The sequence below is a fragment of the Rattus norvegicus genome, chromosome 7, assembly GCF_036323735.1.
Source record: "Rattus norvegicus strain BN/NHsdMcwi chromosome 7, GRCr8, whole genome shotgun sequence".
NCBI lineage: Eukaryota > Metazoa > Chordata > Mammalia > Rodentia > Muridae > Rattus > Rattus norvegicus.
Genome location: NC_086025.1, coordinates 49,074,249 through 49,146,337, shown reverse-complemented (window position 1 = coordinate 49,146,337; position 72,089 = coordinate 49,074,249). Strand labels below are relative to the sequence as shown.

The window sequence follows — 72,089 nt, the reverse complement described above, 5'->3', positions numbered from 1 at the left end:
ATGTATATGTATATGTATATGTATATCCACCAAACTTAGACAGTATTGACGAAGTCAAGAAGTACATGCTGACAGGAGCCTGATATAGCTGTCTCTCCTGAGAGACTCAGCCAGAGCATGGCAAATACAGAGGTGAATGCTAGCAGCAGACCATGGAACTAAGAACAGGGTCCCAATTGGAGGGGTTAGAGAAAGGTTTGAAGGAGCTGAAGGGGCTTGCAACCCCATAAGAACAACAATACCAACCAACCAGAGCGCCCAGGAACTAAACCACTACCCAAAGAGTACACATGGACAGACCCATGGCTCCAGCTGCATAGGTAGCAGAGGATGGTCTTGTTGGGCACCAATGGGAGGAGAAGCCCTTGGTCCTGCCAAGGCTGGACCTCCCAGTGTAGGGGAATGTCAGGGTGGGAAGGGGAGTGGTTAGGTAGGGGGAATACCCTCATAGAAGAAGGAGGAGGGGGCGTGGTATAGGAGGCTTATGGATGAAACTGGGAAAGGGAATAACATTTGAAATGTAAATAAAAATATCCAATTTAAAAAAAAAGAAATTGCATGAAGTCCAATTAGTGTCTACACGTGTAGCTTTGATGGCGCACACGTCGATTCATTAACATTTGCTTATGCCGACTCCTACATACAGCGGCAGAGTTGAGCATTTATAGCAAAGCCTGTCTGATAAATACTAAAACATTTTATATCTGGCCCTTTATAGGCCCTTGTCCTTGGGGGTGGAAAATTCATGATCAAATGGAAAAGATGAGCTAGAAAGATAGTTTGGTAGCTAGGTGGTCAAGGCTTGCTAGTAAGCCTGATGAACTGAGTTCAATCTCAGAAACTCACATAAGAGGAAAGAGCCAACTCCCTCCTCTGTCCTCTGTCCTCTGTCCTCTGACCTCAGGCCGCCACACATGTGCACACACACACACACACACAATAAATAAATAAATAAATAAATAAATAAATAAATAAATAAATAAATGTAAAACAGTGAAATAATAGAACTGCACATTATGAGGTAGGAAGGGGGAAAGTAAATGCCTGAACAAATTAAGTTTTCTCCTGAACGTCCCTTGCAGGTGCTAAGCCCTCTATTGACACAGTTGCCGCAGAGTGGAGACACGAATCTGTTCCACTCATTACTTCCCGGCTGAGGCTGAATATTGCTCCCCTTGGAAGTGCAGAGGTGGGCTTTAGACATGACAAGAGTAGGGGATTGTCCCATATGTTCAGAGATGAGGAGGGACACATGGAGGATTTGAGGTTCGCTTGCTCATGACATGGTCTTCACTTAGGTTTGTACCCCTAAAATAAAATCGGTGGCGGGGGAGAGGGCTATCTCTAGCACTGGAGAGCCAAATGACTCACTTCTGGGCCTCACTACTTCACCGTGGCTAATAATTCTTCTATTGAAAGGAATGCCTAACAATGAAAGAATTCTATCTTAAACATCACAGCCACTCTGCCTGAAGACCTTTCCTTTTCCACATTTCTTAATTTCATGGCTCCAGGAGACATTAAAGAAACCAGTTGAGACTTTATTCATGGTCTAAACACACAGAGAGCTACACTTCTGAGAACGGTAGTTATTATTTACTGAGAAATGTTCTGCGGCTTACTTTTTCTTTCATTCCCACTCTCCCAAACATTATGGCCCCTGTCTTTTTCTTCTTTATTGCCAGCATGAGAACAACAGTCAATAGTTTTAAAACTGTTTTCATAGTTTCAAAAAACTTCTACCTAAAGAACACTTCAGGCGTGAGGAAGCAGCTTAGTTAATAAGAATGCTTGTCAGGCAAGCATGAAGCTCTTGGGTTCAGTCCCTAGTGCCGTATACACTCGGCTGGTGGCAGAGTCTGTAACTCCACACTCGGTAGAGTCAGGAGATTCAGAAGTTTAGTTATCCTTGACTAAACACTGACTTGGAGGCCAGCCTGTGCTACTGAGGGCCCTGACTTTAAAAATAAAGAAGCAGGGCTAGCAAAAGTTTCCTCAGGTAAACGTGTTTCATGGCCACCTGAGTTCTATCTCTAGAACCTCTGTAAAGATGTTAGGAGAGAACTAATTCCACAAAGTTATCCTCTGACCTCCACATATACCGTGCTACACATTCTCACACATATACACTGCGCGCATGCACGCACACACACACACACACACACACACACACACACACACAAACATACACATACAAATTAATAATACTAATATATCTTGAATGATGACAAGAAACTTCTCAAAAGTGTGTGTTCAACTCAAAACATAAAGGATTATTCTAAAAGCACACACAACATACAACTTCTTCAAATGGCGAAAGGATCTGAAATTGAGAATTAACGTGGCCATACTTACTTGAGAAAGTTTCCTGAAATTTATCAGAAAATGAAGGAAGGCAAAAGAGGAAGAATGGCCATCTTCACCACCGTGTAGCCCACATGTCTTTTCAAGAGATGTCATAGGACTTAACACAACTTTTACTTAGAGACTTTGTGGGTGGCACTATGTCGCGTAAATTCTAGACATCTTGAAGAAGACATAACAAGCCCATTTTTTTTTTCTGGCAAAGCAGCTTCATTTTCTATTTTCAGCTGGAAATTTTGGAAATCAATTCAGTGAGACTGTGTTTACTGAAACATTTAGGTAGGAGGCAAGATCTCAGTCAAGAATTTTTAATCTCCCACAGCCTGTACACACACACAAAAAGATATTGCTGGAAACGCTTTCAGATTTGTTTATCCCCAAATAATGTGCTCTATGTTCATTCTTAGAAAAAAAAGGAAGAATTCCACAGAAAGAAATGCTTCCATGATTGGCTGAGTCATTCTGGGGAGACGTTTCCAGTAAACCACGTTCTGCTGGATGCTGTTCAAAGAGAAAATGTCAAGCCCACCGAGGTTCAGTGTGCTGTGTGGGTGGGTTTACTCAAGTACAGAAATCAAATATAGGCATTGGAACCAATATCCTGGGAAACAACAGAATGGCTCAAAATCACAGCTGGGGATTTTACAAGTTCTATTTCAGCCAAATAATAAAAAGTGAATAAAAAAAGTGGGGGTAATTTAAGAATACACTAGTGACATTCACTATATTTTTTTTTCCCGCAGATCCTGAAGTTGAAATTGGATGTTATAAAATTCTAGCTTTCTCCTTTGCAAAACGTTGGTGTCTCTGGTAGACTTCCACATTTCTATTTAAACCTGCCTAGGAGGACTCCATCTGCAGCATGCTCTCCTTTCCTTCATTAGATAAATAGTCACCCATGAAGTCTATGACTATGAGATTTCTTTTGTAATTCACTTGAATTCTGTACCTTTTCTGTCAATGGTTTACAGTTGTAAGGAAAACTACATGAAAGCCATAAACAATTCAAGTACTAAATTTTACTCTAACAATCAAGACTGTACACAGTCAGTCAGCTGAAAACTGGACACTAAAATTTCCAATGTTCCAAAACACATTGCTAAGGAAACCCATCTACCATTTCCAGAAAGGCAATCCTACTGAAGAGTCTGTCGTTCTCACTCTGTTGATAAAAGATAAACAGGGATTTGGAGAATTTCCGTAATACACTTGGCAGCTAGTCAGCAGGTTAATATTTGTACCTGCATCTGATGGATCTTACTGTTACTGTTGCCTTTGAGGATTGTGGGTATCTAATGGCTTTGGCTGCCTGCCTTTAACCTTGTCTCTCTGGTCTCAGAGAGACCTTCTCTTGTATATATTCTGATCTTTGACACCAACTTGGAAACCCAGTTCTTCCTTTGCAGAGGTCATGATCATGCTGGATTTCGTGCTTCTTCTCGATCTAGTTCTGGTTGTGCAATACATGGATTATCTTTAAGATCTTTAGGCATTTACATTTACCCATGGATGTTTTCTTCTAAGCTACTGATAAAATTTGAAAAATACTAAAAACAAAACAAAACACTTTTTTCAGAATGATTAATCTCTGGGACGGCCTGCATGTACAAAACAACCCACAATTCACCCTCTTGTCTATAGGCCTATAATATCAGTATTGTTTATTATCTTGCTGAAAAATGTCATATACCCTTCTCCCTGGTATATGACATCATCATAGAAATGTAATTGCTGAACAGTGGACTATACTGGTTTGTTAACCTGAAATGTTCAAATCTAGAACTAGGCGGTTAAGACACTCAAATGATAGCACCAAGAACTAGTCTGTCCTCTTCCTGGTTCAGTGTTTCTCAGTCTCAGACTCTACATGAAACGAGTTATCTGTCAGCAACTGCAGGACTCCATTCCATAAAAACCCACATGCAAATTATGGTCGATGTTTTAGGACGTATAGAAACCATTAATATCAGAGAGCCCTTGATCACACAAAGGCAGGATGGTCTAATGCAGCACTTCTCAACCTTCCTGATGTTACAGCCCTTTAATATAGTTCCTCGTGTTGTGGCAGCCCTCAACCATAAAGTTATTTGCATTAATACTTCATAACTGTAAATGTTCTGCTCTTATGAATCACAATATAAATATCTGTGTCTTCTGATCCTATGAAGGGACTGTTTGATCCCCCGACAAGGGTCATGGCCCACATGTTGAGAACCAGTGCTCTAGTGAAAAAGGATGTATTTTGGTACAAAGTGGACCTGGATTTGATGTACTGTTGGTCCTGAGACAAGTTATTCAGTATTGTTTTCCTTGATTGTGAAGTGGCTATTATATATTAGAGTTGACTTGATGTCCTAAAATTTAAATAAAATAATAAAAATGAAGTGCTTAACTCAGGGCAGGGTGTTTCACTGGCATACACCAGATCAGCAAATCATGGACCAAAGTAGCAGGAATATTAGCAGGGTCATGCATGTTGTAATGATAACGTAATGTATAATACTAGGGTATCGGAAGCTTCATAGTTGAGTGAAATAGCAGAGCAAAATGGAAGACTGTATGAAGACGGTGGGGTTGGAGCTGGGACTGAGAAGAAGGAAAGAAGTCGGTAAGTAGCATCTTCAATGTATGAATGGCATACAGTTCATGTAGGAGATGAATATAGGTGATCAGGTAGGCTGGATTTGGCTTGTGGTGGTTTAGATGAGGCTACAAAGCTTGAAGTCAATTCACTGAATGAAACTCCCAGAAGCTGGCAAGGAATAGAGAGGCACGACAAGGAGACATGTGCGTGAGTCTCCATCACTGACGTTGGTGTACAGATGAACAGCAGAGTTGAGAGACAGATGTCAGAGGCCAATTTGGAAACTTATTTGCAAAATCATAAGCAAGTGGAAATGAGGGATTCGTATCAAGCAATGCCATGGTAACGGAGTAAAGAGAGGCGTGAAATAAAATTCCAGGGATTAATGAGACTCATCAGCTGATTGGATGTTGGGACTGAAAGGGAAGAATCAACGTGTATTCATTTTTAACCCCAGATGGCTTGAAGAATAAAGATGCCATTGACATAAGAAAAGAACAAAATAAAAACAACTTAGGGTGCCTAGAGGAAGAAGAGAATGGATTTAGCTGTGAATTGGTGACTTTGAGGTGTTTTCAAAACATTTGATGGGAGAGTTTCAGACATGGTTTAATTTTTTATTCTTTTCATATCTCTCCCTCTCCTCCTCCCTCTCCTTCTCCCTCTTCCTCTCCCCCTCCCATGTCTGTCTGACTGTCTGTCTGCCTGTCTATGTGTGTATGTGTATGTGTGTGTACATGTACATGAGTGTGCAATTCTCTTTACTCTCCTCATATAATTGTCAGTTTTAGCCATAACCTAAAGCGCCTATACCATTTTTACCTCAGATTTATGATTTTAAAAATGTAGTTTTCCCAGGTCTTTGCCAATTCTTTAACCTGAGAAACTCTCTCTTTCCTTTGTCTCTACTCCTATCAAGAATATTATTCTAGAAACTCCTCTCCACAACAAATGGCTGTCACCTGATACTCCTGCCAGGCGTATGGTGAGGTCCTCATGTATCACAGTTTGGGTCACCATGAAAACCAGGGAACAAATCTTTTTCTTTTTCATTTCTCTGTGCAGAAGTATTCGTAAATGGGTCTGCACGGGCCGCAGTGTTTGGGGAATGCTCATTCCATTTCTATTAGAGTTCCTGTGTGGATCAAATACCACCGGAATGAAACACCGGAAAGTCTGAACAGAAGCTGAGCAGAATTTGCAACCTGAAGCCATGTCCAGATGCTCCTAGCTCTTTACACGGAAATTGTAATTCAATCACTTTGAATGAATGATTGCATATCAATATGGTAGTTTGGATTTAAATGGTCCCTATGAGCTCATATATTTGAATGTTCAGCCCCTGGTGGATACAAGTGTTTGGGAAGGACTAGGAGGTGTGCCCTTGTTGCAGGAGGTGTGTTACTAGGGTGAGCTTTGAAGTTTCAAAAGCAAACGCCATTCTTAGTTTTCTGACTCATGCTTGTGGATCGTCTGTGAGCTCTCAGTTACAGCTCCAGCACCATGTGTGTCTGCTGATGGCCATGCTTGTGACATCATGGTCATGGTGGATGGACTCTCACCTACTGAGTCCCTAAACTGCCTCTTCTGTAAGTTGCCTTCATCGTAGGGTCTCTTTACAACAAAAGAAAAGGAACTCACACTCTAACATAATCAGTTTTAAATAACAGTCCAAAAATCTTTGAATCATAACAATTTCATAAGAATTACTTTAAGTTTGGCACCTCAATTTGTTTCATTTTCAACATTTTACATCTCAAATCTCGAAATATCTAAAGTGCTTGAATAATTTCTTTTGCTTAGCCATAAAATCCTACAACAAAAGTCAAAAGGTCTACCAGTGATTTATAATGAATGTCTTAGTTTGGGTTTCTACTGCTGCAATGAAGCACCATGACCAAAGCAACTTGGAAAGTAGTTATTTGGTTTGCGATTCCAAATCAACTGTTCATCACTGAAGAAGTCAGGACAGGAACCCAAACAGGGCAGGAACCTGAGGCAGGAACTGGTGCAAAGGCCTTGGAGGATGCTGCTTACTGGATTGCTCCTCAAAGCTTGCTCGGCCTGCTTTCTTACAGAACCTAGGGCCCTAGTCCAGGGTTGGTACCACTCACAATGGGCTAGTTCTCCCCCATCAATTACTAATTAAGAAAATGCCTTACAGCTGGATCTTAGGGAGGCCTTTTCTAAATTGAGGTCCCCTCCTTTTATGCGACTCTATAGCTTGAGTTAAGCTGACATAAAACTATCCAGAAGAGTGAATGAATAAAAGCTGGATTGTGGAATAATGATGTAAGGAAGCTAAGACATGTAGAACAAATGCTTGCCCCCTTCTTCTACACATCATCGCTTCATCTCAGCTGGAGAAGTAATTTTACCCCTCAGATCTGTGAACTCTAAGCCAGGGCATGGGTGAAATGAAAACAGAATTTTTGTACAATCAGAAAGGAGGGTCCAATTGGAGGCAGCGAGAATGCAAAGGAACCAGATACCAAAAACTTTAAAAAGAAATGCATATGTTCTCAACTAGGCATGACTGTCAAGATAGAGCTTAAAGAGGGGAAAACAGATTGAATTTTTGAAACACCAGCCCCACCACCTCTTGGTCAAGTTGTCGGCTGATTTAACTTACCCAATTAATCAAGGATTATTCTAATATGTGCATAGAACTTTGCCTTGAAATAAAATGAAATTCCCCTTCTCTTCATTATCTCATTTCATCTAGCTAAAACCAGCACAGAAGACATGAGAGCAGGAAGGTTAGGCATGCGGTCAGTGCCTCCTAACAATAATTGTATGGAGCTGTAGCATCGTTACCCACTCGCATCCGTTTGCACTGAGATGACACTGGTGCTTTGAAGAGGCTGAACTTGGCAGATGTGTAATCAAGATCAACTCCATCGAGGGCTGTGTGAAAAAAGCCTGCTGAAGTAATTTGCAAGCATTCTTTGGGGTGGGTGGGTGGAGGAAGCACCAGCCCTGTCCGTCCCCCCCACACACACACATCCTAGAGTGCTGGAGCTGTCTGCCTTCTCACATCCATGAAGGTCTTCTTCATGGTGATGCTCTTGGCCTCATTTAGTTCTTGCAGATTTTGTCCTCTGGTTCAGAATCAGGAGAGAACACCTAAATTCTAAAAGGCCGCTGCTCAGTGGGTGAAAGCCAATGTCAAAACTATATGCCACCTGACACCTGAAGCAGGCTGACAGCTTCAAGAGTGATAAACAAACACAGCCTTCTCGTGTGAATGAAATACCAAAGCAAGTCAGAACTCTTTGATGGACTTGGGACTTTCACACATACACACACGCGCGCACACACACACACACACACACACACACACACACACACCATCCTACCTCTACCTAGCCCTACTCATTCCTTGCCCACAGAACCATTCAGTAGCAGACCGCTGCCACTGTCTTACCAGAACTGGATACTAAGGGAAAGTAAATAAAAAAGCACAGTGGTGTGTACACATGCCTTCTGTTCAACAGCTAATTGGTCGCTCTTCACTACACTCAGCTGTAATATGATTAGTGTCTCTATAAAGCCAGTTGGCTTACAGGTGATCCACAGTTCAGTAACTTAGAAATCCTGGGAATGGGGAACAGCACCTCAGTGCAGTGGTTCTCAACCTCTGGGTTGTGACCTGTTGGGGTCCGAAGGACCCTTTCATGGGGATCGCATATCAGATATCCTACGTATCAGATATTTACATTATGATTCATGGCAGTAGCAAGATTACACTGATGAAGTAGCAACAAAAATAATTTTATGGTTGGGGGATCACCGAAACATGAGAAACTATATTAAAGGATTGCAGCATTGGGAAGTTTGAGAACCGCTGCCTCGGTGGGAGGACACGTGCATGCGTGCATGTGTAGCAATTGGCACTGGATCAATCCTCAGCACTGAGAAGAAAGTAGGGAAAGGAAGGAGAAAAACAGATTTTTAAAAAGAAAAGGAATAGCAGGGAGAGAGAGGACAGACGAGGGAGGCTAAAGCAAAGATACCAACATTTCCATTTACAAAGAAGGAAAGAAAGACTCCTGTAAGGTAGACTGTCCAAGGTCAAGTGGCTTGAGAGATGTAGATGTCAGCTTTGAGTCGAGCATTTCTGATTTCAAAATTGACATGCTCGTAATTGACACCATTATGAAGCTTCATTATTTTTCTGGTATCCATGGATACAAACACCATTCACCCTGATGCTTTAGCAGCAAAGTCCTGCCCAGGACTCTGTAGCTGAAGTAAAATTGCAGTCCGGAAGAGCAGTAAACAGAAGAGCAAGCAGACAGAATTTCCATCACCCAACTCAATGATTCACATGCATAGGCCTGATTTTCATTTCTCCTCTGCAGAGAAGAGATGAATGGATGCTCCCATCCCCAGCTCCAGGCCGTTTTCTATTGAGTATTTATGTCCTTGGCTGTAATTCCTACTGAAAGGAAAACACAATTGTCGCTTGCTCTGAAACAACGATGTATTTATCTGCACACACTCCTAAAACATCGCTTGCAGTTAAACATGGAGACCTAACAAGCAAGCTGCCCATTATTTCAAGTCCAGTTCTGGAAGCCTTCCTTTTGGAACTGCGTCTGATAATATTATTACGATCTGGCTCTATATACATAACAAGAAGCCAACTGCTCGCCAGGTTATGATTTACTGACTTGGAAGGCACGCAAGCTAGAAATGAACAAATGAGCCACTGGGGGTGGGGGGGGGAAGACTCTTTCCTTCCTTTCTTTTTTCTTTTCATTTCTCTTTTCCCCTCTTATTTTTTCTTCCTTTTATTTTTTAAAATTTTCATTGTGAACATTAATTTTACATGATACTGTGCTATATAAGGACACTTTCATACACACACACACACACACACACACACACACACACACACACACTGCGTGGTGAACACATCCCCCTCCACACTGCCTACCCCTCCCACTAATCTCTTTGTTCTCCTAGACAGGTTTTCTTCTTTCCTCATGTGTATATGTCCACATGATTTCATGTACCTATCCAAAGTTTGGGCACCTCAGAAGAAAGAATGCATACGATATGTGTCTTTCTGAAATAGTTTGTTTAATTTGATTGTCTCCAGTTGCATCTTTTTTTTGTAAATGATATCATTTTGTTCTTTATGGCTGAGAAGGCTTTGGGTATTAACAGAGGAACAGAGAAATTTATTTTCTTAACTATCATGCTCACTTGAATCATAACTGGAAAATGCCACTGTTGGGCATACTGAGAACCCCCAAAAGTCCTTTGTCCACATTCTGGAAACAGTCCCTCTCCACCTTCAATGACAAGGTACCAATGCCCTGTAATTGCCAAGGACCAATGAAATATGTTTCCACTATTGCCACGGTTACAGTATTTTCCCTATTCGCTTGCTCCAAACCTTCTATAAACCCTGCCATCATGACTTGGTCCACAGATGCCTCTAGGTCAGAGGCAGCCATTTTGTGCATGTGTGCACGTGCTCTCTCTCTCTCTCTCTCTCTCTCTCTCTCTCTCTCACACACACACACACACACACACACACACCCCTCTCCCATAAATCTCTTGCATGAGGTCTGCTGCATGATATGACTTTTGTGGCATTCCTTGGCCCCCTAATCACTGTAGTACTTTTCCACAGCAAAACCGTTTCAGCCACCACTAAGGAAGCCAGAAATGAAACTAAGTCCATTAAGGAAAGTGAAAGGTGCTGTTTAAAGTTGAACACAAAAGATGCAGAAGAAACCTAATAATTCTTCCCTATTGTCAGAAAGAAAAATCTGAAGTTGAGCTGCGATTTACAGAAATGACAGACTTGCAGTGCTGGAGTGCACCGGTCATGTAAACAGAGCCGGGTGGAGGGCAAACATGGTCACTAAATAGCTTCACATCTGTAGCACGTGGCCTCTATTTCCTTGTCCAAAATGGCTGCTCAGGCCCCAGATATAACCAAAGACAAGGAGGGAGTAGAAAAGAAACCATGTCCCTTTCCTTTATGAATGTATTTTAAGAACTGCGCTAGGTACTCCAGCTAACTGCAGTCACGTGCTTACCCCTGGCTGAAAGGGAGGCTGGGAAATGTAGTCCTAGTTCCAGAGATCCGAATGCCAAGCTACAAACTTGGTTGTGTTACTAAAGAAGAGAAGGTAGACATTGCCAGGCAGGCAGTGAGGAGTGTGCCCTCAGGAAACCATGGAAATGCCCTAGGAATCAATGACGTCCCTGTATAGGACTTTCTCAAATGAAGGCTAAACATATTTAGAGGATGTAGTTTCTAGCTTTGAATCTAAGATAATATGAAAATCTATTTTACTTAGTATTTTGGAGGAGTCAGAAGGCGTGCATTTGAAGAGTTTGAAAGCCCCCAGCCAGACCTCAAGACCCTAAGGTGACAGTTTTTTTCTAGTATTCTCATCCTTTTGCTTTGAAAAGAAAGACAGATGTCCACACAGTGATGTCTGAGGTCATTCCTGCACGGCTTGGTCCCATGTCACTCACTTGCTCAAAACTTTTATTTCCAGAAGACCAAACGATTTCCCTGTTCCTAAAATTATTGTGATGCTTCTTGTTTCCATTCTCCCTTTGGTCCTCGGTGGGAGCCTTCAGGCTTTAGTTCTCACACCGAGTGGTGCGCGGCTGGGCAGGGTGTTGAGTGACCCTGCCTCTGCGAAGAATAACATTGGGAGAAAATACTGCGCGCTTGTCTAGTCAGTGTTGAGTACTACGCTATGGTATTTATTATCTCACTAGGGCATGCACTGAGCCTGTGGAATAGACGACCTGTTCTCATTTTAGAGACAAACAAACTCACAATTAAGGTTGAACAAAACAAGAAAGTTAAGTTGTGAGAAACCAGAAAGCAGCAAGTGGAAAGCCTGAAATGGTGATTCCAGAGCCCAGGATTAGAGCCACAGATGACCTAACACACTCAGTCTCAACTGTCCAGAATAATCATCCTCTCTAGGTTCATTCTGTGGCAGGTGCCCATTCAACCTACCAAACAAAACCAAAACCCAATTATCCCTTTGGGACCCTAACTGATTTAAGGGATTCTTTCTTCCCTCCCTCTCCACCACCCCCCCCTCTCTCTCACACACACACACACACACACACACACACACACACACACACACACGTACTTATGCATACCATACACTCACACACATGCACACTGTGCTTTCATGTATGCATCACACACTCTCTCACACCATGCCTGCCTCTGCCTCATCCCCTCTACACAAAGAAGAGCAGGGTAAGTAAATATGGGAAAGGATGAATTAATAATTAACTAACTATTTGGAAAGAAAATCAATCTAAATGTCAAATCAGAACATAAACCAAAATAAATACAGATGGATTAGAGCACTAAAGGTTTTCTTTTAAAATAAGAAAAAGGAAGAAAGAAAGAAAGAAAAAGGAAAGAACAAGAAGGAAAGAGTCCAAAGCATGACAGAGCTCAAGTGCAGGCAAACGTCCACCCCAGAGGAGGAGGGCCTTCTACATTCACAAGGAATGAATGAGATTATAAAGGCAGAGCTCGGTACGTGTTACTAAATTCAGACCATTGTCCTTTTATCAAATTATAACTAAAATTAGAGGGGATTTCAAAGAAAGCAGAATATATTTGTCTCAAATACTACAGGAAAGAACACTCTACTGCGTGTTAAATTCTTGAAACGAATGGGTGTACTATTCTGACCCACTAAAGGCTTCCGTCACCAGCATGGATGACGCCTACAAACAAAATGCTGGGCAGAGTAAATTGGGCATCAAAAGGAAGTGCAAGCAAACCTATGAATGCCTGAAAAAGCCATACAAATGAAAGAAATGGGAAGAAAATGATCCTCAGAACGAGGGGGAGGAGGCAGATGTTTCTCAGTATGAGCCACGGTTGCAGAGTTTTCTGTCTATATAGCGTTCACATTGAACGCATATTTTGTATGTGCTCTTCCTCATACACAGCGGTCCCTCCGTATCTTTGGCTTTGCCATGGATTCAGTTACCAGAGTTTCAACTAACTGCAAACATTACATTTTTTAAACAAAACAAGGAAGTGTAAGGTGTGTCCTGATTTAAATGGTGATGAGATCTCCTCTTCATCCTAACCTTTAGGGTATTATTCCTTTCTCTGTGTGTCCACCTTGACTGCACTACCCATGCATTAGGAACTCAGTACCTTTTACTGGACAACTGCAGTGCCCTAAGCACGTGGCCCTTATAAACGCATTTGTTATTTTATCTGATAACGATCCAGGAGCCCAAGTGTCGGGATGCTGGCTCTATGCTTAAGGAAAGCTGTAAGTGCCTCATTTCATTGAGAAGGTGAACATCTCAATAAGGGAAGGAAGACCGAATGCCGAGGTTGCTGAAACTGATGCTAAGAATGAATTGTCTGTCTGTAGAAATGGGGAAGAAGGCAGGTTGGAAACACGTGCTAGTATCACTGGGACACCGGAATATGAAAAGAAAAACACATTTTCACACAGTCCACGACAAAAACGTTTAAGATGAATAAGCATTAAACATATGGCTATATTAGGACGGGGGTGTTGGGCGTGGGGAACAGCACATACCACTTGGAGCAGCTGTGTACACAAATCTTTTCCCCAGAGTGGAAAAAGACTAAAGGGAACCATTACTGCATGATTAATCATGCATTTCTAAGGAAGGTGGAAGCTATGATAACATTTTATTCTTTTATTCAATCTCTCTCCCTGGGGTTACGGATGCTGGTTCAATACAATACCTTAGCTAGAATTCCAATTGTACCGTTCTCTTTCCAAATCGGCCTTTTATCATTCCGTCTACCGCCATCTGAAGTTTTACCTCCTCTCCAGCTCCACGCCATGGTTTTAATTCCCAGGCCACCACTTACCTTACGTCCACGCCAGCGCTGACATGGGCGCGGCACACTTTTCTTTCCTTTCTCACCACAACCTTGCCAATAGCCAATCTCACCGACAGCCCTTCTGTGTGTTCCAGGGCCGCATACCAATTCAAGGATTCAGTGACGTGAATATATCCCAAGTTTTGAGTCTATCATGAGTGTTATATGTCCATTAAAGGAATTGCTATCCAGGACTACGTACTTAAGCCATAGAGGTCTCAGCATAGTGGACCAGCGTAGGACACGGCACATGGATTCCATTCACTGAAGTTCAAGTTCCAATATTGATACTTAGTTGTTGCATGACTTTCAGTGAGTTTTTCTTTCCGCCCCCATCTGGAAACTACAGTTAATATTAACGCCTACCTTAAACCTTGTAAGGATGAAATTAAATGATCCGTGCAAAAGCTCCTTGCATTTAAAAAGGAGATGTTCCTGCTATCACCGACCTAATAGCTACCTCACTTACCATTGTTTCTCCCATCCAAGCATATATTTGAATTTTATAGAAGACACCCAGAACATTTTACAAGTAATTAATTTTTCTAAAGGTTTGTGGTCCGTGCCTGTCACCTGCCAAAACAGCAGCTTTGTGTAAGAGTAGTCCTGAAGAAATGCCACTCTCAATTCATCTGTGCAATAAACGCCTTTACAGTCTCGGACCATAAGCCTCTTTTAAATGAAGTTACGGTATACCCAGAGTGACGTCCTTGGAGAAAGGACAGAAGCGATAGGCAATGCTTTTGAGAGTCATTGGAACTGGTGAACAACTACAAGGAAAGCCCCCATTCAGCTTGTTCCTGTGACAAACCTAGGACTTGGTGAGGGAAGTGAAAGTCCTGAGGCGTGAGTAGAAGCAGTTCCGAGACTGATGAACTGACTTTGCCTAATGGGTTGACTCCATTGTTTTGAGAACAGAATAGCTAACTAATTATCATCGTTGTATGTTCGGCCACCCCAAGAATACATGTATCTTCTTGATCATACCAGACGCCTGAGTTATGTGGCAAAACGCGTGTGCACTCAGCCGCCATTCCTTTCACAAAGGAATGTGTCCCATCCAGGACCTCCACAGGAGGACTGAACAAGCTGGCTGGGGAAAAAAAAAAAAAAAAAAAAAAAAAAAAAAAACGTTTCCCTGAGGGATAAATGTTCTCTGCAAACTGAAAAGCGTTTCTATCCCAGGGACTTGTTATCCAGGTCAACCCCAAGCTCAGCTCCCTACAGGGGTATCTACAAAATATAAAGCAATGGCCGTCTTTCTTGAGTAGACTCTATGGTTTCTCATAAAGTAGGGTGTGTAACAAGCCCACAAAATGCAACTGCATTGTGGATCAGGTTGAGCAGTAACAGTACCCGGGTAGAACAAGGTTACCAGCATTTACCTCCTTAAATTCCTATGCAAGCACAGGGGTTTGCTGGTTTCTCATTATATCTTACCTGGTTATATACAAGAAAATGGATATGACTTTTACTCTGCATCTGGCTTTGGAGGGAGACCATGTACATGGGCTTAGAAAGAGGCAATGTTTCTCTCTTCTAACTTGAATGTATTATCCAGAAAAGCCACAGAGACCCTGGTTGACATAGTCCATGGTTAACTATGTGCTTAACATTTATAGGCTATTGAGTCCTCGTCTGCATTATAAATTTGCTATGTGCCATAAATGTAAAATGAACCTCAGTGCATTCTGATATATGACCTCAGTTTATTATATTTCCATAAAGCTGTCCAATATTTACTATGGTTTTATAACGTTGTTAAACGATTGTCTTCAGCTGCCAATGAGAAGCCATTACCACAGTAACAGTGTAATTTTCTGTATCCCATTTGTGGGTTCCTTCGGTATCACCGATGTGGTACATTTACCATTAAACCTTACGGTACATAAAATTCTAAAGGTGACAGCCGATCACTGTTGTCACTGCAGTGAGAACACAGTCCAGAACTTTACCCTTGGGCCAGTGAAAACAATTACTGGGGAGAGCTTCGAAGGATAGTGAACGGCTGGGAAAATTTAAATTTGCCTCCGTAAGCTAAGGACAAAGAAGAATGTCATGAAAGGTGAACCTGTCTCCTAGACATCTTTAAGGGTATCCCATCAAGATGTATGGTCAAGACAGGGCAGCTGCTGCTTCCTTGCCAGCAACCTGAGGTGTAGTAAATGGGTACTCAGATTCTGACCTCCCTGTGATGCTCAGAGAGACTTGTTCTATCATAAAAGTGGGTCATAGATCTTGCTGTTGGATTGTATTGTTTTTTTTTTTTATTAACTTGAGTATTTCTTATATACATTTCTAGTGTTATTCCCTTTCCCGGTTTCCGGGCAAACATCCCCCTAATCCCTCCCCCTCCCCTTCTTTATGGGTGTTCCCCTCCCCATCCTCCCCCCATTGCCGCCCTCCCCCCAACAATCTAGTTCACTGGGGGTTCAGTCTTAGCAGGACCCAGGGCTTCCCCTTCCACTGGTGCTCTTACTAGGATATTCATTGCTACCTATGAGGTCAGAGTTCAGGGTCAGTCCATGTATAGTCTTTAGGTAGTGGCTTAGTCCCTGGAAGCTCTGGTTGCTTGGCATTGTTGTACATATGGGGTCTCGAGCCCCTTCAAGCTCTTCCAGTTCTTTTTCTGGTTCCTTCAACGGGGGTCCTATTCTCAGTTCAGTGGTTTGCTGCTGGCATTCGCCTCTGTATTTGCTGTATTCTGGCTGTGTCTCTCAGGAGCGATCTACATCCGGCTCCTGTCGGCCTGCACTTCTTTGCTTCATCTATCTTGTCTAATTGGATGGCTGTATATGTGTGGGCCACATGTAGGGCAGGCTCTGAATGGGTGTTCCTTCAGTCTCTGTTTTAATCTTTGCCTCTCTATTCCCTGCCAAGGGTATTCTTGTTCCCCTTTTAAAGAAGGAGTGAAGCATTCACATTTTGATCATCAGTCTTGAGTTTCATTTGTTCTAGGCATCTAGGGTAATTCAAGCATTTGGGCTAATAGCCACTTATCAATGAGTGCATACCATGTGTGTTTTTCTGTGATTGGGTTACCTCACTTAGGATGATATTTTCCAGTTCCAACCATTTGCCTACGAATTTCATAAAGTCATTGTTTTTGATAGCTGAGTAATATTCCATTGTGTAGATGTACCACATTTTCAGTATCCATTCCTCTGTTGAAGGGCATCTGGGTTCTTTCCAGCTTCTGGCTATTATAAATAAGGCTTCGATGAACATAGTGGAGCACGTGTCTTTTTTATATGTTGGGGCATCTTTTGGGTATATGCCCAAGAGAGGTATAGCTGGATCCTCAGGCAGTTCAATGTCCAATTTTCTGAGGAACCTCCAGACTGATTTCCAGAATGGTTGTACCAGTCTGCAATCCCACCAACAATGGAGGAGTGTTCTTCTTTCTCCGCATCCTCGCCAGCATCTGCTGTCATCTGAGTTTTTGATCTTAGCCATTCTCACTGGTGTAAGGTGAAATCTCAGGGTTGTTTTGGTTTGCATTTTATTGTCTTTATAAACCGTGGCTACAGGGAAAAAAAAATAATTGCATGTTTCCCTTTTTTTCCTTTGACTTTCACATTCAAGCCAGAGGAATAAATTTCCTGGAACTAGGGGTCTTCTTTGCCCTATTGTCTTATTTTGGGGGATTTTTTTTTAGTTGGTTGGTTGGTTGATTTTTTTCTGACAGGGTTTCTCTAGGTAACCTTGGCTGTCCTAGAGTTCTATCTGTAGACCAAGCAAGCCTTGAACTCACAGAAATCCACCTGCCTCTGCCTCCCAAGTGCTGGTATCAAAGGCATGTGCCACCACTGCCTGTCGCGTCCTGAGTATTAAGCGCAATGTTGAGCACACAAGACACATTAGATGATTCAACGGGAATTTTTTAAAAATGACGTCATTTTCTCTCATCTGTAGGGCCTTGAATTCCGTAGACCTCCAATGACCAAAGCCATGGGGTAAAACAAAAACTATACTAGTATTTCAGGAAAAGCAAAAACAGAGGAAGCTTAACATGGTCACCTTTTCTGTTCTTTAGGTTAGGGTGGCGGGATTGATAGAGCATCTCCTTGACCCTGAACTCAAGATTCTCCTGCCTCTGCTGTCCATCCAAGTGCTAACAGGCATACACTAGCATGCCTGGCTGAGATAGCTCCCTTCAGATTTCAATACACAGACCTGTTTGAAGCAGCTGCAATTCCAAATATACCTTGAACTAGTGTGCTTGTCAGTATCTCCCTGGTGGCATGCTAGACTGACAAATGTTTATGACTATGTCTGAGTCTGCTGCTCTCGATTCAGCTTTCCCTTCAACCCACCTCGCACCCCGGCTGCTTGACACATCAGGTCATCTCTGTATTGAAAACTTCGTCTGCTGCCCAGGGGACTGTCCTCATCAGCCCTGCATGCTGTGTAGGTGAGGACAACAGGTATCCTGTATGTAAGATGTGATCGGTTGAACTCTTCAGAGAAAGCAAAAAACCTTGCTCTTACAACTTCGGAATTATTTTAATATATAGGTTAGCATTAAACTAAAATGTTATCATACTTTTAAATTTTGTTTGTGTGTGTGTGTGTGTATGTGGTATGTTTGCACATACAGGTCCATGTGTGTATCTATGTGCATTCAGGTGTGCATGTTTACTAGATTCTTGGCAGCGTGCTTCAAGGATCTGACTTTTTCTGGTTCTGCCAGCCCTGGAGTTAGGGACCGGTGCCTCAATGCCTTGCTTTTTTGATGGTGGATTCCAGCTCAGGTCTTCAACCTTACAGGGCAAGCAATGTATTGATTGAGCCATCACTTCGGCCCCTCATTATGGAATTTTCGTACTTATGTGTCATTATATTTTGTTCCAGTTGATCCCTTCTTCCTCTGTCCTCCTTTAACCCTTTCCCCTCCCCAAGGCAGCCCCATTACATGAACTCCATTGCCCTCTCTTCCCTACTCCCTGAAGATGTCTTCCTTCCCTCTCGCGGACACACATAGAATCAAATACACGTTCTTATGTAATAACTTTAAACCCAGATTCTGCAATGATATCAAATGGGGTTCTTGAAACTCCACATCTGGTTTATTTCACTTAACATAATGATTTCCAGATTCCACTCATTTTTCTGGCAAATGTCATGATTTCATTTTTCTTCATCTAATCATCTGTTGATGGACATAAAGACTGGGCTCCATTTCCTGGATACTGTGAAAAATGTAGCAATAATTATACACACACACACACACACACACACACACACACACACACACACACACACATATATGCATGTATGTATGTATCTTGGGTATTATCATTGCTGAGTCATTGTAGTGCTTCTATTTCAGATGTCCAGAGACCTCCATGTTGGTTTCTACAGTGGCTGTACATGTTTGTGCTCCACCAGAAATCTTTAAAAGTTTAGAGCAGTGGTTCTCAACCTTCCTAAGGCTGTGACCCTTTAGCCCAGTTCTTTATGTTGTGCTAACTCCAATCATAAAATTACTTTCATTGTTACTTCATAGCCTCAGTTTTGCTACTATTGTGAACATAATGTAAATATTTGTGAGGGTTTTTGGTGGTCTTAGGTGACCCTGTAAAAAGGTCATTCAACAATCCCTCCCCAAACAGGGTCATAGCCCACCATGGAGAACTGCTGGTCTCAAGGGTCCTCTTCTCCCTCATCCTCACCAATATGGTCATCATTTATTTTCTTGACAGTGGGCACTGATCTGACTAAGGTGGTCTGGGCTCTCCAAACAGATGTATTTCCCTCATAGTGAAGACGTTAAACATGTTTTGAGTGTGTATTGACCACTTGTACTACTTTTTGGGGACTATTCACTTATTGGTTGATTGATTGATGATTGACTGATTGAGGGAATAGAGTTTTTTCAGTTAGTTACATAATCTACCTATTAATTCCCTAGCTGAAGTACAGACGGCAAATATTTTTTTCCGTTCTGGAAGCTGTCTCTTCTGTCTTGTAATTGTTGTCTTTGCTGTGTAGAAGCCTTTTAACTTCATGCAACCTCATTTATTCTCTGTGAGACTGAAGCCTTTTCTAGAAAGCCCTTTGCGCTTGCCTTTGCCTTGGAGTGTTCTTGTGTTTTCCTGCAGCAGTTTAAGTTCCACGTACTTGGTTAAGATCGCCAATCCAATCTGAATTGCTTTCTGTGTGCCGTGAGAGATATGGATCTGGTTTCACTCTTTTGCAGGTGGAAACTCAATTTCCCAGCGCCACTCTAAAGAGTCCGTCTTTCCTCCTAAGTCTGTGTTTCACTCCTTTGTCCTTTGTACAGCACACACTGTAGCTGTAGCTCTATGGTGATTTCTCTTTCCTTCTTTTTTTCCTTCCTTCCTGCCTCCTTCCATTCTTTCTTCCTTCCTTTTTCTCTTTTCTGCTGTCCGGCATATCTGTTTTTGTGCCTATAGCATGACGGGGCTCTGTTGTTACTATGACTCTGAGATATACTTGTGTCAGATATTTGTGACACCTCTACTGTTGCTCAGGGTTGCTTTGATGATTTGGGTTCTTTTGCGTGTCCATAAGAACTTTAGGGATTTCCGTATTTTTTATTAGTTCTATGAAGAGTATTGAGATAGATAGGGATTATGTGAAATCTGTAAAGAGCTTTCAGAAATGCAGCCATTTTCATACTCTTAACTCCGCTGTCATGAGCTTGGGAGGTCATGGCTATTTCTTCTTCAGTGGTTCTCAACCCTCCTAAGGCTGAGACTCTTTAATACAGTTTTTCTTGAGGTAGTGGCACCCAACCATAAAATTATTTTTCTTGCTACTTCACTACTGTTAGGAAATTATAACGTAAATATCTGATATACAGGGTATCTGTCACGACCCATAGGTTGAGAGCTACTGTACTACAGCTCCCTCCAATTTCTCTATTTTGTTGTCTGAGAAGTTTTGATTGGATAGGTTTTCTGCCTACTTGTTTAAGCTGATTCCTAGGTGGAATCTTTCTTTCTCTCTCTCTCTTTCTTTTATTTTTCAGTCTACTGTGAATGGATTTTTCCCCCATTCTCAGCAAGTTCAGAATTTGGTATGTAGAGAAGCTACTAATTTTTTATTATGCTATTTGTACGTTAATTTTGTATTATGCTACTTGCATATTGATCTTTTATTATACGACTCTGCCGAAGCTGTTATTGTGTTGAGTTTTCTGATGGGGTCTTCAGAATCTTTTAAGTATAAAGTCATGTCCACACGGATGCCCTCTTCTGCTGTATCTGAAGACAAGAGAGAGTGTACTCACATACATTAAATAAATAAATAAAATTTTGCATCTGGGTTCCTTTGTGATATATATATATATATATATATATATATATATATATATATATATATATATATGTCTTTTTCTGTTGGTTGTAGCCTTATTCGCTTTGGGTGATAAAGTAATGGTCCCTTCATAAAGTAGATGTGGTATGGCCCTCTCCCTTTGTAGTTTACACAATGGTTTGAGGCACTTTGGAGTTTACACTTTCTAAAGGTTTCGTAGACTCTGATATCGAATCTGCCAGTCTTGGGCTTTTCCTTGTTGGAGAGAACTCTTTTCCTAATCAAAAGAAAGGTTGAAAACCACATTGAGTCAATATATTTTAAAAAAGTATTTAAAAGCAAAGAAGTTTCTTTCCTGCACCATGTGTCCTCCTGAGAAAGACCCACTGTTTGTAAAACACCCAGTCTGCTGCACCTGAGGCTTTCGCTAGAAGAGTACAGACATCTCATCTGAGTCTGAGCTTGGGCCATGTGCACAAGGCCCAGGCAGCTTGCTCTGCTTCCCAACCTTTGTTGTAGCACCATTCAGTAGCCATATTTCAATGGCCATGGAGCAAACCTGCTACAGGAAGGAAGGAAGGAAGGAAGGAAGGAAGGAAGGAAGGAAGGAAGGAAGGAAGGAAGATGGCTCATGGAAAGCTCCCAGTCCTCATGTTTCATTCACACAGAAGCAGAATGGTTGTGTTCGTTTATGAAGAGCAGCACTGACTGACAGATTAACAGTATCATCTGCAGGATGAAACATGAATAAACATTCCCAACTTCATTCTTGTAGCATCGCAGGAGGGTAAATCCAAGAATTGTAGAGGTCCTATTCCTTTTCTTTTTTTTTTTTTTGTTCTTTTTTTTTTTTTCGGAGCTGGGGACCGAACCCAGGGCCTTGCGCTTCCTAGGTAAGCGCTCTACCACTGAGCTAAATCCCCAGCCCCGAGGTCCTATTCCTGAGAAGAATCTCTTATCATGGTCTCTAAAATTCAAATTTATAAAAGAATATTATTATGAAGACATTATGATAAGTTATAATGAGCACATGCTATTAGCACTTATTGACGTTTAATAAAAAGACAAATAATAGTTACATAATTTCAAATACAGGAGAACTAGCAAAGTTGTTCCTGATTCCTTTGATGTCTTTTCCAAAGTAGAGAGTATTTCAATTTCTTTATAGCTATTATTTTTTGTTAGTTCAGAAATAAGACAGAAATGTTATGGTATTCAAGATTATTTTTTATTTCATAGATTAATTTTTAAAAGTTCCTTTGGTCAAACTGATCCACCAAAGCTTTGTGATATGCTTCCATTCAAGAAAAATGCAACGCACCACAAACAGTTAATCTCCTTGTATAATCCAGAAGTTATCTCTCAAAGATCAATATTAATTAAGTATTCTACAACAAATGCACTCACAATGAAGGGGTAATCAAACCTGCAACTGTTTATGGCCAACTCTGCAGGGCTTAATTACAGACATGTGTAACCACTTTATTGGCAATTCAGCATAAACACCCAGGCAGAAACCTCTAGGGTGTAATGGTATACTTCTTATAATGAGTTCTATTTTCCCTTTCCCATAAATGTATGTGGAACAAATCTTCATTCATTCATTTATTTATCCATGCATCCCACAAATAACCACCACCTCATCCCTTTGTGACAAGTTCCATCATCATTGGTATAAGATATATAAAGTGGATGATGAAGTTTCTAATCCAAGAATGATGACAGATAAATACTTTTAAAAAATGAGATAAATGCTACTAGACTTAACACAGTACAAAGTATATGCTAACTTAAGTCAGGAGAGGGTCTCTGGGAAGAACCCTGGGGAAGTAAATATCAGAGATCCTATGTTTTTGTTCCTCTCTGGAAAGACACAAAATGGTCTCCAAAGAGAGGACAGTGGGGCCATGGTGAGTTCCGTTTCTTTGAGTAATAATATATTCTTTTTACTTTTTATTGATTCTTTGTGAGTTTCACATCCTGCACCCTAGTCCCACTTATCTCTCATTCCTTCATAGCCACTTTTCACACTGCAACCAATCCCTAAATATAAAAACTACACAACAACAGTAACAACAAAAACAAGGGGAAAAAAAGCATAGAAATCATCTCATCACTGGAGCTGTAGTGTGTCACAACATGTCCCACAGTATATCTCTGTGTCCGCACATCTTCATTTGCAGTGTTCTTTGTAATGAGTCGTTGGTCTGGTTTGAGGTCTCTGGCTTCTGTGACACCATCAATATTGAATTCTCACTGGGCCTCCTGGTCATTGCCTTGTGTCATGGAGATTGTGCAGCTTTGGAACAGCAGGGGGACCGGCTCTTTCATGCATCCCTACCATTTGCAAGATTTTGTAGGTTTTGAGGTAGGCCAATTCAGAGCCCTTGATCTGGGCTTGGGTGGTAGCTGAGGTGGTCAGCCCGAGAATTCTTTCTTATCCACACCATCAGGGTGAGCTCTCTAGCCCTACTCTGGCTAGGCCACCCAGTGCCGCCATCAGCAGGAAGCAGGATCAGTTCTCCTGCTCTCAGGCCCTTGTGGCAGGTTCATCCCCACACCACGCCTCCAGATCCACCTCCATTGTGCTGCCCAGCCAAGGAGTGTGAGCCACTCCAAGTGCTGCAGCCTGTGAGGGGCTGGGACCCTCCTTCTGCTCTCAGGGCCTCAGGGCTGCCTCAGCTGTGCCTTTACCATCAGTTTCCTCCACTCTGTTTCCCAAGCTAGGTGCAGAGCTCACTCCCCCGAGTACTGCATCTGCGAGGAACAGTGCCAGCTCACCCAGTCTCATGATCCTGGGTCAAGCTCTCTGCCTCAGGTGACAATGAACAAAGTGGAGGAGGGCATCGCTCCCACACCCATGCCACCTCACAGCAGACGAGTGAGGGAGCCAACTTGGCTATGCTCTCACCCTTGGGGCTAGCTCTCCTATGCCCCCCGGTTAACAGGGCCAGCCCTACTGTGCTGTCTAAGCACAGTAAAGGAGAGGTTCAGGGCCTGCTCTCTCAAGTGCTGCATCTGATGAGGGGCAGGGCTAGCTCTCCCATGCTCATGACTCTGCGGGCAGCTTTTCTGACTCCCAGAGGTAGGGAGGGGTGGCGTGGGGATCCCCTCTGTACCTGTGCCACCCCATGACAAACAAGAAGCAGGGTCAGTTTTCCCACTCTCATGCCCTCAGGCTGGCTCACCCCTACCCCCTCCCCTACCACCAGAGCCATTCCACTGTGCTATCTGGGCAAGGTGCAGGGCCTTCTCTCCTGAGCACCATCAAAGGTGAGAATTGGGGGCCAGCTGTCCAAAATGCACCATCCAGTGAGGGGGAGCCAATTATACATTGTCCCTGGACAGTCTCCAGTGGCTGCCCTGACCAGGGACATTCTCTAGTGGTAATATGAGTCACTGGCATTAACACCAACCTATGCTGATGCATAGCCACAGTCCCAGACATGACCCTCAACAAACAGCTCAAACTGGGACCTAACCCAGCTCCAGGTGGCAGGGATGGCCACTAACAACAGGCTCCTCCTTCTCTCCACCCTTGAATCTCCAGATCTATCTCTTCACAGTGCTCAAGCTGCCCCACTTCTCTCCCATCTGACCACCACATATACACACATTGTGTTGGCTCCTGCCGCAGGCTGACCACATGGCTGGCGGGCCCCTGGTAACATCTTCTGTCCACACTGCATGACTTGATGGCAAGGGGGTATCTGTGACTCACCTGTGCCTTGCACCAGTTTTATGGTCCACAAGTCTCTGCCTATCTTCCTCCTCTTGCCCTGCATGGTGGTAGGTGGGGCTCTGTGTGTCTATGACCTGGCCTGGCCTGGCATGGGGACAGAGGACAGATCTGTGGGTATCTTTCAAGCTTGCTCCACATGGCATGGTGGACCACTGATCTCTGTCTGTCTTCTTCCCCCATGCTGCACTGCATACCAGATATTTATATTAAAATTTATAACAGTAGCAAATTTCATAACCATGAAGCAACAGCAAAAATGATTTTATGGTTGGGGGTCACCACAACATGAACTGTATTAAAGGGTTGCAGCGTTAGGGAGGTTGGGAACCACTGATGTAGTGAATAGTAGGCTCTTTGCATTTTCTCTGTAAAAGCCAGAAGAGTGAGCTCTTTGGATTTAGATCAACTCTGTTATGAAGAAAAAGAATGAGAAGCCAAACAGTGGGCAGCTTCATATTCAGCGTGACTTAGAGGAGCAGTGTCTAAAAACTCACCAAAAGCAAAATGTAACCCAGGGTCTGTATTTTGACCCCATCACGTTTTCTGTTAAAACTTCTCTTTGTCTGTGCCAGTCTACACGGCGAACCTTTGACCACAGATTTGCCAACTTGAGTTTCAAACAATCCTTCCCCGGTGTCATCTTGGTTAGCTTTTTCAGCAAAAATCTCTTTCCTATAGCCCAAACTGACACGAAATTCACTTTGTAACCCCCAGACTGGCCTTGCACTCACAGCAGTCCCTATACCGCAGCCTCAAAAGTGCCAGGCTTACCAGTGTGAACCACCAAGCCACCCCACTGCTGTAAGTGGTATACGACTTAAAAGGAGGTGCTCATCAAGTGAGGCGACCACAAACTCAATCCAGAATTGCAGTTTACGGCCTACTCTTACACATCATCTGACAGGCGATCTCACAGAGCTTACACTTGTCCTCTAAAAGGCCCCATGTTAGTTTCATAAAACAGTTCTCTTATGCCCTGGTAGTTCATCAGTTTTATACTGTATATATAATTAAAATTATGACCAAGTAAACAATTTGAAGAACAAATCTGTCATCAGCTATGCCTACAGTTTAAGAGGTAGTGGTAGGGAAAATGGACCTAAACCGGGGCTTATTTCACAACTTAACTGTGTGCATCTTAGAACCCTATTACATGAGGGTCTGATTTAGAGATGAGACAAAGCTTGATGCCTGTCTGTCTGTCCGTCTGTCTGTCTGCTTGCTTCCTCAAAAGATAAGAAAGGTCTTCCAGTATTACCCAAACTAGATGCAAAGTTCTAGGCTGCAGAGACTGGCCTCAGTCTTCCCAGCACTTAGAATCTTAATGTCCAAGGAGTGCACTTAGTGATGCTTTTACATCTGTCTCGCAGACCACACTCTTGAGTTTCAAGACACTGAAACAGTGTTTTCCATCTTGTCTATATGTGGGCCACGTCACCTGAGTCCCACCCGATGGGGGCAGAGCAATACCCTGGCATCTGTTATATTACAAGCTGGACAAATGACAACAATGTAGCTTACAGCTTGACTGTTCCAAGCTGATGCTCACGCTGTCATTTTGCAGAGGAATGCTTTGCAGAGGGATGAGCAGTGTTCACTACTCAGTGAGTGGGTGCTTTAATTGAGCTTAGTGAAGGGAGCGAACTGACTTCCCTTGAGGTCAACAAAGTGATGCATTGTTGTATTTTTTTTAAACTGACTTTGCTCTAAGACCTGTGATTTCCTCTATACAAAACCCCATTAATTTTTTGATGCAGTGTGCAGTATTAAACCACCCATGAGGTCATGGTTTATCCTTGCAAACATGTCCCTGAGCTGTTACACAATTTTTGTGTGATTAATTCCATTGCGACTTTGGTCCCTTAATATACAGTTGGGGCAGCCGCCATTTTTGTCAGTGTTCTTTTATTGGAACATGATCACACTCATTTATGACACATTACCTTTTGTCTATGGCTGTTTGGAGAATGTCACAACAATGTATATGGCCCACGGAGACTAAAATATTTACTATCTAGACCATAACTGAAAATGTACGCCACCCGCTGATGTGTGGGGCCATCCATCACAGCTCACAGTAAAACACAGGCCTGTCTGACAGCTCCACACAATAGGAACAAGGCTAGTTTTGAGAATCAATGGTAACTCTTTTAAGGATCTCTCTTAAGATCGCTTAAAACATCTGATGGTAGGTAGGAGCCTTAAATGTGAGCTAGAATATGGTTCTAAATTCAAATCGAAACGTAGCCTAAAATCAGGTAGAAAGTAGGCTGGGATGAAACCCAGCTCTGGGAGGTGATAGCGGTCCAGAAATGGATTCCCTGCCTTTACTCCCCTTCGTATTGTGGTGCTGCTGAACCACAGATCTCCCGCGCACAGGAGCAGTTACCACAGCCTGGGCTGCAAGCTTTCGGCAGGGGAGCTGTTAGGCACAGCCTCTCTCACATTATTCAAACAGGTTCCACTAATTGATTGCCTTTTATTTAGAGTCCAAAGTCGAACATTATCCTTTCCATCAATTTTCTCAGCAGTCTGCAAATGTACTATTTACTGTGTGTAAAGTTCTCCTTAAGTAACATTCAATCATCTTTCGGAGCAATTTCAGGGAGCAGTGCTCCTGGAGATACTTAACAGCCTGTTCTGCCTCGCCCCTGCGTGCAGCGTAGCCACGGCGTCCAGGACTGTGCGCGACAGACATTTAATGGTAGTGCTCCTTAAGCTTATAATTTCTCTAGATTTCCTTGACAGCGTTGAAAAATGAACACCACTGTTTGCATTTCCACGAGCTATTCTTAAAGTTTCCTTTGTTCGGCCTGCATGAAACGGGGAAGATAAATCAAATGCGACGCAAGGTTATTCAGGGAGGAGAGGTAATGCTCGCTCTGTAAGCCTGTATTTCAGCTTTATACTTTACATATCTAGGTTTTTGTTTTCGAACGCGCTTCACCAAAACCTCTGGCTTCATCTACGGCTAGTATTAATCATTTAGATTCGGGTTCTCCAAGTTATTAGGCTCTAAGAATTGAAACAGTTATTACTTAGAAACTGATTATTTACAAAGTGAGATCAGGGGCGAGAGACAGGTAAGTGGTTAGGAGAAGTGACCGCTCTTCTAGAGGACCCAGGTTGAATTCTCAGCACCCACACAGTAGCTCACAACCATCTATGACTCCAGTTCCGGGGGATCCAATGCCTTCCTTTGGCCTCCACGCGCATCAGGCACACAAATGGCACACAGACATATATGCAGGCACACAAAATAAAGTAACAAAAATATTTAATGAGATAATCTAGGCATTAAAAGAAACAGGTATTGCCTATTCCTCCTCACCTTTAAAATGTCAATTTTATGAATGTAGAAAATAGGACAGTGGTCACTACAAGCGAGGAACGGCAGAGAGGGCAGAAATGGGGAGTAGGGAATACAAGTGGAAACAGCCCACTCTCGTCCACAGCAAGGTAGCTACCATCTATTTTTACTGTGACCATTGTTATTGTTACTATAACTTTAATGAGCTGAAAGAGAGGAGTTAGAAGGCCACCAACACAGAGAGATTTTAAAAACACAGAAGACTATGGAAATGACCATGACTTGACTATTACACATTGTACAAATTGTATCAAATTATCGAACTCTCTTATTAATATGTATAAATGCTGTACATAAATGAAACAAAACTGACTGTTACCACCATGTTTAAGTGAAAATCCTTATGCAGATCATTCTATGAGACAGTTAAAGAGATTTGTTTTGTTTTTTTCTTTTTTTGTTTTTTGTTTTTTTTTTTTTTTGGTTTTTTGGTTTTGTTTTTTGTCCATTTTATAGTTCTAAGTGAAAGACAACAAAAGGACCTTTCCTTGAGCAACCACTATTAGAAAAAGTATCAGTTATCCAAAGATGAACACAAAGACTGCCTCAAGACAATTCAGACACCCGTAGGTATGAGGGAAACTATTGAACCTTTAGACTGAGATCAATGAAAGGTATTGGCGCCCATCACACAACTGTCTATTATCACAGAAGCAATCATTAGACCAAACGCAGCCTAGCAAGTATTGAGACCATGGATACAAGTCACTTTGCATGCACACTGCCACAGAGCCTCAAGCTCAGGAAGGTTCTCCTTCTCTGTCCTTTGTGCAGAAGGACATGAACATTTCCCTGTGGCAAATGGGACTGTGTTCCCAGAAGCAAGTTTCGGCTCGCTGTCTAATCTAGGTGCCTCGTAAGTGAGCACTTACGAAGCTAAAGGAAGGCTTGGCCTTGGGTCACATTCCCAATGGTTCTGGGATGCTGCCAAGAGACATTCTCATGTCCCACTCCTAGAAAAGTGGGATGTGTTGCCCCAGCTTCTAAACAATTTACTTATCTCAAATACCTCTCACTTCATCTGTGGAAAAAATATCACTACTATCCCTTGATCTCAAGTTAGATATTAATTTCTAAGTGATTTGACTGTAATAATTCCAGGAGATTGAGTTGAGGTCTTTGGCATGTCACCCAAGCGCTCCTTAAGATTGCTCCTGACGGGAACACTCGCCTAATGGTTCTTTGGCATAGAGTTTATGTCTACACAACACATGTTCCCACCACATCGTCTTTGAGGGAGGATTTTAAAGAAATTGCAGGCAATTGAGCCTCTCTCTCTCTCTCTCTCTCTCTCTCTCTCTCTCTCTCTCTCTCTCTCGGCAGTACAATGCTTACATAAGCAAAAGTTTAATTGGATATTGAGTGCAGAGGGGACCTAGGGTGCTAGGGAGACTTTGCAAAAGGAGGTGAGATTTGAATAGACTCTTGCAGTTCACCGGTCAAAAGAAAGAATTTGACACACGCACAAAAATTTACCCCAAGCCAAAAGAACAAGAGTGCGCACAGGCAAACAGGCAACCATGCTCAGGCAGTAAGATATGCACAACAACTGACTGTGGAGGAGGAGAAACCGGGTAAGAGAAAGAGGGGGTCCCACAATGGTCAGTAGCAGATGACCTTGGCTTCCTTCCTGTCCTCTCCATTTACCTCCATCCTCCCCAGGACGGGAGACAGAAGAGGGACATCCTGAATTTGCTACTTCATCTTCCAACTGTTAGAAGATGCTGTGACACTAGAATCCAGAAGATTCCTGAGCACCTGATTTGTAATCACACTAGAATGCGACAGGATAGACAGGACGTTGCCTTTGTACATGGATGTGACTTCTTTAGATGAGAGAGAGAGAGAGAGAGAGAGAGAGAGAGAGAGAGAGAGAGAGAGGGAGAGGGAGAGAGAGGGAGAGAGAGAGAGAGAGAGAGGGAGAGAGAGAGAGGGAGAGAGAGAGAGAGGTGAATTAAAGTATAAAACCATTAAAGTCCTGTCATGCTCTGTGTGTGTGTGTGTGTGTGTGTGTGTGTGTGTGTGTGTGTGTGTGTGAGTGAAAGACAGAGAGAGGGTTAGGGATTTAGCTCAGTGGTAGAGCACTTGCCTAGCAAGCGCAAGGCCCTGGGTTCGGTCCCCAGCTCCAAAAAACAAAAAAAAACAAAAAAAAAAAAAAAAAACAAACAAAAAAGAAAAAGAAAAAGAAAAAGAAAGACAGAGAGAGAGGAGAGAGAGTCTGAAACAGTTAAAATACAAAATCTTTGAAGTCCTTCTGCCAGGCTGTGGCATTTGCAAGAGGAAGAAGTGATTATGCAAAGGTAAGAGACTTTAAAGCAATATTGGTGTGATGTGAATCAAACCATTCATGCAGAGAACAAAAGCACTTTGACTCCAGGAACCGGCTGAGAGGGTAACTTACACAAACAGAGAGGAAAAGAGACGTGACAAAGGTCGCTGAGTCAGAGTCTTTGGAGCTCCGGCCGAGGCAGTGCCGAAGGCTGAACAGCTGAACTGGGCATGTGATTACAGGGGGTCACAGCATAAAGTCACCAGATCGGTGACATCAGCTCAGAGGGCAGTCTGGAAGGCCCTTTGAATATTTCCAACTCTCTAGTGGAGTACTTCTCCAAGTAAAGTTCAAAGAACAGAGAGACCTGGCCCACCTAGAGATGAGGACAGTTCACGCTATAAAAAACGTTCAGGCAGCATGCCCCAAGGGGTTACGTTTAGGATGTCAGGCCCAAGCACCTGTGTTTCCTTTAACAAAATAATGTTGCGAGAATATTCCTAAGTAGCAATCCAATTTCTCTGCTTTGGCTGAAATGGCCAAGTGTGACAGGTAATAAAAGACTAATAAAAGTGGAGAGACAAGTTATTGCGTAATGACCATTTACTCAGTAAAGTCAAACCCATCAAAACACAATTCCACAGAGACACTTTCTCTTAAAGTGATCATAGTAAAACTTTGAGATTAATTACCTTTAACTGGTGTTCTCTTCCACTCTCTGCTGAATAACTTTGTCTAGAAACTTCTGAATGAAATGAATCCTAGTAGAAGTAAGTTTCTCCTCTCGTTCTCCCTCACTCTTGTCTTCAACGTGAACTACTATTGTACTCATTTCTGAATGGAGATGTGGAGATGTCGGTGCTGGTCAGGTACCTTGTTCTTTGTAACATAGCCTGGGATTCTGAAACTTCTCGAGGGAACAAAACATCAATGGCACAATGGCACGATTCACACACAGGGACCCCAGAGCCTGTCTGGCTTAGGATTTGCCATGTGGCGCACATTTTCTTCTAATACCTGTTATCAGTAAAATGGCTAAGTTCTGAAGACTCAGGAGAACTAAAATTTAATCCAGTGCATTTTAACAAATAGAGGATAATATGAATCTAAGAACGTACAAGATTTTCATGCTAGACAAGGAGTCTACCAAACTCAATGGGAGCTAAAATGTAATGGAAAAGTTATAGGTATACATCGGGGCCGTGGAAGAACATTTAGTGAAATCAACTGGAGGTTGTAGACTTCCCTACATAGATGGTTAAAGATCCTGACCAAGAAACCATCACTCCTCTCTGTGGTTATAAATTTACTGTTGTCCTGGGTAGTTTTATGACAACTTGACCCAAGCTAGAATCATCTGAGAGGAAGGAATCCCAGTTTAGAAAATGCCTCCCTAAGATTGGACTGTAGATAAGCTTGTAAGGCATTTTCTTAGTCAGTGATTGATGGGGGGAAGGGCCATTCCATTGTGGGTGGGGCTATCCCTGGGCTGGTGGTCCTGGGGTCTATAAGGAAGCAGACTGAGCAAGTCTTAAGGAGCAAGCCAGTAAGCAGCACCGCTCCATGGCCTCTTCATCAGCTCCTGTCTTCAGGTGCCTGCCCTGTTTGAGTTCCTGTTCTGACCTTGTTCAGTGATTATGATATGGAAGAATAATCCAAATAAACCCTTTCCTTTGCAAGTTGCTTTTTGGTTATGATGTTTCATCATAGCTATAGAAACCCTGACTAAAACAACTGTCGTAGCAGTTGCAACCGGGTTCTAGCAGTATCACCAAGAGACATCTTCTCATGGTACCATATTAACTTACAGGCAAAAGTATGTGGAAAGATACATCTGACTAATTAAGAATGCCTGCCAAGTCCTTTTAATTTTTCAAAAACAGTAAGTTAATTAATTAATTAATCAAACAGTAGCAGTCGGCTACTGCCCACATCACCATTGAGTTAACAGGAAGACTCAAACCAAATTCTGCCACACATTCAGAATCGATGTAGAGAATAAAATGAACAGCTAGCAAGACCCTTATTCTCTTCACTGAAGATAGGGATCATCTAAAGTGTTTCAGCCAAACTTTATGTTTTTAATAGGAATGTCAAGAGCTTATTCCTGACACCTATTTTGCTAACATGCTACTATTTCCAAATATTTCTATTGTCATTACACTCATTAAACAAAATATCTGGTGTTAAGCCGACATAAAGATAGCTAGCTGTTCACAAAAGCTGCCTGTGGAATGTGACCCCGCTGGTCAAACATGAACTGACAACACTTGGAGTATGAATTCTTGATCTGGACTACTGAAGTCCTAAGTAATCAGCCTAAATTCATATGCACGCACACACACACACACACACATGCATACATACATACACACATACATAGTCACATACACATATACATAAACATATACACACTTATACATACACACATAGACACAAACATACACACTTATACATACACACATGCACACATACAATTACACATACATACACATATACATACATATACACACATAGACACAAACATACACACTTATAATACACACATATGCACACATACATTTACACATACATACACATATACATACACACATATACATACACAAACACACATACACACATATACATACACACATATACACACATACACAAACATACACACACTTAAACATACACACACATACATATGTTTTCTTCTTGCTAATAAGTATTTTTTAACAACAGGAAGATGTCAAACTAAGTATAAAATTATACACTAGGACAAAAATATATTCTAATGTGAAGAAAGATAGGTATATTTGATAACACTAGCTCTTATAATAGTTAATAAAATTTATTCTATTATAATAATGATCAGCTTATTGATTTGAATTTAAAATACATGTTTGGGATCTGGAGAAACTCAGCAGTTCAGTAGCACAGGTTATTCTTCTAGAAGATATGAATTCAAATCTTAGCACTCACATAGCAGCAGTTGTCTGTAACTCCTGTTCCAGGGGATGCAATGTCCCCTTCTGGCCTCCAAGAATACAAGATACATATATGAGGCACAGACACACATGTAGACAAAAGACGCATACAAATGAAATAAAATAATGTTTTAATGAAATAAATGATATGCTTGAAAAGTTAATTTAAAGTTTTAATCCAAATCAGAGTCTTATTCTTATACAGCATTCTAACTTTTAAAAAGCTTTAAGTTTTGATATATTTATGAATATACTTTTAAGGAATTTACCCAGAAGTTCTGATAGTCAATGTCTTTCAGAAGTTTTCACATCTATAAAATTTCTGGGGTTAAAATGGCTCTTAAAAGACTAGATTTTAAATGAGAACAAGTACTATTCAAAGACTCTATTAAACGTGGTCTTTACACCTCTACACCAATAAAACCTAATTTTTCAAATTGGACTAAAACCCAGCAAAACTAAATTTTAACTATGATTTTATTCAATTGAGTATTAATATTTTACCAGGGAAATCCTCTGTGTGATGTTTTCCGCAGTTTACCTAAGGGCCCCAAGTTCAGCACTAACATCCCAGAACAAAGATTCCTTCTCACAGGCTTGCAAGGAAGGTTGCTATAGTCACAATAAAGATCCTATAAGTTTACACTATTAGAATACCTCCCTAGGGCGTGACCCAAAGAAGTGCAAAGGACATCCATCCCAGACTCCAGAACAGTGGTTCTCAACCTGTGGGTCAGATCCCTTTGGCAAACCTCTATCTCTAAAAGTATTTACATTATGATTCAAAACAGAAGCAAAATTACAGTTATGAAGTAGCAATGAAAATTATTTTATGGCTGGGGGCCACTACATTATGAGGAACTGTATTACAGGGTTGCAGCATTAGGAAGGTTGAGAAACACTGCTCTAGAAAAACATGGTGGTACCAAACCAGTATTTGAAGTTTAGACTAAAGTTGTAGAAATAACCCTAATCTACAGAGGAAAAGATAAACTGAAACCAAGAAATTTGACTGGTCTCACACACTGCAGAACCCAGAAATAGAGCCATGATTAGGTCTCTGTGCCCTAATCCAGTGTTCTCTTTGATATTAACAAGCATTTTCGAAGTGCTTCCTACTAAGCAGACAGTTTGTGTCCTGTCTCAGCAGGCTCTGAGACTGTAGCAGACACACACACGAACACACACACACACACACACACACACACACACACACACACACACACACAGTTAACCCTTTAGAGAGCAAGAGTCAATGGAAAACACACAGATAACAGTGCAAGCTGGTGCTAAATGCTTTGAATTGAAAGGCAACCTAAAGGAGACACGAGTATGACAGGTAGGCACTGCTTGGCTGTCACACCTCTAACATTGTTTGGCCAAGAAGAAAGCCATCCTTCCCCTATGACATGTGAACCAGGCCCTGCATGCTCTGAGATAGCAGCCTGTCTGGGTTGAAAGGAGAAAAACAATCTTTTCCTCTACCCCACAAGATTCTCAGCTAAGGCCTTTAATTGGTTTTTTTTTTTTTTAAAGCATGTTTGCTACAAGAGGAAAACGAACCTGTTGATTAACATGCACCTTATGCATGTGACACAAGAAAGTGCCCAGAGACCAAAACTTTAAGAGGTGTCCCAGGACTTCGTCTAGATAGAACTTTAAACAATGGATAAGAAATGTATTGAGAAATGATAGACCGAATGGCTGGATTTCAGGTTTTCAGGATTTCAGGGATGATGGGAACATATCTACAGAGACTTAAGACATGTTACATCCTCACAAGTATATCATGACTTGAAAACACTGTAAGTCAATATGCATTGATAACCTATCACTGACAGGGACTGGCTGTTTACTCAGGATCCCGCTCATGACTGGAGGCTGCCGCTCCCTGCCACTGTCTAATATTGCAAGAGATGGTCATCTGTGTGTCTCTTAGCCCAAGCTCAAGTCACAAAAATTTGAAGTATATTTTCCACTTATCTGTATACTACTTCTTGTAACATGGTAAAATTAAAACCATCACATGCTGGCCCATACTAAGATATGGGCCATCTGCAAAGGGGCGTGTTGGGAGTGATGGAATAGGTCTGTTTGCTGCCATCTCTAATGCAGTCTCTGCTAATGAGTCTATAGTCATCTCCAGAATTCAGTTTCTATCCTTATTCAAAAAGACAGGTAGAGAACATTGCTTATGGCTTCTGCTTATTAATTATCATGGATTTGTTTGTCAATCAGTTATATTCTGAGTTGTCATGTGCTCGTCTCCTCTGCCAGTAAAGGATTATGGGAATAACATTCCAGAGCATCACAAAGTACTGGGCAAAGAACCTGGGAGAGAGAAGAGCTGAGAAAATGGGAAGAGTGAACATTTAAAGAAGAATGCTTGACTTGCATTCCAAAACACTGGAGGGTCATTGGAAGATGCTAAACAAGGAGGGACATAATCTGATTCACCCTGTAAGGAGAGCATATAACTATGCAAGAGTGCAAACAGGAAACCAGCTTCAAGCAGCTACAGTCCCCCGGTGAGATGGACAGATGAATCCCATGCTAGTATAGCCATGGGCAGAAGAAGGCAGACTCTGAATGGTTTTGGCAGAGTCAAAACACAGAAGAGCTCTATTCTATAAAGAAAATAGTTTGTGCATCCCTCTAGTGGGCTTTGTGGTATGTCCACTGACAAGGCAGGATTGATATTTTGAGATCTTTGCGATGCCTGTGTTTGAAAACTGCATATATAGCAGAGGATGGGAGCCTTGTTGGGAACCAATGGGAGAAGAAGCCCTTGATCCTGCCAAAGCTTAAACCCCCAGTGTTAGGGGAATGTCAAGGAAGGGAGCCAGGAAGGGGTTGGGGGATGGGTGGGGGAACACCCTCATAGAAGCAAGGGGAGGAGGGATGGGATAGGGGGTTTATGGATGGGAAACCAGGAAAGGGGATAACATTTGAAGTGTAAATAAAAATATCCAATAAAAAAGGAAAGCATGATATGAATCAGGGTTTCAGGCTACCATTATCAATGACTGAAGGGTTTCTGACATAGGGTGGTGGAGGATGGGACTTTAGGGACGCTGTAAGGCTGGAATGAAAGGTTAACGTTTCCTAGTGACTCAAAGGAGAGACAGACTGAATGTGGACACACACACACACATCCTCAGGAAGCTTGGATTCTGTCTTTAGTAGTCCTCATCACCTGAGGTTTCTAATGTCAAATAAGTTGATAAGTTGAGACCGAAACAACTGATGTGTCGGCTAGAATCAATGTGGGCTGGGCTGACAATCAGATGGGAGCGCCCATATTGGAGCTAGGTGGGAGCCCTGGACCTCTGCAGGAGGAACATCAAGAAGGCATAAATAACACTTACTGTCTTCTCAGGGATCAATCTGCAGTCAGAATGGTTGATCAAATGAGAATGAACACAGACAATGCATAATCTTTTACCTACTCAAATGATGGGAGGCTATGCCTTAAAGGTGTACAACCGTATTTCTTGAGGAAAGCCTTGTTCTTCCTCTGTGCATCCCAGGTCTGTTCTGACAATACTCAGAGCCTGAGCTACATTCTAGGAAATTGCGAAGAGTGTGTCGAATTACATGGTCCCAGGCTTAGATTCCTGCCTGTGGTAGGGCAAGCACCAGGGCAGGCTCAGGCAGGGCACCGAGAACTCTTCAGGTAGGCCTCACCCTATGGGGACAGTGTAAAGCTACAGCAAGCTAGCCTTTACTAACCGGAGCCCCTACCATGTGAGCAGAAGCTTCTTTCCTGTTGAAGTCCAATAGATTGTGTTCTTTACAGAGAGGCAAGGACCAAGGCTACTGCCACTTGTCTCCAGCAGTTACATCTCCGAAAATGGGAACTTGTGTTTGACTCTTAGGCCAACTTCACAGTTGCTGTCAATCATGGAAAGAGGAACACGTCTAAAACTACCTACCAGCTCAGCCTGTGAAGTTCCGTGGGGCACATCGCGGCATGGAGGCCATCTTAAGTCAGCCTCTGTGGTTCTGGAAGCTCAGCTGTGGTATCGCTGCCAGACTGCCCTACGACCACATTATTCTTAGTGCTTCTCAGGGCATTCTTTGCCCACTCTCACTGCCTGTGAGTTATTGAGGTCACCCAAGGATAGCGGCTTTAGGGAAAGCAGTAAGGATGAAGTATACTGTAGTGCACTCACTCCTGTCTCTTTGTGGTCATACTTCCTCATGCCTCCCGTCTTCCCAGCACGCCTTTCCATGGCTGCCTCAGCATCCTGACATCTTCTTAGAAGGTCAGTGTTTCCCTAGGCCTGCCTTTGCTCATGGTCCCCTTTCCTAAACCTTACTTCCTCTTCCCTGTGAAGACTGATAACTTTGCCCTTCAGAGAATGGAGCCAATTTGACAAATGAATTCATCATAAGATATAAGGAAGGCTGTTTTATAATTGCCTGCCACATGGACTATGGTTTATGCTTTGCGTGTATGAGAAAGAGAAGGAGAGGGAAGGAGATGGGGGGGTATGGTGTATGTGTTGGATGATTTTTGTGTGGACAGGCGAGAGAGAGAGAGAGATTGAGAGAGAGATTGAGAGAGAGATTGAGAGAGAGGTTGAGAGAGAGAGGTGAGAGAGAGGGATATGGCATATGCGTTTGGTGTGTGATGTTTGTGTGGACAGGTTTGTAGAAAAGGTTGTCTGGTGTTCTGCTCTCTCGTTATCCATATACTTCCTTGAGACAGAGTTTTTCTCTGGACCTACAACCAGGCTTGTGGGGCACAAGCCTCTGTTTTCCAGTTCTCCAGCCTTGGGGTTGCCAGTGCACATGGCCATGCCTGGCTTTTTACATGGGTACTGGGGATTTAGACTCAAATTCTCATGCTTGCATAGTTAAATGCTTGTACCCTTCACTTGTCTTTCCATCACTGTGGTTGCATTTTTATTTTGATAATATATATTATCAAATATATAGATATATAAAACATATATATATATATATATGATTTATCATAAGAATAATTTTAAGTCCAGTATATAGAATATATTAACACTCAGGTAAACACCAATCCTGGGAATGTTTTCATCTTGTAGAACTCAAGTTCTTTGTTCATTAAACATTAACTCCTTATATCTTCCTTCTCCCAAATCAGTGTATATGCCATTTTATTTTCAATAGCTACAAACTGTTCACTTTAGATGCCTCATATAAATAAAATACAGTATCTATTCTCTTTTGCTTGGCTATCTAGCTAATATAATTTCCTCAGACTTTAAGCAAACCATTTCCTATAAAACTTCCTTTTCAAGGCAGTACATGATTTCATTGTATGGCTTTACCATGTTTTGTGTGTGACTTCTGATCCCACTCCTTGCCTATCATGAGTAGTGCTGCACTAAACATGGATGTTAGAATACTGTATCTCTTTGAGATTCTTTCAATTACTTTGAATATGTACAAAGAATTATAATTGTTGCATCCCGCAGTAGTTCTGTATCAGTATTTTTGTGGACAGCTACACCATTTTCCATAGCAAGTACCCCATTTTAAGGCTCCCCATCAGTGACTAAGAGATAGTTTCTTTCCACCTTCGCCTCTGTCTTATTATTCTCATTGATAGAAGCCATACTAAGGGTGTTGTGAGCGAATGCTCTTAGCAGACTTTCATGTGTCCTAAAGTGGGCAGTGTTGACCTCAGGCTTGACACAAACCAAAATTGGTAGTAGGCTTTGGTTTGAACCATCTTGTGGCATCTTTCAGTCCACACATAGGCCCCAGCAGAGTAGTGAATCACCTGAGGGATGCTGAGTTGGTTGCTCTTGGGGGCAGAGTTATGGTACCTCCTCCTGATCCTGCTCCAAGACTAAGATGAGCCAGACTCATGATGCAGGAGTTTGCAGATTCCATGCTTATGTCTCTGGGCTCTGTCTCTGGATCATGGTCTTGCTTAGGCTTCAGACTTCTTTTTTCCTACTGAGCATGTCTATTATTTTTGTCTCTCTCAAATGCAAACATAGAGCTTGGCTGTTCACCTTAATTTTCCAGAAGGAGCCTTGACTCACAGTTCTGACACCTTGTAACACAGAATCTTAGCAGTCACTTTTCAAATGGTCCTTGGGTTGTTCCACCTCTGTGCTATTCTTATCCTTGCTTGTGGATCTCTCTACAGCTAAATTCATCATTTTTACAGCTCCCTCCCCACCCCCATTGCTTTATTGTTCTGCCTTCTTCCTCCCTCTCTCTCCTTCCCCCTCTCTGTGCCCCTCCTTTCTCTCTTCTGTGTGTCCATGTACAGAAAGGTGAGAGGACAATCTTTTCCACCACCCATGGGAAAACCATCTACCACCTTTGAGATCACATTTTTTTTTATTAGTGTAAAGGTCATTAATCAGGTCAGACTTGTAGGCCAGAGAGCTTCAGTGATCTTTTATTTCTGCCTTCTCAGTCCTGGGTTTACAAGAACATGCTATCACACCTCCTACTTTGATATGGACTCTGGGGACTGAACTCATGCTTGCAAAAGGGGTAAGTGCTTTACAGTTGAAGTCACCCTCCTAGTCTGCCTTTTCTAACTTCCGTTTCTCCCAGTCTCTCTGCTGGACCATCTGGAACCACAGGGGACTGATTGGCCCCACACTTAGCCCTAGGCTCATGTCCCCATTTCTTCCCCAAGGGTCAGCAGAAAGCCAAAGACCCAGCCCAAGCTTCTGTCCAGATTTAATGGTTCCTAGAAACAGGAGACTGTACCCAGCCTTCTCAGTCCAGTCTTTTTTCCATTCTTCACAGTTCCTCAAATGGTATATTCTGTCATTATTATGCACATTCCATCAAACTCGTCTATCCTTTGCAGATCTAAGTCTCAAAATACTTATATAAGTGTCATACTAACTACCAGTCTATAAAATCTTGACGGGTAGACATAGGTAGAGATCTTAGGTTTTCCTTTAGAAGGCCAGTGTTGGAAGGAAAATGTGCACTTCTGCAGATGCCCTGGAAATGCCAGGATAGGATTGTCAGCAACCATGATAAATGCTTTAGGGGTGGTATCTTGAAGTGATTGAACCTTGAAAGAGCCAGGATTCTGATAAATGCATTCCATTTGTTTTCTCCTGGCAGTTAAAAACAGGGCTAGCTGTGGGCAGAGTCAGACACTCCTGTTTTGATCTGTGGTTCTGCTTACTTCAAGGACTCTTTACCCTACTCACAGAGAACGTACTTCCTGTGTCCCCATGCTACTGACTTTCTAACTTGAACAACTGTTCTGTGCCTTGTTCCCTTGCTATGGTTGTTGTTTGTGGCACGTCTAAAAGGGATATAAAACCCTAAAGCTCTCAGCTGTAACAATATATCCCTTGACCCCACCTACATGGTTGAGACCTCGGCTGTCCCTCTACAGACAGATGTCTGAGTGGGGAATCTGGCCTGAACACCAAAAGTTGTCATAGAAGTCATGGTGAGTTACTTCCTCTGACTATATATGGAAGGCTGGAAGTGGTGTTAAGAAACTAATCCTGTAATCCTTTTCTTCCTAACAGAAGAGCAGTGGAATTCTGTGGGCTGGAGAAATTCGGGCAGCTGGCAGTTGAACTTTAAGCACCAGCATGGTAGACACCAGCCTCTCCTCTCAGTCCCTGTTGGTCTTGAAGTGGTGAGAATAGCACATTCCGAGCAGCTGGAGATTTCTATGGAGCCAGACTACAGAGGAGACCATGATGAAGTGAGTATAGATGATTCAGGAAGAGGTAAAAACCTATAGTTATAAAAGCGACAGAAAATATAATAATCATGATATGTGTTAACAGAAGTTATTGTAGCTATCTGGTCTACCTCAAAAGGAACTGTAGATAAAGCAGTGGGGATGAATATCATCTTGTCCTATTGTAACAGACTTGTGAGTTTGGGAATGCACCACACTAGTCCTCTGTGTGACATGTCTTGTCATTCTGTATTTGCCATGCCCAACTCCACCCTTTCCCCTGGATTGCTTTTTCCACTAACCCACAGGCGATGTGTCACTAACTCTGTCCTTACTGAAAATTTCTGTTGTATTCAAGACTAGGAACTATGTTTTGTTCATCAGACTGGCTGCAATACCTAGCACAGAAAGTAGGAAGTAAATACCTGTGAAGGAAAAAATTCATGAAATAGCATAAAGTAACTATTTTATATCATTATTAGCCTAAAACTGAATTATGTATTGGTAAAAGTGCTTCACTGGGGATAGGGACTTGGCTCATTCAGTAAAGTGTTTTTATTGCAGGCACCAGCAGTGTGAGTTCAATATTCAGAACCCATTGGTTAAAAAGAAAGAAGCCCTTCATAAGAAGGGCTAGTGAAGCCATGGATCTTAGAAGAGACCTTGCAGCTGCCACTTTACTGAACCAGCAGGATCCTTAGCTACATTCTAAATATTTGTCCTTATACCCACAGATGAGTGTAGTTCTTAGCTCTCATCAAGGAAACTTCTCTTAGCAAAAGACAGAGACCATTATAGAAAACTACAAACAATCAAGACACACAGTTATTGAGCACAGTCCCAGTGGATACTTCTGCACAAGGCTGGGGGAACATTGCAGAAGAGAGGTCAGGAAGACTGTAAAAGCTAGAGGATCAGGCAGTTTGCTGTGAGATTGTATCCCTTAATCATGCCGGAACATCACCCATAAGGTCACAACAAACAAATAATATGTATGCCAAAGTGGATGGGGAAAGACCATGAGGCCTCAACCCTACATAAAAAACTATAAATTAAGGAATGCTGAGAGTGGGAGAGTCTTCATCACACCAATTATTATTCAAAACAAAACTATACATATAAGTATATTGTACAGATTGAGGAAGTTGTATTTATGTATTTAGGATATATATGTAATATATATTTATATTATATATACTAATATATATATATATATATATATATATTCCTAGGCACATAAGTAGAATATGTATGTATTAATGATAAAAGAGGCCATGGGTTTGAAAAAGAGAAAAAGGGGTGTAAAGAAGGGTTTAGAGTGAGGAACGGGAAGGGGGAATTAAGAAATTATATTATAATTCCATAAGTAAATAATTACAAATAATCTGGTTGTGCTGATGTGTGCTTGTAATCTCAGCTTTAGAAAGGTCAAACAGGTATAGCCCTCAGGTTCACTTGCTAGTCAGCCTGGGCTAGTGGGTGAACTCCTGATAGGTGAAAGATGAGGTCTCAAAAACAAAACAAAACAAAAAATCCCAAAAACAAAAACCAAGGTGAAGTGCTCCTGATGCATGACACCTGAGGTTATCTCTGTCTCTCTGTCTCTGTCTCTCTGTCTCTGTCTCTCTGTCTCTGTCTCTCTTTCTCTCTCTTACACACACACACACACACACACACACACACACACACACACACATTAACCTGTACCTATGCATACATGTACACACTCATAGCTCTTACTGAATATTTTCTAGGAAGAAAGTCTGGGGTTAGTGTTTCTTAGACACTTCCAAGAGCTAATTACAGATATGGAGGAATGCACTGTGACAGACTATATTTGGGGAGTAGTATCTAAGTTAAACTTCAATATATTTATTTTGAAGCACCAGACCTGATTATTTTATCAGTGCATAATATATAGAAAAGCTGGCAACATAAAGTCACTTAAGGTTGAATATACATTTACAAGGAAGAGGGATTCTTGGGAGTGAGTTCTGGGTGTTTTCTTTGCTATGGAAACTGAGTGTGCCCCATGTACTCATACCCATGAACAAGTGTGGTTAACATGAGCACTGCCATCTCAAGGCTGCATGCCTGAGACCCATGGGAATGCTGATAGTGTGTGTAGAAAGTCTTAACCACAGCTTTCTCTTCTCTTATGACTGCAGTCAAGATTGCTCCCCAGTTGAGATGAGCTAGCCCATCTCCCCTGTCAGCTGGAATAAGGGACTATTTCCAGGAAGCTGGTACACCACATCAGACCTTATGACTCACCTGATCCCAGTCTGAGTGCCTGTTGCTTCTTCTTTCTCCATTGCTCCAGTCAAGTCAGTCTCCAGTGCCTGCATGTCACGACACGGTTCAGAACTTTAACCCTTATACTCAAAATGTTTATTCGGTGATGGTTAATTTTGGGCTTGATATAGATACTACACCATCTTCTTATGTTACTACCACCAAAAGGAAATGATAAGGGGGGTCATGACAGTAAGGTGTTGAATTTTGAGGCATCTTTTAACTTTTTTACAGATAGTGAACTTTTGGGTTTTGATTTTTTTTGTTTGTTTGTTTCAGAGCAGTGGTTCTCAATCTTCCTGGTGCTGAGACCTTTTAATATAGTTCCTCATGTCAGGATAACCGTCTACCCCCAACCATAAAATTATTTTTGTTATTACTTCATAACTAGTTTTGCTATTGTTATGAATCGTAATATAAATATCTGTGTTTTCAGATGGTCTTAGGTGACCCCTGTGAGGTCCTTTGAGCCCTAAAGAGATCACAGCCCACAGGTTGGGAACAGCTGTTTTAGAGGTATGGTCTCATTTTGTAGCCCAGGCTGGCCTTATATTCACTATGTAGCCCAGGATAGCCTTAATTAATTTCAACTCACTATCACAGTTCTTTGAGTACTAGAATTATAGCGGTTCTTTTTTCTTTCTGTGAACTGTTCAGATACATGGAAAGGACAGAAGAATGATACTTTATTTGAATGTGATTAAACCTTTACATTCACTTGATATTTTTCCTCATCTAGAACATGTTTTCCTTTTTTGATGTTTGACAAAATTATCAGAAAATACTATTTCATCTGATAAAAACATGATATCTGAGATGGTTACCAAAGATTTTAACATTTTGTAAAATGGTCCAAAGTAAGACTGTAGTTAAATATGGTCTCTCAAAAATATATTCCCTGATTACATGGATCAGGATTAGAAAATGAAGCTCGTGCATCCCAGAATTACCAGAGTAAAGCCACGGCGAATGTTTTATTTTTAAAACTCTTTCATCGTGTGAACGTTATTTTTAAAAAGCAGGTGATGGGTAATCTAGACCAATTAGAAATTCATGCGATAATTTAGCTTTTAGTGTTTTTGAAACAGATATTAAGTATGTTCTAGTGTCTCTAACCCCTCCTCCACTTATTTAAATAGAAATATTGGTTTTATTTTATTTATTAAGACAGAGTCTTACTATGTAGTCCTGGCTGGTCCGGAACTTATGCATACTAGGCTGGCCTTGGATTCACAGAGAGATGCTCACCTCTGCTTCCCAAGTGCTTGGATAAAAGGGTATCCAGTACCACACCCTGCCCATTTTATTTTGTAGTTATGTGTTTTTGTGTTGGTCTCTGTATATGTGCATGTGAGTATAGTCACTAATAGAGGCCAGAAGAGGGCACTAGAATCACAGTCAGAGGGCACTGGGTGAGTGCTGGAAGCAAATACTCTTAACTGCTGAGCCATATCTCTGCCCCTCTCATCCTTCATAATAGACTTTATAAGGACGATACTAGGTTTATTCTTTCATTTGTATAGTTGATTCACTTTGATCCCTGTGTGGGCCAGGACCTGTGGTAAGATCCTAGAGGGATCATTTGAGTGGCTATGGATGCACGATTATAGTGTTCAGCTGAGTCTCCTCTTGCTTCAGTTATGGCCTCTGGAAGACAGTAGTCTGAACTGAACTGTAGAATTGTTCTTCATCTGTAGCACGGTGACTATAGTGACTTTCCTACAGAGATTGCTGTAACGTTCATGTGTGATAACGCAGGAAAAGCATTGAGATGGCATGTAATAAAGAGCTCGGAAGTCCCTGCTAACAAACAAATGGAAGGAAACAGAACCATCGGGCCGTGGGAGACCTTTCAATCTGTGTAGCCAGCCAGGGTCCTCACTGTGTGGTTGAACACCGAGTCTCATGGTGGGTAAGTGCCTAGCAGAAGTAAGGGCCCTGATTTCTCTGTGTGGTGATTTGAATGAGAATGGGCCCCATCGGTTTATGTATTTGAGGATTAGGCGGTGTGGCCTTGTTGGAGGAGATGTGTCACTAGGGTGGGTAGGTTTTATGGTTTCAAACACCCATGCTATTCCTCTCGCTTTCTGTCTTGTGTTCACAGATCAAATCTAGTACTATGCCTGCGGCCATGCTCCCAGCCATGAAGGTCGTGGACTCACCCTCTGAAACTTGCAGTAAGCCCCCAATTAGATGCTTCCTTTTACAAGTTGCACTGGTCATGGTGTTTTGTTGCAGCAATGGAAGAATAACAAACATACCGTCTCACTGACATTTTTATTGCTATAGCTGACCGAGAGGCTGTGGGTGGGAGGGAGAGAGAGCAAGGTAGCTCAGAGCCCATGGGCAAGTACAGCAGGTATGGTGGCAGTGTTAACAAAACCATTACCAGAGACGTGGCAACAGCATGAGAAATTTGAAAAGCCTGCTGCACTGTGCTGGTTCTTTTTATTCCAGGCGAGCAGACTCTGAATCCTTAAAGATGTCACTTTGCCTGTGGTCTGTGGATATGTGACTCGCTGAGGTTGAGTCCATGCTGAGTTCCACACAGTCACTTCCCTAGCTGCGTATTGGTCGGGTGTGATTTCCTACCCACACAGAAGACGCTGGGCGTGAGGCCTGTTCGCCCTGACAGGAGTTTTAAGAGGAACCCTCTTAGGGAGGGAGAGTTGGGAAGCTGAGAAAAATCACCCCGATGATCAAACTGTCCCCTTTAGTCCAAGAAAATGTGGAAGATCTCTGCAAGTGTGTCAGACTCCCAGTGCTTTCCTGTCTGCAAGATCTTGGCACACTGGATAGCAGCACGCAAGCCCAGGAACTCTTTAGAGTTCCATGAATGACACGGTTTTCTTAACCCACAGTTAGGACCAAAGGCAGAAACGTCTGACTGGAAGCAGACTGATCAACTGACATTCCACTCGTTTGCCTTTCTTTCTTCACACTTTCGAGGTGATTAAAGGAATTTGAAGTACCCTGTAGCATGCTTTGAGATCAAGCTGTTACTGCCTAAGAAAGTGTGCATCAGTGATTGACCTATGACCTGTGACCTGTGACTTGTGGCCTCTGGCCTTATGTGAACCTTCTTTCATCTTAGGAAGGGAAAAAGGAAGAGGAAACATAGGAAGCATAGATGATGTGAGGGAAATTCTGTTCTGAGTGAGGACTCATTTAATGATGATCTTAATCTTTGGATTTGAGCAAAGAGTTTAACTACTCTATAGCTGTAAAGATGGCTGCCATGTGCTTTTGAGAAAGGCATGGTGTCATGTGGTTAAGTCTCGGTGGAGCTGACTTTGCCTGAAAGGGGGTATCCAGGAGGTAGAGGCTAGGATGATCTGGACCGTCCTGCAATGCACAGTACAGCCAACCCTCTGATGGTTTATACTGACTGTTAAACTGACAGGATCTGGAATCCTCCAGAAGGCAGACTTTAGGACAGGCCTGTGAGGGATTTTCTAGATTGGCTTAATAGAACAGAGGGTCCACTGTAAATGTGCTTGGCACCATTTCAAGGACTGGGGCCCAGAATGAGTGAAGATGCAAAAGTATTGTGAGTACAGGGGTTCATCCCTTTGAGCCTGTGTACACAGTGTAACCAGTGTGCTCATGTCCCTGTCCCTGTGTCTCCTCCTCTGTGACAGTGTGCTCATGTTCCCGTCCAGTGTCTTCCCCACTGCGACCGTGTGCTTTCAAACTGTGAGACAAAAGAAATCTTCCCTTCTTTGCTATTTTCTTATAACAATGAGAAAAGTAACTAATGCAATCTCCGAAAAGCAAGCATTATCTGATGGAGACTGCCAGCAACACCAGATTGAGAAAGCCTAAAGCAGCAGTTCTCACCCTGTGGGTTACGATCCCTGTGGGGGTTGAATGGCCCTTTCACAAGGGTCACATATCAGACATCCCCAGATATTTATATTATGATTCTCAACAGTAGCAAAGTTACAGTTATGAAGTAACAAATGAAATAATTTCCTCATTGGGGGACTCACCACAATGTGAGGAACTGTATTAAAGGGTCACATCATTAGGAAAGTTGAAAATGACTGGCCTATAGGGTCTTAGTTTCGCGGAGGTGGAACAATTAGGTTTCATTTAGTAACTAGTGATTTTTAGCAAATTTCTGGGGGTTGGGAGATTGTGTGTGTGTGTGTGTGTGTGTGTGTGTGTGTGTGTGTGTGTGTGTGTATAACTGTGGTGTGTGCTGTAAGTGTGCTGGTATGCATGCCTGTGTACATGTGGAGGCCAGAAGAGGACTCTGGGCACACTACTCTATAATACTCCCTTGAGACAGGATCTCTTACTGAACTTAAAGCTACGTTTGTGGCTAGACCCTACTGTCTCTGTCCCCCTCCCCTAGTGCCGGGGTGGTGTTCATGTGAGCACATCAGGCTTCTTACATGGGTGCTGGGATCTGAAGTAAGGTCCTCATGCTAACTTAGCAAGCACACGAATCTCACCCCCAGAGATTTGCTAAATGTGATCAGTGATCCATCTCTCAAGCTCCTATTTTTGCAAGTTTTGTGATCTCTGTTTTTTCTTCACTCCATCTATAAGGTTGGGGTAGCAATGATACTTTTCATATAGGATTTTATTAGAATTACGTCACTAATCCAGATAAGGTCCTAAGAGCAGTGTCCAGAGTATTAGTTATTTTCATGCCAAATAATACAAGGTATATATGTGAGTAGATACACCTTGAACTGAATCACTGGATATAATTGTTTCAGAGTGGATCTTGACTCAAACAAGACCATGGAAAGAATTCATCATTGTGACCTAGAAGATATTGGAGTTGGCATGACACTGTCATTACTTTAAGGTAGATTCTCGTTAAAACCCTTGTGCCAAGCTGTAGGAGGGGAATAGACGATAGTGTGTAGCCCTGGCATATTGTGTGTGCTTAGATGGTGCTGGAAAATGGTTAGTGATTGTTTTTTTTCCCCAAGATTCCTTGAAGATCAGAGATGTGGGAATTCCTAAGCTGCTGTGGGAGTAAAGTATCAATAAGTAAAAATGTATTTGACGATTACTCCCAGTGTAGATGGGCTGTTCAAAGCTTAGAAGCACTTGACCTTTAAGATAACAGAGATAAAACTGAAAGCCAGAATCTGGTGGGGACCTTCACGATGAAAGGTGGTGATATTTGCAGTCAGACTAACAAATTATCACACGATTTATTCTCCAATTAATTGTAGAGTTACAGCGGCCAAAAAAAAAAGGGGGGGGGCTCCCTTAAGTACATGTGACAAATTATAGGTATTTAGCAAGGAAATGGGGCTGGAATGGGCTGAATTGACCTAAACTGAGTACAGTGCTCAGAATTATATTTAATCTAATGGTTTTCAGATTTTTGAGAGTGAAAATATCTTTACTGAGCTCGGTTAAATGGTCCTTGACCTTGAGGCTCTTATTTTATGCCGTGGGTAATTTCAGCAGCCAGGGGACCCACTCTGGTTCTTTCTTATTCCTAGATTCTTTCTCTGGGAATGAAAGTTTTAATTAAAAGGAGGTTGAACATTAGCAGCTGTGACACTTAAGCAGATGATTCCATAAGACCCCAGGAGACAAGCTTCGAAATCTCATTTTTAGGTCAGCCCGTGTCAAGTGCCTGTCTACTCCAAATATTTGTACACACAGCACATGCGTACTTCTTAACTGAGATGCCGTATGTCTTCAGGGCAGGCGTACTGTGCACATTCCCTTCCGATCTTAAAGTAGAGGTTATCTTAGTTCTGGACGGTCTCCTTAGGAAAGTAAAAGTGGTCATGGAGATAAAAGTAAGTAAAAATGTCAACTAACCTTTCTGAACGCCCACCAGACGCACAATCCAGTGCAAGCCACATTAAGTACTAGAATCAGTGGAGGTGACAAACAGCCAAGGGTCAAAGACGTCAGGTCACCTATTCAAACTCACATGGGTGGCAAGTTGGGAACCAATATCCAGGCCTAGGCCTGCCTCTTCTTAAATTGGTCTTTGCTTTATCTAATTGTTTCTCTAATAATAGGCACCTGCCGCTGTCCAAAGGCTACATTGACACCGTTTGCAAGCGTGGGGAGGTGTTGCTCAGAGCATTAGCAGTTTAAACGAATGTAACTGTGTGGCCAATGTGTGCTATTCTTTGTTTAAAGAGACTGTAACACATTCAACTGAAAAGAAACATAAAAATCAATGGCTATCCAGTGAGTCTCTGAATGACATGGAATGGGAGTTGAAGTGGGCCATATCGTTGTCTGAGTATACTCATTTGGAAATGTGTAAAATTCTTCCTATTTTCTGATATTTTCTTTTTTTATTGGATTTTTTATTTACATTTCAAATGTTATGCCCTTTCCTGGTTTCCTGAACATAAGCCCCCTATCCCGTCCCCCTCCCCTTCTTTTATAAGGGTGTTCCCCTCCTCATCCACCCCCCTTTCCTACTTCCCCTCGACATTCCCCTACACTGGGGGTCCAACCTTGGCAGGACCAAGGGCTTTTCCTTCCATTGGTGCCCAACAAGGCCATCCTCTGCTACATATGCAGCTGGAGTCATGGGTCTGTCCATGTGTACTCTTTGGATGGTGGTTTAGTCCCTGGGAGCTCTGGTTGATTGGTATTGTTGTTCTTATGAGGTTGCAAACCCCTTCAACTCCTTCAATTCTTTCTCTAACTCCTCCAGTGAGGACCCCATTCTCAGTTCAATGGTTGGCTGCAAGCATTCACCTCTGTATTTGTCATGCTCTGGCAGAGCCTCTCAGGAGACAGCTATATCAGGCTCCTGTCAATATACACTTCTTGGCATCAGCCAGGTGTATACATATACACCTGGATCCCCAGGTGGAGCAGTCTCTGAATGGCCTTTCCTTCAGTCTCTGCTCCAAACATTGTCTCTGTATCTCCTTCTATGAATATTTTTGTTCCCCTTTCCAAAAAGGACTGAAGCATCCGCACTTTGGTCATCCTTATTCTTGAGCTTCATGTGGCCTGTGGATTGTATCTTGGGTAACCTGGGCTTTGGAACTAATATCCACTTATCAGTGAGTGCGTACCATCCACATATCAGTGTGTTCTTTTGTGACTGCGTTACCTCACTTGGGATGTTATTTTCTAGTTCCATCCATTCGGCTATGAATTTCGTGAAGTCATTGTTTTTAATAGCTGAGTAGTACCCCATTGTCATGCTTTCAACCCTGATAAAATTATAGAATTTAATCCAGCTTGGCTAACATTAGGAGACAAGGTCTCCATTTGCCCATTGTAGGCAAATTCCTTTTCCATGGTAACCCTATAAGGCAAGATGGAGAGAGTGCATCAGATGCTGGCATTGGATTCATAGGCAAGAAACTGAAGGCTCACCTGTGTTTTGTTATCAACAATGGAAAAACTGAATCAAACTAGTTAGCAGTGGGCAGGGAGCCAGCCAGCGCAGACTCAATTAGATCGTCATTCTTGTGGTTTTCCATTCAGGGAGAAGCTTGAATGTGGAAGAGAAGCAGAGCTGGCAAGGTGGTCAGCACCTGTGTGTGCCTGTTTCTAGCATCTCTTCAAGTGAGCAAGCAGGGACTAGACTTCAGTCACTGGAGGAAAGCAGGAAGTAAGAAAAACTCAGCTAGGCTTGCACTCAGGCCAAGTTTAACAGAGCACACATAGGCTTCATCGAGCATCTGAAGGCAGACATACCTCCTACTCTCAGCAGATGCTCTATTCAAAGCTGTCCTATTTAGAGACAAAGCTAAGGAGCAGGTCGTCATTTCTGTGCATATTTTCCTGAAGTGAGTTTCATACCCTTGAGCCTGGAAGGAATGAAAGGGCTATCCCAAAGGAAGTTTCCTTTGGAAGGATCATGCAAAGAATAAATCAAGAAGGTACCTTCAACAATGTCCTGTGTTGGGATGCCAAGCATCCATATAAAACCTGGGCATGGCATCCGTCACCCAGCACTGAGGCTGAAGGGTGCAGAAATAGGCTAATCCTTGGAGTTCATTGGCCACCCAACCCAGCCAAAACAAGGAGCTCCAGGATCAGGGGAGAGACCCTGTGTCAAAATATAACACAAAGAGTAATCAAATACACCCAACATTGACCTCTGGCCTCCCCACACTCACTCATACATTCATGCACACACACATGTGAACGTGTTTATATGACACACAAAAGACACCCTCAGAGAGACAGACAGAGACAGAGAGACAGAGAAAGGATAGACAGAAATAGACTTCTTTGATCCATTCTTTCTTTCCTTGCAGAGCACCTCAGGACATCTCAACCATCTTGGCCCACCATCACTGTGATGCCTTGTCATCTCCTTTCTCAGCTCACCCCACCTCCAAGCCTGTGTTAGGTAGGGAGTAAGACTCAGCCCTACTGGGCTACTATGTTTCTTCTTCCTTTGCTTGAAACCAAACTTAAAAGCTGAAGGCCTAGCTACTACACCTTATCAGTTTCCCTGGTTTCAGCACTACATTTCATCTTAATATTCAAGTTTGGAAAACCAGGAAGAGCATTCATTCATGTCCACATTCCGAATCAATTGAGACTGAATATAGTGTGTCTGAAGATCCACAAAGTGCTAAAGCCAGGAGTTATTTAAAGCTTTAGCGCGCCTGGCTTGGTGATGCCTCCTTTTCATTCCCAGAATTTGGAGTACAGGTCAGGGGGATCTCTATGAGTTGGAGGTCAACCTGGTCTACATATCTAGTTCTGGGTCAGTTAAGACTGAATAGTGAGAACCTGTTTCAAGAATGAAATAAAATAAAATAAGTGAGCTCTAATGTAACAACGATGTGTTTTGGTTTTGATAAGACACTATGACCAAGGTAATGTATAAAAGAAAGCAGTTAATTTGGGGCTCACTGTTCAGAGGGTAGTAGGGTTCATAACTATCATAGCAGCAGCAGGCAGACAGGTGTGCATGGCACTAGGGCAGTAGCAGAGAGAGCTTATATCTGGTCCACAAGCAGGAGGCAGAAGAAGATAGCTGGAAATGACATGGCTTTTGAAACATCACAACCCACTCCAGGAGCACACGTTCTCCCATGGCCACACCTCCTAATCCTTCCAAACCAGTTCCACCAACAAGCACTCAAACCTACAGGACCGTTCTCTCTCAAACTATCTTAGCTTCCGAATCTGAACAGCAGGATTAAACAGATGTGTGCAGACACACAGCGCTAGAAAGTAAAAGGCTCCAACCTCCTCCCCCTCAAAGGCAACCTGATGAGTGAGTAGTAGGGCCCAACAACACTGACGGACTTGAGGGCGCCACTGAGCTATGCATGTGCACTTAAGAACAGTCAGAGTGCTACAGGAATGGCTGTCTCTCTCTAAAGATTCAGACAGCTGAAGGGAAGGAGCAGCCTCCCCAAAACACTCAGCAACCTGAAGCAAATGTTCTATTCACTACACTTGCTGCACCTGAATGTCTGCATACCTTGGTGGAAAATAAAGTTCTCACACCCAAAGACTCTCTACTATGCACCTAGCTTTTGCGAGCTGCTCAGTGAACATATGCCAACAGATAAAATTGGTTAATTGTGCTGTTGAAAATTATGTCAGAGCACCCCAATTCCCACACCATGGTGTCTGGATATTGATGAATATTGAATGATATACATTCAAGCCAGGAGTCAGCAGAATCGCTGTAAGTTTGAGGCAAGCCAAAGCTACATAGCAAGGCCCTGTCTCGGCAGAGATAGGGGGAAAGAGAGGAAGAAGAGGCGAAAGAGGGACAAGATTTGTATACGAGATATAAAATGCAACTAAAAGGTCAGGCTCATCTTGCGGTTATTTAGGAAATAGCTTTTGTTCATCCTTGGTAAAGCAAAGACGAGGTTGCTCTACTCACTGACAAGGAGGTATTGAAAAGGCAAGAAACCCATCCCCATAGGAAAAAGTAACAAGGACACAGTGTATCTCTCCTCAAAAGTCCCCAAAGATGTCAGTCGGCTCTCAGAGGAGAGACTTTATAGCCTCCTCCCCTCCCCTGCTGTGTGAGCAAACTGCAGATCTCACCCTTCATTTGGGAAGAAACATCTGTGATGAGCCCAAGCCTTCCAGGTTTGCAGACTGGAGACGCTGCTGTGGTGAAGAAGCCCACAAGGACCTAATGCTAAAATCCAGGAACCTGTGCATGTGTCCCGAGGCCATGTCTGTGCTTGAAGGAGGTAACAGGTCTCCAGCCACTAAGAGCAACACATGAGAAGGGTAGATACACAGGGACATGAAGAACTTCAATTGTCAAGGAGAATTTGTATTTAAAGACTAATATATTTTAATTACACAAGCCTGTTTAATCTTACATTAGCTCCCCCACCTTCAGACTCACAGTCTATCAGTAATGGTTATTGTTGTAAAAAATCAACTAATTGTAGTCTTACCTTCTCTACAAAAGAAACAATGTTCTCATAATAACACCAGGCACGATTGTTTTTCTAATTACACTCTAATTATATAATTTACATCTATATATTTATCATTATGCATTTATGTTTTAATTATATATTTATGCCTAATATTTATATAATTATATATAAATGTATATTTATATATACTCTAATTATAATGTAATATGTTTGTTGGTTGGTTGGATTTTCAAGACAGGTTTTTCTGTGTAGCCCTGGACATTCTGGAACTCACTTTATAGACCAGGCTGGCCTTGAACTCAGAGATTTGCCTGCCTCTGTCTGCTGAATGCTGGGATTAAAGGTATGCACCACCACCACCCAGCTATATATATTTCTAATTATATAATTGTAATTATATTTCTCATATGAAGAATCAGATCGAATAATAAACTCAACATTTAGGACAGCAGTAGACAGTACAGATGGAAAACCGATTTACACACCATTGCTTTTCATTTTGTAATTCTTCTATTTTCCTGGTGGTGGTTGTTGTTGTTATTTAATAGCTGGCTCTGAGGTTGCAATCTTCCAGTGTCAACCTTCTGAGTATTGAAATGATGGGTGTGTACTATTGTTCTGGACGTAGCAAGAGTTTTTGGTCCTTTGGTTTCTGTTAGCCTAAAGATTTTTAATTTTTAAAAATTACTTACTTTTATGTTTACTGAACTATTTCCACTTTAATCCCAAATAAACTAACGGGATGGAAACAGGTGAGAAAAGACAGGCATAATCTGTGAATCCATAGCTCACGGATAAACTTCAGCCGTCCATTCCTGAAACACTTCAAATGCCTACTTCACACAAATCCCTGTCTAAGGAAAGCTCCCGCTACACAGGCTGAACAAGACACAACTCTCTCTTCAGAGAGTTCTGAGTCTAATAATCTAAAAGTTGCACCAGGGAAGGAAGATAGACACACATACAAAGTCGTCTAATAAAACCCTGAATACCAAGTAAATTCAGGACAGCCCAAATGCTCTGAGCCCTCTCTCCTAAATGGCTGCCCTGCAGGATGAGTAAGAGTGACATCGTAAAGCCAACAGCTCTAAAAATTTCTGAAGCAGGACATCCAATTTTGCAGGTATGTCTAGGGTGACAGGGTGACCCTCTACACTATGCTGTCTATCTTGACAAGGGATGAGTGAAACCTAGAATTTGGAGACATACACTATAGCTTTACATTTTCTGCCAAAAATGCCGGCCGTCTCATTGCAAGGACTTGCTGCTGTGATTTCATCTTGAGAAAATGGCATGCAGCCATTTGAAAACAGGAGTGTTTACCATGCCCTGGCCACCTCATCCACATCAATCGGGAAAGTCAGTTCCTCCTATTTGAACTAGTTTGATTTGGTTTGCTCAGGGGTCTCAGCTCCTTCCCTCCTCCTTCATTCCAAAGGCATTGGGAGCTCAGCCCTCAGCCCTCAGCCCTCAGCCCTCAGCCCTCAGCCCTCAGCCCACAGCCCTCAGCCCTCAGCCCTCAGCCCTCAGCCCACAGCCCTCAGCCCTCAGCCCACAGCCCTCAGCCCTCAGCCCTCAGCCCACAGCCCTCAGCCCTCAGCCCTCAGCCCTCAGCCCTCAGCCCTCAGCCCTCAGCCCTCAGCCCTCAGCCCTCAGCCCTCAGCCCTCAGCCCTCAGCCCTCAGCCCACACAGGTTCCAAATCACCTTCCTCCCTGGCAGACCAGTCTCTGGGTCTGTACCACACGGGTCATTTTTATTTGCCAATTACTCTACAACTTCAAGACAAAAAAAAAATGTTACTTCGCATTATAGGGAGAGTCAAGAGCGGTCTGTAATGTGCATTCAAAAGAAATGAAAATGGGTGAATGCTTTTTGGATGGTCAAGGATATGGACCAGAGACACAAACTTTGAGAAGCAGGGTAACAGTGTGGAAAGAAAATGCCATTTCACATTGAAGACACTCCATTTATTTATTTATTTTTGTTGTTATTTTGGTTTTCAAGACAGGGTTTCCTCACCTAACAGCCCTAGATATCCTGGAACTTGCTTTGTAGACTAGATTGACCTAGAACTCTCAAAGATCTGGCTGCCTTTGCTGGGGCCAAAGGTATGTGGCACCACGACGAGCTGAGAACACTTTCTTGAAATTCTACTCCTGTTGGTTAGTCATGTGACCCTGGACAGATTCTTTTTTTTTGTTTTCTTTTTTACTAACTTGAGTGTTTCTTATTTACATTTCGAGTGTTATTCCCTTTCCCGGTTTCCGGGCAAACATCCCCCTAATCCCTCCCCCTCCCCTTCTTTATGGGTGTTCCCCTCCCCACCCTCCTTCCATTGCCGCCCTCCCCCCAACAATCACGTTCACTGGGGGTTCAGTCTTAGCAGGACCCAGGGCTTCCCCTTCCACTGGTGCTCTTACTAGGATATTCATTGCTACCTATGAGGTCAGAGTCCAGGGTCAGTCCATGTATAGTCTTTAGGTAGTGGCTTAGTCCCTGGAAGCTCTGGTTGCTTGGCATTGTTGTACTTTTGGGGTCTCGAGCCCCTTCAAGCTCTTCCAGTTCTTTCTCTGATTCCTTCAATGGGGGTCCCGTTCTCAGTTCAGTGGTTTGCTGCTGGCATTCGCCTCTGTATTTGCTGTATTCTGGCTGTGTCTGTCAGGAGCGATCTACATCCGGCTCCTGTCAGTCTGCACTTCTTTGCTTCATCCATCTTGTCTAATTGGGTGGCTGTATATGTATGGGCCACATGTGGGGCAGGCTCTGAATGGGTGTTCCTTCAGTCTCTGTTTTAATCTTTGCCTCTCTATTCCCTGCCAAGGGTATTCTTGTTCCCCTTTTAAAGAAGGAGTAAAGCATTCACATTTTGATCATCAGTCTTGAGTTTCATTTGTTCTAGGCATTTAGGGTAATTCAAGCATTTCGGCTAATAGCCACTTATCAATGAGTGCATACCATGTGTGTTTTTCTGTGATTGGGTTAGCTCACTCAGGATGATATTTTCCAGTTCCAACCATTTGCCTACGAATTTCATAAAGTCATTGTTTTTGATAGCTGAGTAATATTCCATTGTGTAGATGTACCACATTTTCTGTATCCATTCCTCTGTTGAAGGGCATCTGGGTTCTTTCCAGCTTCTGGCTATTATAAATAAGGCTGCTATGAACATAGTGGAGCACGTGTCTTTTTTATATGTTGGGGCATCTTTTGGGTATATGCCCAAGAGAGGTATAGCTGGATCCTCAGGCAGTTCAATGTCCAGCTTTCTGAGGAACCTCCAGACTGATTTCCAGAATGGTTGTACCAGTCTGCAATCCCACCAACAATGGAGGAGTGTTCCTCTTTCTCCACATCCTCGCCAGCATTTGCTGTCACCTGAGTTTTTTATCTTAGCCATTCTCACTGGTGTGAGGTGAAATCTCAGGGTTGTTTTGATTTGCATTTCCCTTATGACTAAAGATGTTGAACATTTCTCAGCCATTCGGCATTCCTCAGCTGTGAATTCTTTGTTTAGCTCTGAACCCCATTTTTTAATAGGGTTATTTGTCTCCCTGTGGTCTAACTTCTTGAGTTCTTTGTATATTTTGGATATCTCTATCTGTTGTAGGATTGGTAAAGATCTTTTCCCAATCTGTTGGTTGCCGTTTTGTCCTAACCACAGTGTCCTTTGCCTTACAGAAGCTTTGCAGTTTTATGAGATCCCATTTGTCGATTCTTGATCTTAGAGCATAAGCCATTGGTGTTTTGTTCAGAAAAATTTTTCCAGTGCCCATGTGTTCGAGATGCTGCCCTAGTTTTCCTTCTATTAGTTTGAGTGTATCTGGTTTGATGTGGAGGTCCTTGATCCACTTGGACTTAAGCTTTGTACAGGGTGATAAGCATGGATCGATCTGCATTCTTCTACATGTTGACCCTGGACAGACTCTTCATCTTCAAATGCTGAGCAAAAGTGTCACATCCTGGAGAATTGAGCAGTACCACAAAATCCCCTGAGCCTGTCTACATGTTCTGCTGAGTCTATGTTCCTTTCTGTATTTCCAACAAATTAAAAACTCTAATTCTCAATAATGAGAACATCAATGCTCAATCACTGTTTTTCCTCCTGCCTCCACCCTCCTCCAAGTGCTGGCATTACACCCTCAACCATGCTTGGCATTTTACACGGCTCTTTGGGATTTGAACACAGGCCCTCACAACACCATGACAGGTATTCTTTCCCATGAGCCATCTCTTCAGCTGGAAAACATTCTTAATACCTATAGCAACATGGAGAAGTGACATCATTTTGCTGATGCTGTGTGCATAATACTCTAGAAACGGAAGCCCACAGTTGCTGGGTGAGAGGAGTGGATGTGAATTTAAAAGCGAGGATGTGGGAAGTGGGGTACGGATGGGGGACAGTGTGTGTGAGGGAATTTAAGGAATTGGTGTAACTGTCATTTATCTGTTCTTTATCTCGACTACGTAAAAATTAATGAATCCACATGGTTGTCAACATTTAAGCTTGTATCTCAAAGTATAAATTGTATTACAACTGTTATTTTCAATTTAATAAACAATTCATACAACTCAAAGCTTTAAAGATGCTCTGGTTCACAGCCCAAGTTGTAAAGAGCCTACGCTTCATCAGAGGCATGCTTAGCTCCAGGACTGGAAGACGAACAAGTTAGTCATCATCCTTGGCCTCGGGATCTTCTGGAGAAGAAGAAAGGCTTTGAAGAAGTAATCATAAGAAGAACACACACTCGCAAGTCTGGCTATGTACGGGAAAGGGGGATGGCAACGGACAGCCTGAAGTGCTATTTAGGCTGCAGGGATCTAAGAACATTCATATCAATCCACTTTTCATTGCTGAAGTGAAACACCAGAAGCCGAGTGTGGGGATCTGAATGAGAAAGGTCCCCATAGGCTCGTGTGTTTAGATACATTTGGTCCCCAGTTGGCTGTGCTGTTTGAGGAGGTTGTGTAATCCTCAGGAGATGGAGCCTTGCTGGAGGAAGTGTGTCACTGAGAATGGCTTTAAGGCTTTATAGCTTACCCCATTTCACATTCTGTGTGTGTGTGTGTGTGTGTGTGTGTGTGTGTGTGTGTCTGTGTGTCTGTGTGTCTGTGTGTCTGTGTCTGTGTATGTGAATCTGTGTATGTCTATGTATGTATATCTGTGTGTATCTGTGTGTGTGTGTCTGTGTGTGTGTCTGTGTGTGTGTCTCTGTGTGTGTCTCTGTGTGTGTCTCTGTGTCTGTGTATGTGAATCTGTGTGTGTCTGTGCATGTGTATCTGTGTGTATCTGTGTGTGTGTATCTGTGTGTGTATATCTGTGTGTGTATCTGTGTGTGTATCTGTGTGTCTGTGTGTGTGTATCTGTGTGTATCTGTGTGTGTGTGTCTGTGTGTGTGTCTGTGTGTGTGTCTGTGTGTGTGTCTCTGTGTGTGTCTCTGTGTCTGTGTATGTGAATCTGTGTGTGTCTGTGCATGTGTATCTGTGTGTATCTGTGTGTGTGTATCTGTGTGTGTATATCTGTGTGTGTATCTGTGTGTGTATCTGTGTGTCTGTGTGTGTGTATCTGTGTGTATCTGTGTGTTTATGTGTATCTGTGTGTATCTCTGTGTGTGTGTATCTGTGTGTATCTGTGTGTGTATCTGTGTGTCTGTGTGTATGTAACTGTATCTGTGTGTATCTGTGTGTGTGTATCTGTGTGTGTCTCTTGTGTGTCTGTTTGTGTGTGTGTATGTGTCTGTGTATGTGAATCTGGGTATGTCTGTGTATGTGTATCTGTATGTGTATGTGTATCTGTGTGTATCTCTGTGTGTGTGTATCTGTGTGTCTGTGTCTGTGTATGTGAATCTATTTGTGTCTGTGTTTGTATATCTGTGTGTATCTGTGTATGTGTATCTGTGTGTATCTGTGTGTGTGTATCTGTGTGTGTCTCTTGTGTGTCTGTTTGTGTGTGTGTATGTGTCTGTGTATGTGAATCTGGGTATGTCTGTGTATGTGTATCTGTGTGTGTGTATCTGTGTGTGTGTGTCTCTGTGTGTGTATCTGTGTGTCTGTGTCTGTGTATGTGAATCTATGTGTGTCTGTGTTTGTATATCTGTGTGTATCTGTGTGTGTGTATCTGTGTGTATCTGTGTGTGTATCTGTGTGTGTATCTGTGTGTGTGTCTCTGTGTGTGCGTCTCTGTGTGTGTCTGTTTGTGTGTACCTATGTGTGTCTGTGTGTGTGTATCTGTGTGTGTATCTGTGTGTGTGTCTCTGTGTGTGTCTGTTTGTGTGTACCTATGTGTGTCTGTGTGTGTGTATCTGTGTGTGTATCTGTGTGTCTGTTTGTGTATGTCTGTGTGTGTCTGTATCTGTGTGTCTGTGTGTGTGTGTATCTGTGTGTGTGTCTCTGTGTGTGTGTCTCTGTGTGTGTGTCTCTGTGTGTGTCTGTTTGTGTGTACCTATGTGTGTCTGTATGTGTGTGTATCTGTGTGTGTATCTGTGTGTCTCTGAGTGTGTGTCTGTGTGTGTGTTTGTGTATGTCTGTGTGTGTCTCTATCTGTGTGTGTCTCTCTGTGTGTGTCTGTGTGTGTGTATCTGTGGGTGTGTGTGTCTGTGTGTGTGTACCTATGTGTGTCTGTGTGTGGGGGTGTATCTGTGTGTGTGTCTGTGTGTGTATCTGTGTGTGTATATCTATGTGTGTCTGTTTGTGTGTTCCTATGTGTGTCTGTGTGTGTATCTATGTGTTTATCTGTGGGTATCTGTATGTATCTGTGTGTGTCTGTTTGTGTATGTCTGTGTGTGTCTGTATCTGTGTGCCTGTGTTTGTGTGTGTATCTGTGTATGTCTGTATCTGTGTGTCTGTGTGTGTGTGTGTGTGTGTGTGTGTGTGTCTGGGTGTGTCTCTGTGTGTGTCTGTGTGTGTATCTGTGTCTGTGTGTGTCTGTGTGTCTGTGTGTCTTTCTCTGTCTCTGTTTCTCTCTCTTTGCTTTCTCTCTATGAGGGACTATATCCCTATTGAACCTTATATAAGTCAAAATAAACTCTTTTTCCCCTGAGTAGCTTTTGTTGGGGTGCTTTATCACAGCAACAGAGAGGGAACTAATAAAGAAAATAGATTGATTTAGCTCACGGTGCTGGAGATGCAAGAGCACGTTGTAGGCACTGTCAGCTCTGGGGAGGACCTCACATAACAAGAACATAACAATGGCGACAGGAATAAGCAAGCACACTGCCAAACAGGAATCAAAGAGGGATTCTGAGATTTTATAGCAATACCATCACAAAAACAGGATTTCGTGAGGGCTCCCAGTCACCTAAGAACTTCTTACTAGGACTCACCATAACTACACTAAGGACCCAGCCTCCAATGCTTGAACCACTAGGGGACAAACCACTTCCATATTGTAAGATATAAGTTTTAGGTTGAATCTTTGAAGAAGGGAGGGGTGCGTGTGTGTGTGTGTGTGTGTGTGTGTGTGTGTGTGTGTGTGTGTGTGTATGTATTCACATGTCCATGTACATGTAATATATAAGCATGTGGAAACCAGAGTTTCATATTAAATGTCTCTTTTTACTCTCTGCCTCATTTTTTTGAGAAGATCTCTCACTGAACCTGGAGTTCACTGACTTAAGAAGACTAACTAGTCACCAAGTTCTGGGGATCCTTCTATCTCTGCCTCTCAGTGTTAAGACTTCAGGTACACCCTATCACACCTGGTTTTGATGTGGGCTCTGAACATCAGCCTCGGGTCTTCAGGCTTATGCAGTAAGTTCTGATTGAATTTTCTTCCCATCCTCACATTTAAATCTTTAAAGTGTCAAGACCTGGCACCATGAGCACAGGCTCCTCTAGAGCTCAGAGGAACCAAGGGATAGCATGTAGATGTTATTACCTAAGTACCAGCAAAAAAGAACAAGTAAACACAGTCTGTGAGACTGGAGAGATGGCAAAATAACAAAGAACGGTGAGAGGAGTGTATTGAAGCAGCAGGGAGTCTCCTTGTATTAAATTTCCAGGACATTTTCACGCCCACTGGAGCCCTCAGACAGGGGAACAAAAATGTGAGACTGTAACTCATGGAAAAATGCAATTTTAATTAAGTTCATGTGTATGTTATTAATAAAAATGTGTAATATTTATGAGCTTCATTCTTGTCTGCTCCTTGCCTCTCGTTCTATTTAATTAGCTGTGTGTAGGAGGTGCTGAGTTGCAAGAGCTCCTTTATTTCATAGCGATATTCCCAATACAGTTCGGCATGTGTCCGGAACATAACAAAGAGAAAATTAAAATGGCTCAGGGTTCACTGAAATTGCTCCCACGTATAGATAACGTTCTAATCCTGTTGATTAAGATGAGAAAGAGCCTGCCCCATGAGGAGAATATTTTCAGCACTATTGGAAAAGGAAATTCAATCTACTCTTGAGTAATGTAGAAATTAACGTGAATACTTTATTTTTTAAAATCCCATATGTATATAAGGTCCACACCCAATTCCTCAGGAAGAGAAAATCCAACTTTTAGTATTTGCCAAGCTGATTAGCAATACAAACCTTCAGCCCCCATCCCATCTTAAACACCATTAATCATAAATGTACAGCAAAAGCAGATGGCAGGAAACGTGATCCTAATAATAACTGGAACCTGTCCAGCACTGTGCACCAAGCATTCCTCCATAGACTTTACATGTACTAACTTATTCAAAATTCTCAATACATCTGTAAGGTAAAGACTGTTGTTTCCAACTCTCCCTTAGATGGAAAAACTGAGACTCAACAAAAGCACCTAGCAACTCGCCTGGATCATACAATTAAAAATATGGAGGCTGGACTAGGATTCAAGTTATTTGACTCCAAGTATATCCAACGCTATGAGCTATAATGTCGGTTCTGTCAGCTGTGTGTAGATATGTTCATGATTCCATACCCAGAGATGTGGCTTAATATTAGATAGACACATCCTAGATTTCTCCTATGGGTTAATTTTGTTAATTTACCAATTCAGAAATTTGTAAAGTAGATAGCTAAGTAATCAATAAGTATTAATACCTCTGGAACATAATCATGAATTCAAAGCCTGAAACATCAAACTTCTATGTATTTCACATGTTATTAAATATTAAAAGAAAGAGAGGGTAAGACTGGTCAGAAGAGTAATCTGTGAAAATATATATCAGATATGTTCATATTTGATTTTTATTGCCCTAAAATTTCTTTAAGGTAACCCAATAAGTTCACCTAACACTTGATAAATTCAGTCCTTTTTCCTTGAGCTCATTAACTCTCTCTTGTTCATGTTTGTGTGTTTCAGTCTAGCTTGAACGCATGGGGGACTGGGTCTTTTCAACTTCTCTCCCAGTTTATTTTCTTGCTCTTAATGAGACCATTTAATTTCAAGAACTCTTTTGTTGCAGGATATACGATCACATTGTGAACCCCAAGATTGTATTATTTACAGAAAATAACTTTCTCATTGTGATGTGTCTCAACCTTGGCACACACCTCTAATTCCCTGGCTGGAATACAGACATGCTCTTAGTACACCTTTAATCCTGAACAATGAAGGTAAAGTTAGTTTGTAGAAGAAACCACCCATGTTTGAAAGTGATGTCTAATTGAATAGCAAACAAAGTAGTAAATCAGACAAAGATTTGATAGAAAAGAATATGCCCAACTCTCATTAGAACAGAGGAGAAAGGGAAGCTACTTAAGATAGAGCAGCATAGACAGAAAAAGAGGAAAAGAATGCCACTTTACCTGTAGAGTTTTACAGGTTGAAGAGAGAACATGCTATACATGGGTAAAGACAAAACAAGCAAGAAAATAAGAAGGATCCAGAAGATTAGAACAAATTACCAGAGTTAGTATGAGGCCAAGTAGAGCAATTCAGGAGACACTGGAAGAAGACAGTTTGAATCAGTCAGCTTGGAAAGGAGTTTGAGCAAAAACAGCTGAGTTGAATTAGTCACTCTGAGATCAGAAAGAGCTAGAAGGCATGAGCATATTCAGCAGTTAAGTCTCAGAGGTTGAAAACATTCTAGACCTAGATAAGATTGTATAGAGGCTAGAAGCTTCTATGACTAGATGCAGGTTAGCTGACTGAGGCAGTAAGCCTTGGAGACAATGACATCCAGAGCAGAAAAATTACTTGTTGGTGATTGGTTCTAATGCTTTGAATTAATTCGGCCCCCAAATTCAGGATTCTGGGTGTCAAACACTGAAGGTCTTTGTCCCCTGAAGGTTTTTGATCAATCAATAAAGAGCCAATAGTCAATGGCTGGGCAGACAGATTGAGGTGGGACCTTTAGATTTGCTCAGGCTAGGAACTGGGAGAAGGAAAGAGAGGAAAATCTCCATATCTTGGAGGGAGACAGATCAGATTTAGAGCTGCAGAAGAAAATTCATCCAAAATGTAGGTGGAAAGGAAAAGTGGTCCTGTGGGAGGGGCTGCCCAGAAGTCAGCAGGGATAAAGCATAGGTTTAGAAGGTGTTGAGCCAGGAGTACTGGAGGGAAATGTATGCTAGCCACAGGGAGGACCATCTTTTGAGCTAGTCAAGGCATATCAAAAATTAATTGGTGTGTGTGTGTGTGTGTGTGTGTGTGTGTGTGTGTGTGTGTGTGTGATTCACATATCCAGATAGCTCTTGGGCAGATGTGCACATGAGACCCTTCAGGAGCACAAAGCAGTTTAGCTAACCTCATTGCTATAGTTACAATTACACACTTTTACCTTCACACCTCTCTCGTGGCTCTCAGATCCCAATTACAGTTACCTTCTTTTGATTCCTGGTACCTTTCACCACTCCATAGGCCAGGCAGCTGTTGTGGTTTGCCCTGAAGTTACTGTATTTTGATGCTAATTCACTGCCCCAAGGACAGCTGCCTAGTCAAGGACTCAGAACTCAGGTGACTTCACCAGAACCACCTCTTCATTGAATCTGTAAAGTACTGGTGAGGGGCAGGTACAGGATAGAAGGAGGCCTGTCATTGGAGGAGAAGGAAGGATGGGCGGGAGAGAAGTTTGAAGGAAGAGGAGGAGACTAAGGGAGAGAGGAAGAGACAGGAGGGAGAGAAGGGCAGAGGAGCCGTGGCAGGACAAGATGGCAGGTGATGTCAAGATTCTGCTCTGTGTATTTACAGGTTGTTATTAATGTTCTCAAGGGATGGATAGTACCGGGCTTTGTATGTTTAAGTGGACAATTATATCTTACCAATTGGGTCAAAGATTATTGTGTTGTGTGTTCTTTTATGTGAGGGTTTGAGTGTAGGAAAGTGTGCAGCTGGGCTGTGTTTCCACCAAGATATCTAGCAGATATCTTGGGGCACTGTGGTGCAGACCAAGCGGGTAAAAGACAACCATTACTACTTTTTTATTTTTATATTTTTACAACAACAGGCAGTCTTTCTGGGGGGGGAAAAAAAAACCTATTGTCAATACAGCCTCCAGCAACGCAATGTTCACTCCTCACATTGGATATTACAATAGATCTCATAACATCTAAAAATCACATTTTCTCACTGTGCCTTCAAATGGGAACATGATCTCTAAACTTCATGGCTAAGTCCACATGACAAGCAGTGGTTACAGAACTGGAGCAAATTAACCCAAAGGTCAAATGGAAGAGGTTACCAATTAAGAAAAAAAAAAAAAAACAGGGTTGGGGATTTAGCTCAGTGGTAGAGCGCTTGCCTAGCAAGCGCAAGGCCCTGAGTTCGGTCCCCAGCTCCGAAAAAAAAGAAAAAAAAAAAAAAAGAAAAAAAAAAACAAATAGTACGTAAGTATTACCAACTGGTTAATATTTCAGGGATAAATGCTGATTTTTATCTGCAAAGAAATATATTTGTCTAATTTGGACAAACACAGGCAATAGTTAGCGAATGAACACTGTACAGGCATAGTGCATTTTAAGTGGGAGTGGAACACACACACACTCACACACACACTCCACAAACACTCACATACACATTCCACACACTCATACACTCTACACTCACACACCACATACACACACACACACACACACACACACACACACACACACACACACGATGGAATGTGGCAAATTAATGACATAAATGCTAAGGAGAAAGGGTTGACTAGAATGAAGTGAAGAAGCTTCCAGGAAAGACTTGATTTTAAAACAAGATCTGAAGACAGTAATAAACACTTACTTAGAGAGAAAAAAAAAAAAAAAAGGAAACATCTTTAGGTTACAACAGAAGAAGACATTTAGAAATCTGTTCCAGTAAGGACTTAAATTTTGAAGGTTGACTAGTAGACATAGAAAAATGTTATCTCAAAAAAGCCAGCTTCTTAAAATTTTTGTTTATTTCTAATTGAATTGAAAGTAAAGACAGGCGGTTATGGGATGGGGGCTGTGTGGAGGGGTAACTGGGAAGTGGGATATTGTTTGAGGTGTAAACAAATGGAATGATTAATAAAAAATTAAGAAAAAAGATTTAAAAAGAAAATGAAGACATTATTAATAGTAAAATTAAAAATTCCAACTTGGAACATTTTAATTATGTAAAAATAATGTCCAATTTGAAATAAAAAATGGATAACATGAAGTTTCCATCTATGGTAAACTACTATGAAGGACTTCACCCATGGTGATCTTTAACTCAAATTAATGGGTCTTTCTGGAGAAAAGAAGGTTAAGAAAACATTCTAAGTCCAGTGAAGATCTAACTGTCAAAGCTTGAGGTAGGAGGAACATAATCAAAAGCTACCACATGTTAAACCAGCCTGTGTCCTAAAGCAGAAGGGTGGAGCTTAGTGTGTGTTTAAAGGAGAAACAGAGAGCTGAACACCCAGAAGTGCGAGCAATGCTGAGACCGCAGGACAGACTGCCAATTCTGTCTACCTCTACCCACATCCCTAGCCCAAGAGGAAACTGCATAGTGCCTCTGGATACAGGAATATAGGGGCAGTCAGTGGCAAGAACCTGCTGGGTCTGGCCTGTGTCTGGAATTGAACTGAACCAGTCACAGAGCTCCCTGTACCCAAGTCCCATGGGGGAGAGAGCTGGACCCTCAGAAGTGCGGACACTCCTGAGAACTCAGAGGAGACTACTCCCTGCCACATTCCTGACCCAAGAGGAAATCCACTAGTGCTATCTGTGCCCCTGGGCACAAGGACATAGGAGCAGTCAGGGACAGAACCCTTTGGGTTTCTGCCTGCACTAAAAGTTAAAGCCAGTCTGCTAGGAACACCTACACACCTGAGAGCAGAGCTCTCCATGCCCAGATCCAGCTGGAAAAAAAAAAAGTCTAGAAGAGTGCTGACTTAGGGTTAAGCCACTGTCAGAGACAGCAAGACAAGCTAACACCAGAGACAAACTACAGCAAGAGGCAATCGCAGGAACCTAAGCAACAGAAACCAAGACTACTTGGCATCGTCAGAGCCCAACTCTCCCACCAAAGCAAATTCTGAATATCCAAACAAACTGGAAAAGCAACATTTAAATATAAAATCACATTTTATGATGGAGGACTTTAAGAAGGACATAAATATCTCCCTTAAAGAAATACAGGACAACACAAATAAATAAGTACAAATCTTTACAGAGGAAACACAAAAATCCTTTAAAGATTTCACCAAACAGGTGAAGGAATTGAACAAAACCATCCAGGATTTAAAAATTGAAATAGAAACAATAAAGAAAGCATAAAGGGAGACAACCCTGGATAGAAAACCAAGGGAAGAGATCAGGCATCAAATATGCAAACATTACCAACAGAATACAAGAGATAGAAAGCAGAATCTCAAGGGCAGAAGATACCATAGAAAACATTAACACAACTGTCAAAAATATTGTAAAATGCAAAAAGGTCCTAGCCCAAAACATCCAGGAAATACAAGACATAATGAGAAGATCAAACCTAAGGATAATAGGTATAGAAGACAGTGAAGACTCCCACCTAAAAGGGCCAGTAAATACCTTCAACAAAATCATAGAAGAAAACTTCCCTAACCTAAAGAAAGAGATGCCCATAAACATACAAGAAGTCTACAGAACTCAAAATAGATTGGACCACAAAAGAAATTCTTCCCATCACATAATAGTCAAAACACTAAATGCACAAAACAAAGACAGAATATTAAAAGCAGTAAGGGGGAAAGGTCAAGTAACATATAAAGACAGATGTATAACAATTATACCAGACGTCTCACCAGAGACTATGGAAGACAGAAGACCCTGGGCAGATGTCATATAGACACTAAAAGAACACAAATGCCAGCTCAAGTTACTGTATCCAGCAAATCTCTCAGTTAACATAGATGGAGAAACCAAGATATTCCATGACAAAACCAAATTTACACAGTATCTTTCTACAAATCCAGCCCTACAAAGGATAATAGATGGAATACTCCAACACAAGGAGGAAAACTACACCCTAGAAAAAGCAAGAAAGTAATCTCCTTGCATCAAAACCAAAAGAAGAGAGACACACAAACTTAATTCCACCTCTAACAATGAAAATAACAGGAAGCAATAATCACTATTCCTTAATATCTCTCAACATAAACGGACTCAATTCACCAATAAAAAGACATAGACTGGGGCTGGGGATTTAGCTCAGTGGTAGAGCGCTTACCTAGGAAGCGCAAGGCCCTGGGTTCGGTCCCCAGCTCCGAAAAAAAGAACCAAAAAAAAAAAAAAAAAAAAAAAAAAAGACATAGACTAACAGACTGAATATGTAAAGAGGACCCAGCATTTTGCTGCATACAAGAAACACACCCCAGAGACAAAGACAAACACTAACTTGGAGTGAAAGGCTGGAAAACAACTTTCCAAGCAAATGGTCTGAAGAAATAAGCTGGAGTAGCCATTCTAATATTGAATAAAATCAACTTTCAACCAAAAGTTATCAAAAAAGATAAGGAAGGACATTTCACATTCATCAAAGGAAAAATCCACCAAGATGAACTCTCAATCCTAAATATCTATGCTCAAAATGCAAGGGCACCTACATTCATAAAAGAAACCTTACTAAAGCTCAAAACACACGTTGCACCTCACACAATAGTAGTGGGAGATTTCAACACCCCACTCTCATCAATGGACAGATCATGGAAACAGAAATTAAACAGAGACATAGAGAAATAATACAAGTCATGAACCAAATGGACTTAACAGATATTTATAGAACATTTAATCCTAAAACAAAAGGATATATCTTCTTCTCAGCACCTCATGGTATCTTCTCCAAAACTGACCATATAATCAGTCACAAAGCAGGCCTCAACAGATACAGGAAGATAGAAATAATCCCATGCGTGCTATCAGACCACCATGGACTAAGGCTGGTCTTCAATAAAAACAAAAATGACAGAAAGACAACATATACATGGAAGTTGAACAACGCCCTACTCAATGATAACCTGGTCAAGGAAGAAATAAAGAAAGAAATTAAAGACTTTTTAGAATTTAATGAAAATGAAGTCACCACATAGCCAAACTTATGGGACACAATTAAAGCAGTGCTAACAAAAAAACTCATAGCTCTGAGTGCTTCCGAAAAGAAACAGGGGAGAGCATACATCAGCAGCTTGACAGCACACCTAAAACCTCTAGAACAAAAAAGAAGCAAATACACACAAAATGAGTAGAAGACAGAAAATAATCAAACTCAAGGCTGAAATCAACCAAGTAGAAACAAAAAGGACTGTACAAAGAATCAACAAAACCAGGAGCTGCTTCTTTGAGAAAATCAACAAGTCAGATAAACCCTTACCCAGACTAACCTGAGGGCACAGAGAGTGTATCCACATTAACAAAATCAGAAATGAAAAGGGAGACATAACAACAGAATCTGAGGAAATTTTAAAAAAAATCATCAAATCCTACTACAAAAGCCTATATTCATCAAAACTGGAAAATCTGGATGAAATGGACAATTTTCTATACAAATACCAGGTATCAAAGTTAAATCAGGTTCAGATAAACCATCTGAACAATCCCATAACTCCTAAAGAAATAGAAGCAGTTATTAAAAGTCTCCCAACCAAAAAGAACCCAGGACCAGATGGGTTTACTGCAGAAATCTATCAGACCTTCATAGAAGACCTCATATCAATACTGTCCAAACTATTCCACAAAATAGAGACAGAAGGAACACTACCCAATACCTTCTGTGAAGCCACAATTATGCTTATTCCTAAACCACACAAAGACCCAACAAAGAAATAGGACTTCAGACCAATTTCCTTTATGAATATTGATGCAAAAATACTCAATAAAATTCTTGCAAACTGAATCCAAGAACACATCAAAATGATCATCTATCTTGATCAAGTAGGCTTCATCCCAGGGATGCAGGGATGGTTCAATATATGGAAATTCATCAACGTAATCCACTATATAAACAAACTCAAAGATAAAAGCCACATGATCATTTCATTAGAGGCTGAGAGAGCACTTGGCAAAATTCAACACCCGTTAATGTTAAAAGTCCTGGAAAGATCAAGCCTATACCTAAACATACTAAAAGCAATATACAACAAATCAGTAGTTAACATTAAACTAAACGGAGAGAAACTTGAAGCACTCCCACTAAAATCAGAGACTAGACAAGGCTGCTCACACTCTCCCTACTTATTCAATATAGTTCTCGAAGTCCTTGTCAGAGCAATCAGACCGTGAGAGGAGGGCAAAAGGATACAAATTGGAAAGTAGCCTTCCTCTACTCAGAGGATAAACAGATTGAGAAAGAAATTAGGAAAATGACACCCTTCACAATAGTCCCAAATAATATAGAATACCTTGGTGTGACTTTAACCATGCAAGTAAAAGATCTGTATGACAAAAACTTCAACTCTCTGAAGAAAAAAAATTAAAAAAGATCTCAGAAGATGGAAAGACCTCACATGCTCAGGGATTGGCAAGATTAATATAGTAAAAATGGCTATTTTGCCAAAAGCAATCTACAGATACAACACAATCCTCATCAAAATTCCAACTCAATTCTTCATAGAGTTAGAAATAGAAATTTGCAAATTCATTTGGAATGACAAAAAACCGAGGACAGTGAAAACTACCCTCACAATAACAAAACTTATGGAGAAATCACCATCCCTGACTTCAAGCTGTATTACAGAGCAATAATGATAAAAACTGTATGGTATTGGTACAGAGACAAGCAAGTATATCACTGGAATAGAATTGAAGACCCAGAAATGAACCCACACACCTATGGTCACTTGATCTTTGACAAAGGAGCTAATACCATCCAATGGAAAAAAGATAGCATTTTCAACAAATGGTGCTGGAGGTCAGCATGTAGAAGAATGCAGATCGATCCATTTTTATTGCCCTGTACAAAGCTTAAATCCAAGTGAATTAAGGACCTCCACATCAAACCAGATACACTCAAACTAATAGAAGAAAAAGTGGGGAAAAGTCTTGAACACATGGGCACTGGGGAAAATTTCCTGAACAAAACACCAATAGCTTATACTCTAAGATCAAGAATTGACAAATGGGACCTCATAAAACTGCAAAGCTTCTGTAAGGGAAAGGACACTGTCATTAGGACAAAATGGCAACCAACAAATTGGGAAAAGATCTTTACCAATCCTACATCTGATAGAGGGCTAATATCCAAAACACACAAAGAACTCAAGAAGTTAGACTTCAGAGAGCCAAATCACCCTATTGAAAAATGGGGTTCAGAGCTAAACAAAGAATTCTCAGCTGAGGAATATCGAATGGCTGAGAAACACCTAAAGAAATGTTCAACATCTTTAGGCATAAGGGAAATGCAAATCAAAACAACCCTGAGATTTCACCTCACACCAGTCATAATGGCTAAGATCAAAAATTCAAGTGACAACAGATGCTGGCGAGGATGTGGAGAAAGAGGAACACTCCTCCATTGTTGGTGGGATTGCAAACTGGTACAACCATTCTGGAAATCAGTCTGGAGGTTCCTCAGAAAATTGGACCTTCCACTACCTGTTCATAGCAGGCTTATTTATAATAGCCAGAAGCTGGAAAGAACCCAGATGTCCTTCAACAGAGGAATGGATACAGAAAATGTGGTACATCTACACAATGGAATATTACTCAGCTATCAAAAACAATGACTTCATGAAATTCATAGGCAAATGGATGTAACTAGAAAATATCATCCTGACTGAGCTAACCCAATAACAGAAAAACACACATGGTATGCACTCTCTGATAAGTGGATATTAGCCCAAAAGCTCGAATTTACCCAAGATACAATTCACAGACTACATGAAGCTCAAGAAGGATGACCAAAATGCAGAAGCTTCACTCCTTCTTTTTTTTTTTTTTTTTTTTTTTTTGGTTCTTTTTTTTT

The 72,089-nt window shown here is 41.9% G+C and overlaps 1 long non-coding RNA gene across 1 annotated transcript; it reads right to left on the bottom strand.

The window, feature by feature from the left end:
- Positions 1 to 39,857: 39,857 nt before the first annotated feature.
- LOC102548561 (uncharacterized) lies at positions 39,858 to 51,648 on the bottom strand. The gene is made up of 4 exons (XR_010053300.1): positions 51,288 to 51,648; positions 50,775 to 51,211; positions 43,416 to 43,483; positions 39,858 to 41,195 (listed from the first exon to the last, which is right to left on the bottom strand). It is a non-coding gene; the product is annotated as an uncharacterized LOC102548561 (long non-coding RNA).
- Between the last annotated feature and the right edge of the window lie 20,441 nt (positions 51,649 to 72,089).